The sequence below is a fragment of the Patiria miniata genome, unplaced genomic scaffold, assembly GCF_015706575.1.
Source record: "Patiria miniata isolate m_02_andy unplaced genomic scaffold, ASM1570657v1 HiC_scaffold_7, whole genome shotgun sequence".
Taxonomy (NCBI): Eukaryota; Metazoa; Echinodermata; class Asteroidea; order Valvatida; family Asterinidae; genus Patiria; species Patiria miniata.
Window position 1 is genome coordinate 18,415,330 of NW_024037074.1, and position 71,912 is coordinate 18,487,241.

Below are 71,912 nucleotides of genomic sequence, written 5' to 3' on the forward strand. Positions count from 1 at the left end.
AGCAGATTGGACTAATTACACTTATTATATCTGGGATCGATTGCGGACAAATTTATCTGCAATAAGCTCATTGTATCAAGTGTTAAGTGCCTGATTCTGATGCACATCTTCCACGGAATCTTCTAACAATGAAGTCATCAGCTTGTAGCCATTGCTGATAATTATCCTGCAACTAATACCCAATGCAGTGGGCCTTTTGCGGATAGTCTTTTTCTTGCAACCTATCCAGGATATCAAAAGAGATTGACTCATAAGAGAAAAGAGAAGTAAAAACATTGTGATTAATTGTTTGACTATCTATACACGAAATGTACACCTTCACTTTAGAATACAAAGATAGGCTTTCCGTAAAGTTGTCACTTTAGTGACATTTTAAAACCTACAATGACTGATCTAAATCATGTCAATTCTATCCCTCGTCTACTCTATAAAATAAAACACAATCTAAAGGTTAGAGTATATTCCAACCGACCATATTTTGGCCTCCCGACTCAAGAAAAATAAACAACTTGGTTAAATACAGCCAAAATTTCCCTTACTATCCACAGCCTAAATGAGTAGTTTCTATTATAAGTTGGAATTTTGCGTCGGGCTGATATAAATCAAATTAGGTTTTGCCCTTCAGAGTAGTTTCTATCAAGTAAGATTTGAGGCTTTGCATGGTGGAGATACTAAATAATGAAAGGTTTGCGGAAACACCATGTGTGAATAATTTCTCAACTAAGAGAATGGTTCTGAAAAGAACCAGAGGTATAAACTCGACGTTCTGGTCAGTATGCTCTGACCGTCTGGCCGTCTTCAGGAGAAGACGGTCAGAGCATACTGACCAGAACGTCGAGTTTATACCTCTGGTTCTTTTCAGAACCATTCTCTTAGTTGAGAAATTATTCATACATGGTGTTTCCGCAAACCTTTCATTATTTAGTTTCTAGCAATGTACATGTATTTACTTCTTTTTTGGTTCACAAGTTTATTTCAAAAACAGCAGTGGACAATGTTTAGTAGGGCCCGTTTGGCAAATACATAGAACCTGACATTCTATGGGACTCTCCAAAATATTTTTGGTGGATTCTTAATAGTATTTTTCGCCAATCTCGACTCTACTTGATGCGTAAACTCACTGAATCTTGAGTGTACTCCTTCGTGCTGATTATCTGCCGTATTTCTTGGAGGGTCTTTATGTGTGGTTATGCCATTTCTACATTCTCTTGATTAACTTGCCTTCTGCTTTTAAAATATCTTCCAATATCTCACACTGTTTCCAAGACATTAAAACAAAAACAAAACCACTTTTTATATTCCCCTTATTACTGAATATCACTGTCTTCCATGTTGACAACAGAGCTTTTTGGCAGCCTTCCTAAAAGTTTCATTTCTCCAGGAATAGATGACTGTGTTTAGCCAGGAATTGCTGTAGCGCAAACTGTCAAACAAGTAGGCGATGTAGAGGTTTGTATTTGCCAAAAGTGTGAGTGTGGGTAGCCATGTGACACAGACAGTGACTGTGATGATCAGAAATGTTTTGAGAGATTTGACATTTGAGCGATGCAGCTGAACCTGTGCATCTTCAGCATTGATCTCAGCTGCTGCTATACGCCGTGCCTGATGCCTTGCAATTAAAAGCAATTTGAGATACAGAGCAATTACAATTAAAATGATTGATAATACAAGAAAACAACGAAATGCTACGTCAATAATAACCAGCTGTTCAAAATGTTCAGTTAAGAATTTGCCAGTAAGTTCAACAATACTGAGTACAGTCGCACATGTCAAGACAATACAAGCTCGTCTTTTGGTGACTAGAGTTTCCAGTTTGAGAGGTTGTGATACTGCTATGTAGCGGACCACAGTTATCATTGCCAGAATGAACAACCCAAGCAGCTGAAAAAATATGACTATGCCTTCAAGGGTCTTTGTATCGGTATGCAGCATGAGACTTGCAGAGAGAAGCCCAAAGAAGCCCACTCCAACATCGGTAATGGTTAGAGCTACCACCAGCAGCTTAGTGACGTCATGCATGTCATGTATGCGATGTAACACCAGCAGAGAAAACAAGTTGCAGATCACGCAAAACAAGCAGATAACACTTAGTACACACATGCTAATAATGGTAGTGGTCTCATCCAAGCTTTCTTCATATTCCTGGTCCTCTTCAGTAATGTCAGAATTGGAGAGGAGAGAAGTGACCTCAGATTCGTCTGATATGTTTGCCATTGTGTGGAAATATGCTCAATCATAACATTTATTAGTTTTGTTTCATAAACAGAGACGATTCCGAGAGCAATCTTTCGATAATCCTTTTGACGAATAATAATCTTCGCAAATTTATTTCAGATTCGGGTGTATGCAAACTTCAATATCTTCTGTAGGCCGTTGAATCTCTGGACCATCATTCAGTCTCATGTTAATCGAGGGATGGCGATTGATCTTGTGAATGGTGTGTCTTGTGTTCATTTGTCTACCACAATGATCGATATCCTATTGTAAGAAAGGTGTGCACAATTCCTCGGGAATGATGAAATGTTAGAAGCATCGCACAAGACTGAAGAAGCAACGTTTACGCATGTGAATTATACGTACCTTGGTTTAAGGTCTACACAGTTTGTATTGGTGAATGGCTGTCCGTCAGATTCAACAAATGACAAATGATTCCTCTTCGGTGGAGAAACTCAACAAATGACAAATTATTTCTCTTCGGTAGAGAAACTTGAAATTGTGGTTTAGCCACAATCTGATCCGTGCCCCATAATGTTTGAAGTTTGGCTGAAAGCAACAGATCAAAATGACTATACTGAAGAAACAAGGGTCATTCATCAATTAATTCCTTGTCGTTCTTTTTTCCGGCGTAGAAACCTTCGTTTACAACACTGTTTCACATGTCGCTGGTCTTCGTGAAAAACCACAACTGCCCAAAAAAGTGCTGCAGTGGCAAAGCGAATAGAAGTTTGATTTACAGGCTAGTTAAGTGAGATGATAGCTTTTGACGCGGTTTTCAACTTGCGTACAATGTACAATACAAGAAATGACTGCCTTAATATCAGTGAGTGTGATTGCATGGATGGTTGTATGAAAGCTGCGCTTTAAAGATTCTTTGTGACAGCATATCCAATATCCGGCCACTATCGGCATTAAAATGGACGCAGTCATCTGTTAATAATATTGACAACTGACTCCAACCCAAGTGAAAACAAACAGTTCTCATTAAATCAGAGACGATGCCTCGCCTGCCACTTTATTGATGCAGTTTCTAAATATACAATATTCAACAAGCCAGTTGAAAATAAATAGGTTTTTTTTATTATCAAAGTGGCATAGACGATGCCTGCCATTATATTGATATATTTCAAATACCATGGTTTCTTTTTAAAAGCAGTGTGTATTATTTTGACCGCAAAACCAGCCTCCCAAACAAGAAACAATACCACCGATCGGCTTTACTTCCATATCCTCCAATTTGTCTGAATTGTATGTTCATCACAGTTTGAAGATGATTACATTTCCTTAACATTCTCAAATCTCATGATCTGACAGCTCACAGCATCAAACCAAATGTGGTGTAAATTATGAGAAGCCTCCTAAACAAATGCTGCTTTGCTGCTTGATTTCTTCGAACGTCGGAGTGCTATCCATGCATGTACACATTGTATCAAATTTGTATTCTGCCTTTGTGGAGTCATTTCTTTGTTCTCGTGTACTAAAGTTTTCGAGTTTGAAAGTGTACTTTCAAAATGCTCCTATTTTAACCAGAATGAATTTCCTGGGCTGAAATTTGGACTTAATATCCCTTACAATTAGCCACTGATCAACACACCTTGGAAATTCCTAGTTTTTGAGTAAAATCTTTATATCTATTTCGTGATAACCTTGTGTATTGTATTCACCTATAAAAATGCCCTGTGGTGACGTATACAATCGTTTGTTCCCTATTGTGCACAATCAAGAGGGTACAACGTGTACATCAAATAAAGATGCACTCAGAACTGATAAACATGATTCATTGTACTCTTCTCCGTGCTGTAATTAGCCTTCGCCAAGGCCATCGTGGCTTAAGAGCGGCGGAGCTGCGAAAGCACGAAGCGACTGGAGCAAAGATTAAGTCAGCACTCGCGTGTGTGGTCTCCTGCTCCAGTCGCTTCACCCTTTCGCAATCACCGCTTTGTCATATGCTGGCCTTGGCGAAACTGAAGGGCTGTAACAAGGGTGACTGCTCTATGTTCCGACACCCCTATGTTCCGACAACCTAGATTGTGTTACTCCCGGTTAGGGTTAGAATTAGGGTTAGGGTTAGGGTTAGGAATAGGAATATGTGCAGTCGGAACATAGGGGTGTCGGAACATAGAGGTGTAACCGTAACAAGAACACTGCATCCGAGGAAGTTCTTTGTCGACATGCAGGTAGCTTCTTAATGAGCAGCTACTTCATTCCATCTTAAGGGTATAACTAGATAATCTTTTTAGCCAGTGCCTTCCTGATTGACATTTGCTCCTGATTGACATTTGGCCGTGTACGAGCAAAGGGCGCTTGTTTAAATAATCATATTTCACCAGCAGTTGGTGTGTAATCGAACCTATCGGGTGGTATGGGTTGGCTAGTAGGCCTCTACTGCCAATGTGGCCCGAGTTCGGCTTGGAGCATTATGTGAGTAGAGTTGTTCGATGATTCTCTGCTAGCGGACGAGTAACGACGAACGCCTTGACCAAGGCTATTCATTGGTGATGGGGATTCGTTGTGTTAAACGCCCTCTTCCGGCATGTGATCGCATATCCCATACGTATAGAGCAACAACGCCTTGACCCAAGACTAGTTGAAACACTGACCCCTGGATTTTGACTAGTTTTGCTCGGGCACGTGTTGGCGTAAGCAAGATAGTTGATTGGATCTCAGAGTCTGTGCTGTACGATTGTGATTGTGACGTATCAAAAAATCCTGGCTAATTGCGATCAGTACACTAAATTGGACAAGAAACATTTGCAAACTAAATGGTACCTTTTTTAATCTGAAGGAATGTATTTGTTAATTTACATCGTGCTTAATACGGATCTCTTAATTAACATGTGAAAGTCATTAAATGGGTAAGGAATTTCCATGTTTCAACTTGCGAATGGGAAGGAGGGGGCTTTTATGGTTTAACATGGATTATATAACAATGACATTTAAAAAAAACATTATTCATCGTAAAAACTCAATCTATAATGTTTCCTCGTAAATTCTCATAATAGGCCTATATTGCATGCACACCAGTGGCGGATCTATACGAAGGAGAAGGGCGGTCTACCCCGCTCCCCCCCCCCCCCCCCCAACACACACACACACATACACCTTTGGCCGCCAATAATATAGCCTTTAGTCAAGGCCAGCGTGGCTACCCGGAACGTCTGGCGCCCCGGATGATGGCAAAAGACCAGTGCGAGTGGCTTTGGATCCAGCTATGCCTAGCTACCCCCCCCCCCCCCCCCGATCTGCCCCTGCACACCATTGGGTTATGAATGAAATGTCAAAACAGTAAATGCAAGAATATCCTGTGTTTTGTCACATCAAAGAAAGGCTGGTCCTGCTGCCCGCATTATTAATGCTAGTTAGATAAGTTAGATATTGACGATTACATCGGTGTATTCATATATCCCCAAAATATAACACCTAATCATAATAATAATAACGGTTCTTATAGCGCTTTTAACTAAGATCACAGCGCTTTACATTGTTATTTCCCCTGATCATTGGTAAAACAACAAAAAACGTTCCAAATACCATCTCAGCTTACTGGGGAGTACAGCTCGATGTAGCCTGTTAGGCGCAAGGAAACTATAATATAGTCAATAATCAATCACAAAAACCATCTGCCCTCACGTCACAGATACCCATTTACTCCTGGGTGGAGAGAAACAATGCGTGACAAAGTGCCTTGCCCAAAGACACACGCACCATGGCCGCAGGCTGGATTCGAACCCACAACCTGCGGAATTACCCGCAGACCGCAAATTCAATGCCCAGAGACCACGAGACCACAGCATTTCACCTTTATCAGAACTGTTGAGATTTTATCTGTTGTCTTTGACAATTTTACTCCGATGGGCCAATTTTTACTTCTGAAGCCAATAAACCCATTATTACCACTCGACTTAAAACTGAATCTACTGCTTATTATGGCAGTTTTATACGGATACTTGTCTAAGTTGTTGTATGCTACACCACACCTGCGTTGCGTTGGCGCCGCATGTTTCATGTAGCACTTTCAAGATGGTTATAAAGTCATGCATGTAATGTTTCGGTAGTTTATCTTTGCGCTGTTTGTAGTTTATCTTTTAAATACTTTGTGTTTGTCTGCTTGTCTGTTTTTGTACCCTGTATATGGTCTGTAAAAGGACCAATAACATGGGTTTTGTGTTCAATCTTTATATTATTGATGAAATGAAGATTTTGATATATGGCAAAAGTGGATTTTTAATTTTCACCACGTTAATACCTCTGCAGCTTAGTCTACAATTTTTTGTAGCTTATTCTGAGTCGATTATTGAATTAAAAAAAAGATGTACTGTGGGTTTGCTTTTCTAGCTGTTGCTTTTCTAGCCGACTATTGGTACCAGCAGGTACTACATGTATTTACCCTCATTATAGCCAAACGATTCTTGGACTCTGACTCAAAGATCCGAGCCTCTCCCATCAATTAATATCTTTCCAAGCCAAAGTCTGACCACGATGTATTCCAACTTCCGTAACAAGGTTATCAGTTCACATACGCCCTCAGATAACACACACCACCACCGCGCCGTCACTGAATTTTGCATGTGTTGTTTTCTATAACACGGAAGCCCTTTGCCCTAAATATCGCGGCCCCTCCTTCTACTAATGAGGTTTCAGAACTCCTAAATGGAATTAATGATTAACCATAATTGCTGATATTCACTGTAATTACAGCTATTCTTGCCTGTATTGGCCTCCGACAAGTACTTCGGAATTCGGAACTAGTATATAGCAGGCCGTTTTGTATTATACAAGACCCCACAACAAGCAGTCATCAAAGGCAACAGACTCTTTGGGTTTTGTGAACGACTACGAATCATCCAGTGAGAAATACTCAAGTTTTGGATTTTTCTTCTCTGTGTAATGACACCTGACTAAGGATGAGGAACAATCTCCTCCTTACGTTTACTCTTCTAATAGGTAAGAGTTGAAATGTCGAGTCGATCTAGCTTGCTTCCAGGTTTGAAATTTTAGCGGTACCTTGTAATTTTTAGGGCGTAGTTTTACTATCGTTGCATTGTACTAACTTTAGAAAGTTAGGCTAGATATTGTTCATCGTTTTGTCCATCATTTTGGCCAACATTCGCCCCTTAAAACATCCGTTGGTGATTGGGTATATACTTCGTTAGTATAGGGAGTGACAAGATTCATAATTCTGGCGTCAGTTATTCATAATAATAATAACTGTGGAATTACTGCTTTTAGCCATTCTTTCAAGCGATCTATTTGAACGTAAAAGTTTTGTGGTACAATTTAAAATTGTACTGTAATGACCTTGGACATAATGACGTCCTCAGGTTTGAGCTTTCTACTGGGAGCCATTGTGTGTGGACAATTGAGAGCCGTCATTTAACTTCACCATGATCAGTCTATTACTTTAACGTAATAATAATTTTCATTACAAATTAGTTTTGCTTTAAAGATCCTCCCTATGAGAAACGAACTGACATTATTTCATCCCTCTCTCAGTGACAATATGTGGAGAGTAACCCTAAGGGTCAAAATCTAACAGGTTACAGTTTTTAGCAGGTCTTTTTGTAAACTGGTCTTATATTGGGACAATCGGCCGGTTATAATGGCTGTTACAGAAGCTGTACCAGCATTAATGGTCAACGTATCTGTCAAACCACATCAACAATGTTATTGCCAGTTATTCAATGTAATACATAGGGGCTTCTGTGGTAGTTGATGACCAGCATGTTCCAAAGCTATTAAGACAGGTAGAGAGAGGTTAGGTTTTTTGACAGTGTAATAGTCTTAAACTCTGACAGTTTTGACAGTTTGTGTGTCTTAAACTCTGAAAATACGTACACCTGGCCCCGGCCCGTCGCCAAGGAAGGGGGGGCCTGGTGGGGCCGGGCCCCCTCGGTGAGCAATTGCCCCCCCCCCCCCCAACGGCAAAAGCCATACATGCGTAATTTTGTATTTTTATGGTATAGTGGACCCACCTAGTTAGTATTATTTCCCCCCCCCCCGCCCCCCGACGCTCAGGGCTGGCGACGGGCCTGAGCTGGCCCCTCACCCACTTAGAAAAGTCCTGGCCATGTACATGTAATTTGGCACTTAAGGGTATCACGTCAACAATAGTCTCGATTGAAAACATTATATTAAATATGCTGATTTAACAAACTAGGTTTGTTGCTATTGTGGCGCTACAATTTTGCCCTAAACTGTCGGGTTTCTCTGATTTTGTTCTCCGCCAGCAGCGGAGCTGTACGTGGCATCTGCACAGGGGGGATGTGAAAATGGATGGGAGCGGTCAACTGACCGATGCTTGTCACTGTTCGGGGATGCCATTGACGGTGCAGCGCGCTTGACATGGTTCCAGGCCGACGAAGCTTGCAAAGCTATGGGAGCAAGTCTAGCTAGCATCAAGACGAAAGAAACGCAGCGTAAGTCCGAGTCCGAGCACTGGTTCACTTTCAGTAATTCATCTCATCCTGAATGCAGATTGTAAATATTATTATCTGACAGGTGAGTTCTTCTGCTTGCCTTCCTGTTTCTTCAATTAGTTTTATGACAATGCCCTCTGTTGACCGGATCCCGTCAAAGTGTTTAAAAACTGTTAGACTGGTTCTAGTCCCCCCCATCAGTCAGTGGCGTAAATCTGTGCCAGCAAAGTGGGGCGGAAATGGAACAAGTTTAAGAATTTGTAAGACTTAAAGAGGCCATTAGGTGACTTTTCTTAGAAAGAAAATAATTTGTGCCACTTTCTACTGCTCTTAAATGTATGAAAGTATGTAACATCCTTTTTTGGTAAATCGCATTGAAAAGTGCAATTCTTTCAATATTTTCCATGCTTTATTGGACAACTGAGGGCCTTGTTGCTGTGATGATGTCATTGTGAACCAAAAAGTTTGGTCATTGGCTTACTGTCATGGTCTGACACAACAAATCGCCAAAGAAAAGAAAATTCACAACAGCAAACATCAAAAATTCTGGCCCTAGCTTTAACATTGAGGTTTCTGCCTGAAATGACATCACACTTTTGTTCATGAATATGGAAATTAACATTAGCATAACTTAAAGGGCACCAAACTATCCTTTAAAAATGGCAAAACAATAATTGAAAATAGGGTTAAATGGGACACAAATGCGCATTTTTCAAGGACTGCATTGGAAAAAAAATACATTGCATGGGTTGCGTGCGCCCTTTTAAGGGCTCTAATTAGTCTCGTTCCCAGATCTTGCCAAAAAGATACTGACTATAAATGTTAGGCCAGGTAGCCAATCACATTCTCTGACGCAATAAAGCTGATCCCTGAATGATCGTACGAGTCCATACTTAAAGGTATAGGATCATTTTGCATTTGTAATTTCATGAAATGCTCCAATTTCTAGGGCTATTAATTTGTAGCGGACATCGTTCCACTGAGCTGCTCAACATTTCATTTGTGGCCAAGTTTGTTTGAGAATACAAATAAATTCAAGTTACTTGCGAAAGATAGCATACCGGGCTCTAGTGGCGCACCCAAAGGGGAGGCCTCGGGGGCTCAAGCCCCCGCACACCCCCCCCCCCCCCCCCACCCCTTGGGTGCGCCACTAGGGCCACAAGAGATAATCTTTTTTTTTGTTTTAGTCCCACGATTTGCCCTTGGTGATATGAATGTGGCCTATTTTCGATTTGTATAAGAGGGATGTAAGTGGTGCCACCAACGTCAAAATAGTTTCTCCCTCCCCCCCCCAAAAAAAAAGGCGGTCAACAATTTTGGGCAAATTTTGTTGAAAAAAATTTACTTCTAAAAAATTGGAACAAAAAGTTGTGAGCCCCCCCCCCCCCCCCCCCACCCCTCCAAGCCAAATCCTGGGTGCGCCACTGCTGGGCTCAATGATCTCACAGGATGCCTTTATACAATTTAGGCCTACTTGCAATCAAGTGGGCTTTTTCTTAATAATTTGAAAGTTTCGTTTTTGAGTGCTTGCAAATGTATAATTCCTAAATAATACTATTACGGCCGGGCATTGGTATTTTTAACGCAAGCAAAGAAATTATTGATGAGCTCAACGTGCAACATTTTCAAAACTTGTAAACAGCATGACATGCATTTTGTTGGTAGACTAAAATAAATAAAAACATGTTTTAGGTCTGGAAATACCCGAGCTGTTGCTATATCCGAGTGTCGTGGATTCGGTAAACATCGCATATTTTCGGAATACCAGCAGGGTCCTAGCTGCCCGTTTATTTATTTATTTTTTGGGGGGGAGGGGGTCATGTTTTTTTTTTAGCCGTGACAGAAACATGACCCTGAGATTTGTCATAGTAGTCGGAATCTTTTGCTCTGGGAACCACACTATAAGAGGCTCTATGTTGGGGATAACGCAAAACATTGTGGGACTGGGAACAAGTCAAACTAAACATCACGATCCAAGAGAGGGCGCTTTACATAACTCGTGTTTCGAACTCGCAGGGGATGCACGTGTCTAGCCAAGAGAAGGCCTAAAACTAGTGGCTGTACCGCCGATCGGACGAGTTTTCAGTGGAGATCTGAGTATATCTGTCAGATTAATCATACGAACTATTAAAGGCTAATATCTCAGTGTGTATTTTTCCATAGACGTGATAGAGGACGTAGGCTATACTATATTATAACGCATTCATGGCATTGCATGATCACGAATAACGCCACGGAATAAGTTGAAAGCATGCAATGCAAGAAGTAGAGTGGCACTGGCAGTGGCAGTACATTCCGAGTATAACTTGGACCCAACTTATCGCCTTTTTAACATTTGGACATGGTCTGGTGATTGCCTGACAATGTCCAATTTGTAGAGTCCTAGTAACTCGGACTAGCCATAGAGTGAATAAAGTTGGCATGCATCATGATTTTAGTGGTGTTCTCTAACGTGGCGCCCTTCAACGTTTACCCCAACTTTCCTCATGCAGTGTTGCCAAACTTCTTTGTTGACGAATTTCAAATTCATTCAGTGATATACTGGTACTTAATGCTCGCTATTTAACCTATGTGAACAATTTCTGTGTCATGAAATTTAATCCCAAATAAAGACATTGGTGTCCAGAAATTGGGCACAAAATCAGCTGAGTGTTCCCTTACGTGGCGCACTTACATTACAAATAAACATTTAAGAATGTCTGTAAAGTTTATAAATTCTGATAAACCATCATTATCTCTACTCATAATATACCCAATTAAAAGTCTGTCAGAAAATTATTTTCTTAGTTTTGGGGGTTATTTTCAAAGGGTTCATTGTGCAATTCGAAATAAAATCCGACAATCACGCCGAAATAAATTTTTCTTCTAACTTTGTAACAGGTAAATAAACTTGTGATTTATGAACGGGAGTGTATAGAACTTTGTGAAAATTCACTTTCTGTTGAACTTTCAGTTAAAACTTTTGCTCTAGCTGGACGCTACAGGCAAAAAAATCAAAGTGCGGCATGTTAGGGGCCACGCCATGTTAGGGTACACCAACAATATAGTTTTGCACATTTCAGAGCACCCCCAGGTCCCAATCTGGATTGAGATAAAAAAACTCGTTTGGGCATCGTTTACTTTTTTTCCCGCAGCCATCATGACTGCCTTGTTAGTCCTAGCTCCCTCCTCCAATGTCTGGATCGGCTTGAATGATGTAGATGAAGAAGGGGTCTACAAGTGGCCGGACGGCACATCTCTGGATGATGATCCAACGACCGGATTCACAAATTGGGGTCCAAATCAGCCTGATAATGCCAATAACGCATATGAAGAGGTGGGACAAATGTTATGGTTCACTCAATAAATTAAAGGTCCGTAGGAAAGAATTCCATACTGGGCCACCACTCATATTCCTTATGATGACCTGAAATGTACCAAAAGTTGTTAATCTGATGAGGAAACACTATTTAAGGATTGCAAATTTTTTTTGTAATACTCGAAACTTTTTCTGTTATATGGCCCATAGACTTTGTGCAGGAAGTCTGGGTGGTGGCCCAGTATGGAATTCTTTCCGGTCCGAAATCTGACATTTGTTTCTGTCCCTGTTAACCTGGCTGTTTTGTTATACTTGGATGGCAAATTACAAAAGTTTTACTGCAGTACCCAATTTATGTTTTTGTCAACGAGGCATCTTAGACTGACATAAGGCCAAAAAAAAAAAAATATTCGGTCTCTGGTCAGACCAAGTTCCGGAATTGACGAGGCCAATGTTGTTTTTTTTTTCTTCAAGCTTGGATTGTACAGACAAGGTGGGGTACTATTTTGCTTTTTTGGTGTCCTCATGTACATTGGTGTCCTCCATAATTTGCCTTGGTGCCCTTAATCATTTGCCTTGGTGCAATTTCCAGTTCCTTGGTGCTCTTTGGTAAAAAAAAATTGAGGAGGTACGGAAATAGAGGGCCCTGTTGGAGCTACCGCGGAACATTTTGGAAAAAACAAAGATCGACGCGCATGATTAAAATCGACGCACGCGCTGACCAGAGACCGACTTATTTTTTTTTTTGGCCTAAGAGCACAAAATGTATTTCCCAGTACCGTTCTTTCCATGAGGTCTAGAGCTGAGACATGCATTGCCTTGCAGGGTTGCCAAGCAGAGGGCAGAGCTGGAATTGTGTGAACAATGAAGGCCACGGTAACTACGATATAGCCCAGATAACTACAGTATAGCCCAGAGAAACGTTGCATAGACATATTCACAGAAATATAAAGCTCGAGCTAAGATTCAGTTTTAAATCTGTGTTGTCTCATATGCCTTTATTTTACCGTTTCCGCTCTTATGCAAAATTCTGATGCCTCGTGGACAAAAATGTAAATCGGGTGCTGCAGTAAAAAGGTTCACAAAAGAGAAATGGTAAATGCAATTGACGTCATTTTTTTCACACAGGATTACTAACGAATATGTCGTTCTTACAAAATTTAAAAAGTTTAAAACTTCAACTTGGTTTGGAAAAAAAAAATAGATCCTTTGCATTAGGCCAAAAAAAATCTTGTTTTACTTTCCCTGTACAAAGTGTATTACCGAAATGCCTGGATACTGAGCCATGAGGTATTTCAAAGCCAATAAGCCATTTGCAAGTGACCTATGCCCTTGGGATTTAAATTTGAAAAATGTCTGGTACACTGACTTGCTCAGAATGCTTGGCACATTTTAATTGTGAATTCTCCAGACCAAAGACACTGTTGCTAATCACATGATTTGGGCAAGCTCTTGCATACTTTACGTAAGAGACGCTCAGCACCAATACATTGTTCAGTGACAGTGGGTGAGAATGGCACAAAGACACCAGACCATGCCGGAGCTGGGGGTTGCTAGCATAATGCTAGCCCCGAATCACTTGAGATAGTAACAGTCTCTTTGCTCAAGAGAATGCAAAGTTAACACGTGCAAAGCATTGAATAAAGTCAGCGCTCCAGATTTTATTCAAAATTAACTCGCAAGTGGCTTATTTGCTTATGATGCCGTTGTGAATGAATAAATCAGTCTTTACAAGTCAATCGCAAGTCACCGAGTCTCAAAAACAAGTCACAGGCTGTGAAGTGCACGTACAAGTTGGGTATTTCATAGTCTTTGTTCACCCCTTTTTGCTCGTGACGTGAGTTATGGCCAGACTTATGCTTCACTTTTACAACCCATGGGTCTTCTCCAACACAGGACTGCGTGTATCTAGGAGCTAACGAGGATTTTCCTGGCGAGTGGTTTGACGGTTTCTGTTACTACCCTCGGGCCTACATCTGTGAGAAGCCTCAAGGTATGATTCTCAACAAGGTAGCTCGACAAAAAGCAAACCTTACATTAACATTAAATGTATGCACTGATTTTTGTTCTAGAGTTATCCTCTATGCCTTTAACAGCGAATAGATACGATTCGTAAAAACAGTGTACACACCTGCATAATAGTCTCTGTGCGTGGCATAAACGAAACTGTCCAATGCAAGCTCAAAGGCATAATTAGGATAGTCGCCGGCAACCTTTGAGAATGCCATGGTCTAGTGGTTGTGGTGTTGGACTCGTGTATGATGGTACGTGGGTTCGAACCCTGCCAGGAACAAGGTGTTTGTGCCCTTGGGCAAGACACTTAACTATAATAGGCTCTCTCTACCCAGGAGTATGAATGGGTACCCGTGAGGATAGAGGCCGAATGTGCGCTGATATCGGCTGCTGCGTGGTCTCATGGCCTGATGAACGGGGTAATGATTGTAAAGGGCTTTGAGATTGTTGATACAATGGAAAACTCTATTTCATTTTTTTATGCCCCGCGGCGAAGCCGAAGGGGCATACTGTTTCCGCCTTGTCCTTCCGTGGGTGGGTGTGTGGGTGGGTGTGTGGGTGGGTGTGTGGGTGGGTGGGTGGGTGGGTGGGTGGGTGGGTGGGTGGGTGTGTGTGTGTGTCCGGACAAATCTTGTCAGCGCGATAACTTGAGAAATACTTAACATATGAACTTCAAATTTGGTTTGTGGATTGTTCTTGGTAATCCTAAGAAGCCTTTTGCATTTGGGGCCAAAAGGCCAAAGGTCAAGTTCACAGTGGCTAAAACAATAGAAATCTTGTCAGCGCGATAACTTGAGAAATACTTAACATATGAACTTCAAATTTGGTTTGTGGATTGTTCTTGGTAATCCTAAGAAGCCTTTTGCATTTGGGGCCAAAAGGCCAAAGGTCAAGTTCACAGTGGCTAAAACAATAGAAATCTTGTCAGCGCGATAACTTGAGAAATACTTTACATGTGGACTTCAAATTTGGTTTGTGGATTGTTTTTGGCAATCCTAAGAAGCCTTTTGCATTTGGGGTCAAAAGGCCTAAGGTCAAGTTCACAGTGGCTAAAACAATAGAAATCTTGTCAGCGCGATAACTTGAGAAATACTTTACATGTGAACTTCAAATTTAGTTTGTGGATTGTTCTTGGCAATCCTAAGAAGCCTATTGCATTTGGGGCCAAAAGGTCAAGGGTCAAGTTCACAGTGGCTAAAACAATAGAAATCTTGTCAGCGCGATAACTTGAGAAATACTTAACATATGAACTTCAAATTTGGTTTGTGGATTGTTCTTGGTAATCCTAAGAAGCCTATTGAATTTGGGGCCAAAAGGTCAAGGGTCAAGTTCACAGTGGCTAAAACAATAGAAATCATGTATTTATTCTGAGATTACATGTATAGGGATTAGGGACTAATTCATATAAAACCTACAGAAGACACTAATGCTGTCAATGAATGTTCCATGTGACCAAGGTACATGTAAGTTGATGTTAAAAGAGTGGTGTTATGTCATGGGAACTGTCACCGTTGCGGGGCATTTGTGTTTGTAAACACACCTGACTTGTTTGTCTATTTGTTAGGGTGGTTGGACGAACAAATTAGACAAAGCTGAAACATCTCTCAAGCTATCCCCTACCGCACCCCACCTCCTACCCCCCACCCCCCATAACCCATCTCCTGTCCCACACCCCTACACTAACTCCTATCCCACCCCTACACCACCTCTACCCTACCCCAAACCCATCTCCTGTCCCACCCCTCCTACCCCACCCCTACACCACCTCCTACCCCACCTCCTACCCCACCCCTACACCACCTCCTACCCCACCCCTGTGCCACCTCCTACCCCAACCCTATCCCACTTCCTATCCCACCCCTACACCACCTCCGACCCCACCCCTAACCCATCTCCTACCCCACCCTTATCCCACTTCCTACCCCACCCCTACACCGCCTCCTACCCCGCCTCCTACCCCACCCCTACACCACCTCCTATCCCACCCCTACACTTCCTCCTACCCCACCCCTAACCGACCTCCTACCCCACCTCCTACCCACCCCTAACCCATCTTCTGTTCCAACCCTACACCACCTCCTATCCCACCCCTATCCTACTTCCTACACCACCCCTAACCCACTTCCTTCACCACCCCTAACCCATCTCCTACCCCACCCCTATCCCACTTCCTACCCCACTCCTACACCACCTCCTACCCCACCCCTAACCGACCTCCTACCCCACCCCTAACCCATCTTCTGTTCCACCCCTACACCACCTCCTATCCCACCCCTAACCCACTTCCTGCAGGGCAGCCCTACCACACCCAATTACCCCCCTCTTTTCCCATCCCCTACCCCACCCAATCCCTCCCCCTCCCAATCCCTCCCCCTCCCACGCTACCATCCCTACCCCACCTCTACCCTACCCTGTACCTTACTCAGCCCCCACCCCTTACACCCCTTACTGCCCCTCTCCTTACTCCATGTCCTTCCCTCCCCTAGCCCGCCTCAACTCATTATATGAAGTTATTCTTTTTTTTTTCCCAAAAACCACAGATCCCGCATTACCCACAGTCTCAACTAGTGTTGCATGTGGCGTGACAGATCCCAACTATATCTTGTTTGATAGAGCATGCTACAAACTGGTCACAACAGTGCAAACCTACGAGGATGCAGTCAATTTGTGCGAAAATGAGGACGACCGCGTTACCGTTACTATCACGTGGGTGGACGATGCATTCCAAGAGGCCTTTCTTAAAGCCATTCTGTTGAATGCCGGCGTTGGTACTGCGTGGATCGGACTGGAAACACAAACGGTATAATCTTCTTTTTTTTCCCTGGTTGGATCTTGGGAGCAAGTCTGCTTTCCTTCCTTGACTTTTAGGGCATGCACAAGGGCCAGTCGGCTGTCTGACTTTTAGTAACTAACTGACTGACTGACTGACTGGAATCAGGTCCATCTCAAATAGTCCACACTTTTTCCCCCTTTGTTTCTTTTTTTTTTACAAAGTGGAATGTGAGTCTATAACCTTCAGAGATATATGTTCCAACTAAACTAAAACCTAGCCCTGTGTTATCTGATCTTCCTTAATAAAGATCAAATGCTGATTAGTCCAAGTCCGAGTTATTTTCCAATGTGACTTGAGTCAAGTCCGAGTCACAAAAAAAATGTGACTCGAGTCCAACTCAAGTCCGAGTCCTGGACTTGAGTCCCACACCACTGGAATAAACAAGTCGGTTGAGTCAGCTGTATATAAACCTAATCTGCACTCTGCAATTCCTTATATAGGGCCCAATAAAAAAAAAACAGATGGAAATGTAGTTTGCACATAACAAGGTGCATGAAAGGTATTGTTAAAAAATGGTGCAATCCAAATGGTTTTTTTATGTTGCACTGTACTTTGTTCCAAGAACACTTCCTCAATTTCGGTATTGCCTTCTGCAATGTGTAAACATTTTGAAAACTCTACATGCAGCTTATAAAGTTGGAAGCCTGATTCAAAGCAAGCCCTACTGGTTTTGTTAGGACTGCCTGATAACAACTGGCAAAAAAAGGAATTAAACGCAGCTCGATATTCTTGCTCAAATAGGGCATCAACAATTTAAGGTGGTTTGACCGGATAGCCTTGACATACACGGACTGGGAAGAGGACCGGCCGCAGTCCACTGAAAGATGTGGCATCCTGACCACCGACGGTTGGCGGGACGAGGATTGCACTGCCAATCACCCAGTCATCTGCAAGATCAATCTAGGTGAGTTAAAGTAGACGATTGCAATTGCACGAATCGTATGAAATCTGGTGCTTTTTTTTATTCTTTAAAGCCCCAGTCACACATTCGAGGTTGGAGCTACGAATATCCACGGTTTATCAAGAAATTCAATCGATCCTGATGAACTGTCAAGATTTGTGGAGACATCAACTTTCTAAGAATGCGCTACGGTTTCAGGAAGGATAACCACGACTTTCCTAAGGTTTCTGTATGTATACACCACGGTTTGTCAAGAATATGGACAGATTGTTGAAGAATATTGACAGTATGACTAAGAACCGTGACGTTAACGCCAAGGTTGTCTGCGATTAGGCCGCGGATGACCAAGGTTCTCCTACGAATAAAGTATACATATTCTTAGTACAACCTTTAAGTTAGCAGAATCCTAGCAAATCCGGGCATATCCGTAGGACAACTGAAGCTAATTCATAGAGGTTTCTACCACGAATGAGCTACAAATCCCCAAGAATTATGTACGAATAGCCATGAATACGAATTAGTACAGTTGTCCTACGAATGTCCCACGGTTGCACTACGGATTGATTTTCATGACGATTCACCACGGAAGTTTGGAACAGTTGAAAACTTCTGTTGCCCCTCCACGAATACCCAAGGAAGATGACGGATAACCACGTAGGGACTGATCTCTTCCCCCCCCCCCCCCCCCCACACACACACACTTTTAAGACCACACCTGAGTAAAACATTGTTCGTCATCATAGACAGCTTTGTCCGGTAAAACATTCCATCAGCAATATTGCAAGCAAAGCCCCCCCCCCCCCCTTCCCGCTCACCTTCCCCAAGCCAGTCCACGGATCCTACACACAGAGATTAACGACACGGCCAAACTCACCGGCCGTATTTCACGGCGCTGCTAAGCACAAAAATTTGCTTAGCACAAAAACGTCTGGCTTATAAAAAGCAGGTTACTAGCCAAAACTCCATGTGATTTTCATGCTAAGCAAACAACAGCTGAATACTATAAATCACAAGCAATAAACATCACGTGTAGTTTTGGCTGGTAACCTGCTTTTATTAGCCAGACTAGTTTGTGCTGAGCAAATGTTTGTGCTGAACAGCGCCGGAATACCACAAATACTTGTCAACAAAGACCCCTGCGCACGGTGGCTTTCAGATTTGCAGGGCTCTGCTCCCGATCTGGTGTTAAAAACTGTCAAGCCAGCTAATTATATTTTTGAATATTCATGATCCCGCGTAAATGTTGGCGTTTATTATTGAGTTCTGACAAGGGATAACTACATAAACATGTTAATGCCGAGCACAACGTCGTATTTGTTTCATCAGTTCGGGACCACATCTCTCTAAAACTTTTCAAGGAAAGACTTTTTAAAAACAAGATTCTGGTAAACGGTGCTCTCCTTGGAAAAGGTGTCTTATCTAGTAGGCTTCCAAGTCACGGTGTTTAAGTACACTGTATTAATCCTGGCCATCTTAATTTGGGTTTGTCTTGTTCATGTTTTTATCTTTCTATACCTGTTCCACTAGTTTTGTTCTGTAAAGGTTCATTGTCATATTCTCTGTATTGTGTTTTGTTGTATGAGATCTTAGCCAAATGAATAATAATATTTCCATTTTAGATGTCATTAAAAAAAACTGACAGAATATCGCACACCTGGAACTTTGGCGAGTCCGCTCAGTGCATTTAGTGCTAGAGCTCAGAACAGTCGTTCATCCTTGTGAGTTGGATCTGTAGTGAGGCTGAGCCTGGTCGCGTAATACAAATGGAGTGAGTGACCTTTCTACATTACTGACTGCCGTTGTGATTTTTTTGTTTTGGTACAACATAGAAAAACGCAATACTCCGCCAGATCCTCAATCCGGTTCTGCCTGCCCAGATGGAATGAATCCAATAGATCCTTACTGCGGTACTGGTGTATCTGAAGTTGGTACATGGGAGGAGGCTCGGGAAGGATGCGGAGACTTTGGTAGAACAAGCTTACTGGCAGCAGTACACAGTTTAAATGACGATAGGAGTTTGGCTGCTAGTGCACTGTCAAACTCTACACCGGCATCTGTGGAAATGTGGATTGGACTGAGCAAAACAGACCGTAAGTTTCCCCATAAAAGCCTGGACTGAGAACTGTTTAAAGTAAAGTCAATTCATGATACCATTAGTTAATTATCCAAAGAGCAGACAGTACATATTGTTAGTAGATCTCAGTGTTGTAGTACTCATACTCGGGACTCGTACTCGAGTACTACTTGGTTGTCCAAGCCTACCTGCACACTTGTAGTTATGGACAGATCTGAAGACTTTCCAATAGTACAACACTGATCTCAGCATGAACCCTCATCTCCTGAATAATTTCAACTAGTTTGTGACGACACCGATTCGTCTCCCGTAATTTCTCAACAGGCGGTCAGTTTCAATGGGTAGACGGTACCGTACTGGACTACGTCAATTTTGGTAGCAACGCCATTGATCAGGATTGCGTTGCCATGGAAATAACGGTTGTGCCTGGAGACGTGGAGGTGGAATGGAAGACTTTTCCTTGTAGTGACGAAAAAGGGTTTATCTGTAGGGCACCTATGTGTAAGTATAAAAGACATTATCTTATTTTAAAAAAAACCCTGAATCCTCTATCAATTTCAACTACAGTGGCAACTCCGCGTTGTGCGCTATTATAAGATGCACTTACACTTAGGATTGGTGGTTGTAATTTATAGGTTTAAGCCTTTTAGTACCCCGTATCCATTTTCTTTTCAGTACTTGTCGATTTTGTGTTAAACTGGTTGGTTGTCTTTGCGTTTACCACCTCTTCTGGAAGCCCATTTCACATATCTACAACCTCTCTGGTCGAAGAAATGCTTCCTTAAGTTCAGTCCCTTGTTAAACCGCTTCTTGAATAACTGTTATTTGTGGCCTCTGGTTCCAGTGTTGTGAGACATGGAAAACAGGTCTTCTGGCTTGATGTCATCCAGGCCGTTTAGTATCTTGAACCCCCTCGATCAAGTCTCCTCTCATTGTCCTGACCTCAAGGGGATACAGAATGTAGAGGAACATGGAAAATTAAATGCGTCTGCCTTCCACATGCCACTCCGTTTTTGGCCTCGTGGCTTGTGAGACACAGACACACTACATTAGTCTGTGTTCCTCTTGCGCTCATGGGATAGTTAATGGCGTTTTTTAACACCCGAGTTGGTTAAAAACGGCATATCCCACATCGCAGCAGTCAACAATGGTCTTGTTATATCGTGCCCGAATAGCTCAAAAGGATAAATGGTTGCAACTTACTTTGTGACTCATGAGAAATAAATTAAATCAGTGCGATTTTGCATTTGATAATTAACCGAAGGTTTTAATGGCCTGCCGGACGTGAGACTGAGCGTTTGAGGTCGCAGTTCTCATTGCGCAAAGCTGGCATGCCAGCGGGTTTCACACACACGCACAACGAATGCATTGTGATATCACCCTGAGTGACATGCCTTTTTATAAACCAGACATATGGCCGTTCTAGACCAATGAAATAACAGTGCCCAAGCACACAATGTAACAATACCATTTGCCTCAAACCGAACTCTTAAGTTTACACACACATTTTGTTCATTTCAACCTTGTGTGTGTGGTGGTTGGGGTTTTTTGTGGGGGGGATCAAAGCTTATAGGGATGGGTATTGGACAAGAATCTCATCTTGAGAGTGCTCACAGAGGTTGATCTTCAAGATGTTAAATTTGAACATCTTCCTTTGCCCACATCTTTGCACAGATGTGACATGCCGCGATACCATATCGTGATACAAAAATGAATACGAAGTGAGGGGAAAAAAGTGTCTCCAAAATGGTACAGTGCTGTTCATTTTCGGTTATCCCATTTTGCTCTTGGCAGCCTGCAGAGTGCAAACAAATGTTGGATTTTAGTTTTATCATTTGGAGGACTTGATCTGATCATGTGACTTGATCTGATGATGTGACTTGATCTGATCATGTGACTTGATCTGATCTTGTGACTCGATCATGTGACTCTCATTCGCAGCATACGTACCACCCGTAAATGGAGGCTGTTTACCAGGCTGGTACCAGCTGGAGGACAGTTGTCTCCAGTCGGTAGGTCTCCAAGATGCAGACAGGAAGGAGTACCTTGACGCAGACGTCTTCTGCCGGCAGGAAGGGGGAGGCCGGGGGAAACTCTTCCAAGTCACCAATCAGCTGGAGCAGTGTAAGCTATTTTACAACATGCGGCTGATTTCATGACACTGCGATGTTCACGTTCAAGGAAAAATCTTTTAAAAATCCGTGATTTTAACGCCATCATGGAAAGCCAGGGAAAAGTCATGGATTTTTTGTTATTTACAACTACTAATGGAAAGTTGATGTTCCAAGGAAAGAGTACGCGCTGTTTTCGTTTTCACAAACTAACACCCGGTACTGTATGCGCGCACCCTGTGCATTTTCGTTTGCATGAACTAAAACCGACCTTAATTTCACCAGTAAAAATGTTTTTAATTAAATTTTTGTGTTAGCCCACAAACAAGTAATCAGATGGAATAAAATGTATGTTAAAGCCTTAAGCATTTTTCTCCACATCGTATAATCGCGTTTCAGTTCGTGAAAAATCAGTGCGTACGAAGTTCGCGCACACACGCGAGTGTCAGGTCATGAAACCAAAATTATTCATGATTAATTGGTTTTCACGAACTGACACACTGTGCGTCTGTGTCTGTTCACAAACACTGTGATGCAATCGTGATGTTTTTTTGAGGTGCTCAGTGGTCTTGTGCCAAGCTGGAAGGCCGAAAGGGATGTGGCTATACCTTTGCCTCCTGAGCTAAGAGTACCGTAGTGAATACATCACGCGCACAATAATGCGTGTAAGAGACACTTGCATGTTATTCAGCCCGTAAACCAACACGCGTACTCTTGTGATTAACTTGAGATTAAATCGACTTCAAGAAATGACTAGTTTCACCTTTATATTTCTGTCTTGCCACAGCTCTGCTGGCTCTCCTGCTCCAAGATTACGTCGGTGTGACCAATCTCTGGATCGGCCTGTCGGACAGCAACGAAGAGGGTCAATTTGTCTGGTCTGATGGCGAGCCCTTAGGCTTCAGCCAATGGGCTCCCAACCAGCCCAACGGCTTCACGGACGTACCCAATGAGGTAAGGCGAGCCATCAGATAACCGACCGTTCGGGTACCGGGTCCGGTATGCTAATTTCTTTCACCCCAATCGATACGAAGCCAGAAGCCACCCGGTCACTGAAGCGTGACGCCCCAATCGGTCCAAACTGGTGACTCAGGGTTTCACAATAGGCAACATAGATTGAAGTCTGGCCATTGTTGGAGGATTATTCGGCCTGCTGGGATTACCAGCAGCAACTTCTATGAAGCTCATCACAGTCATTGTTGCCTACTGGAGGATTAGCGCGTCACAAATTGGTTCCTTTGTGATGAGCCAGAGCCATGGTGCAGAAGCCTGGTGGAGTTAATCCAGGCCGATCGGTTCCATGCAAGGTCCCAATCCCTTCAACATACTGGGCGGGCTCAACCCCCGAACGGTCCGGGGAGGGATTCTAATTTGAGGGCTCGCCTAACACCTTACCGGATGACACAATCCAGAAATAAATATTTTTTGTTTCTAGCATACCTATTACTGAGTGGCAACAGTGGTACTAGTCACTGATCTCTATAGTGGAATCTGGAGACCAGAATTAGAAATACCGTTACTGCGGTGGTGTCACACTCGTGTGCATGCCGCACTCGTTCTTGAAGACGATGTGCGCGCACATTTAGGTCTTCCTATATTGGTCGAATGAGCCCGGAGTGCATGCATACTCCCAGAGTGCAACTTACGCGAAGCTGGTGCCACCGCTGTATCAAGAGTTGATGCGCATTTTGATCGCATACACATATTATGATGTTCTATAAAGGACAACTTTCTGTCTTGATAATATATTCCAAACGTTGCCACAAGTGAAATGCGGCATTCTAAAAGTGACCCCACAACATTTAAACAGATGAGACCCATAGCTAGTGCTGGTGGTGGAAAACAAGTGAACCAAGATGTTACCATGTATCACAACTACCTAAGGCTACAACTTGTCCTTTATAGAACACCAACTGGTCTCCTCACTATATGGCTTCAAATTTGTTTCTTATGCGGTCTTTGTGACGCTATCCAGTCTTTATATATGAGATGAGAGTACTAGTGCACGTTATCCTTTCTGAGACTTTTTGTATGTATACTCCAACGGTTTAGGATTGGGAATGAAAAAAAAGGGTCTGACTGTATGTAAAGGGTCTGACTGTATGTTTTTACTGCAGCCGTTCCGTGACTGTGTGGAAGTGAGGACAGATCCTAAATATCTTGGGGAATGGGACGACATCAATTGCCTGGAACGCCGAGGATTCATCTGTCAGACACCTTTGTGTAAGTTGTTCAATTACCAGGAACGTGGACTCCGTGTTTCGACAGTAGATAGCGCCGTGTGACTATTTTTAAGAGCCTCAGTGGGAGGGACACGCTGCGTGCTTATAACCGGCCTCAGGATGGCCTGTGTTTTGAAATCAACAAAAAAAGGCATTTCCAATGGTGCGTCCAAAGACGCACCATTGAAAATTTCCATTAGTAGTTCGTTTTTTTATTCGGCAAAGCGTGCGCCGAGTGTTGACACTACGCACACGCGCGTGCAGTTGCTATAGTTTGTCGGATCAGTGCGCGACATCGCGTAGCTGCAATCAGCTCAGTGAGAACGTGTCTCGGACGCTGAATTCAGGCCCAATTGAAAAACACGATTCAGCAACTTTTGATTTCAAATCGAGATCCTAGAATGCTGATTTTCTCGAAAATATACAGCTGAAGCTGAGCTGAAACTTCATCAGGCTAGCTGTTCAGCACCCTTCTTTAGGTTTTGAGCACGTTTGTTGCTTCAAACGAACAAAATGCACAAATTACAAATGATGGACTGACTGTACCTTTAAATATTGCAATTACCCCTCAGACAAAGACTTGAATTCAACAAACGTAGTCGTCCCTCAGGAGTGCGATGGTCAGCCGGGCTACAGTCAATTCAAAGACGGCTGTTACAAGCTGGTCAGCCAAACGCTGTCGTTTAACGATGCCCAGGACTATTGCATAAATGAAGGCGCCTGGCTATCTACAGTAAGGGACGGCTTCTACAACTCCTTGCTGTCCCTGCTTGTCAACTGGTTCAAGCCCACTCCTGAATACGTATGGATCGGCTTGACACAAGTAAGACGATAAAACCTTGTTAGCAAACTTAGCAGCAGCATCATCTTCACCATCGTCACATTCATCCCCATCTTGACGTGGTTAGTGCTGCAGCCAAACTGCCGAACCGAACTAAAAATAAGGCGAATGACTGAAATTCTTCTGGCAACAAGGACAGCAAAAATCTAAAACCGATGGAAATTGTCTACTTTTTCCATTTCATTCTCATTTTTATCACGCAACACCTCACATAACCGTTTGTACATGTACAAACATTTCTCCGTGAATCTGCAGGACAATACGAACGTTTACGGGTGGGAGCGCCCAAACCCCAACGAGGACCGGTGGCCCCTGACCTACGCGAAATGGGAGAAGCAATACCCTAAGGGGAACACCTGTGGGGCGCTCCATCGTAACTCCACCTGGGTGGATATGGAATGCGACACCCTCAACATGTTCGTTTGCGAATACACTGAAAGTGAGTGAGCTCTTTTGTGAAAGTGTGCTAAAAAAAAAAGTGCAACATTCAGAAATTAAATAACTAAAACTGTTAAAAAATGTTTCTTCAATGAAATTTGATATTATGTTATTAAAAGCCTGACTATTTCTCAATCCACTCCTTGTTACCTCATTCCATTTGGGTCCCTACATCCATAAATACAATCAATTAAGTGAAAAGGGTGTGAATTTTGCTTGGGCCACTCTCACCTGGACATGCTGAATCTGGGTTAAGCATTGAATAGGCATTGAAGTTGGTGACATCACTGGTGAGAGTGGCCCAAGTAAAACTAATAAGCAAATGTATAACATGAAACGGTTAATTTAGTATTAGCTGAATTAATTAAACCTCCTGCTAATTAAACAGTCACAGACGTCAAAATTCACTTCCACTTCCCCTGCAATACTTTTAACAAAGATTAGTCACCAGCAGTCAGATCATATGTCAAGCAAGCACTGTGACTAGTCAAACTGGGTCAACAAACAAAAACAGGCAAGTTGTGGCCACAGCTGTTTTATCACTCACCCGGAGTCAAAGCAAAGCTGTATCAAGTTACTTAAGCAGTCCCAGCCAGTCGATCCTGCTTTATGCGGGATGGGAATTCTTAACTGCTGAAAGCAGTCACTTGCAGGTCCGTTGCCAAGGGGACACGGGGAGGCCAGCCAGCGCCCCCCCCCCCCCTCCTCCTGGCAAGCAATTGCCCCCACCCCCATCGGCAAAAACCATAAGCGTAAAAATTATATGTAACTGCTTTTTTCTTGTGGTGTGCCCCCTTAGTTTGCACTGTGGCCCCCCTTATGACCAGAGCTGGCGACGGGCCTGGTCACTTGATTGAATTTGACTGAAAGGACAACTCTGCCCAGAATGTGTGTTTGGGTACTAGGGTTAATTAATGGAGAACAGTTTCACGTTCCTGTCGATGATAGTTTGTTCAGAGAATTATAGAAGCCACTGGGAATGGACGTAACGGTCATGACGAGTATGGAGTACCGAAGTGAATATGTCACGCGCATAAAATGTGTGTGAAAGACATTAGCGCGTGATTCAGCCCGTGAATCACACAACTGGCGTAATTATTGTTGAAAAACATACTTGGTTGAAAGATAGTAAGGGGACTAAACTCCCTGTGAAATTATTCTTTCTGCCAAGCTGTCATTTTGAAGAAATCAAGGAAAGAAGGCCTTTCCAACGGTGCATCTTAAGAAGCACCGTTGGAAATTGCCGTTAGTAGTTGGTGTTTTTATTTGGCGAAGCGCGCGCAAGCATTGACACGACGCACACGCGCGAGCAGTTGCTATAATGCATCAGATTGGTGCACGACATCGCGTAGCTGCAATCGGCTCAGTGAGAACGTGTCTCGGACGCTGAATTCAGGCCCAATTCAAAACATGATTCAGCAACTTTTGATTTGAAATCGAGATCCTAAAATGTTGTTTTTCTCAAATTATACAGCTGAAGCTAAGCTGAAACTTCATCAGGTTAGTTGTTCAGCACCCTTCTTTAGATTTTGAGCACTTTTGTTGCTTCAAACGAACAAAAAGCACAAATTACAAATGGACTAAATCTTTAAATGTTCTATTTTTTTTTCTATCCACAGCCACGGTGACAATAAATCCCGAAGTCACTCACTGTGCCGACGGCTGGACATTCATTGGGGGACACTGCTATAAATTTGACACGTTGACGGGACAGTATCCACAAATTCACTTCACGTATTCCGATGTGAGTTACTTTTCAAGGAAATCTCGTCAGGGTTATTATTTTTGACATTATTGTAGCCTGTGCTTGGTAGCAGGCCAGCCGAAATCTCTAGAAATTAATTTCACGGCATTTTTTTGGAAAAAGCTGGCATCCATGCTAGATCAATTCTTTGAACCATGACAAACAAGATGTGGGTGGATGCCATCGTTCAGTTTGACCCTAAATATACTTAATTTGCATTAATCGTTAATACCTGCCGTGTAATATATTTTTTCCTATATTTGGGCAAATGTTTATTTTTTGAAAATTTTATTTTGGTGATTCTACTTACACATCCTTACTTGAGTAACATTTTCTAAAGCATATAAATGACTGAATAATTATGAGGACTTAATAACGATCCAAAATGGCTACTATTATACCCTAAAGTAGTCAAGTAGTCTTGCCAAACCTCATGTATTGATGAGCTTCAAATTTACCAAATTGCTTACTGGCACACTTACCCTATTAAAACCTTATGGAAAATCATGTGAACAATGATAACATTGTGATATTTAGCCCAGCAAACAAAAAGGGGGAAAACTAGGTGTCTGTTAATTTGCCTAATTAGTAAAGGGTTGACTAACAGTGCTAAAACTTCATCAGGTTAAAAAAGCATTTTGTGGATTTTGAGCACTTTTGTTGCTTCATTCGAGAAAAAAAATGCATAAAAGATAAGGAATTGTCTAAATTGTTATACACCAGGCCCAGACCGAGTGCACCCTTAGGTACAACGCCACGCTGCCAGGAATTCACGGTTACAGGGCCAACATCGACTTCAGCAGGCAGGCTGCCTTCTATCTCGGGGACCGAAACATTTGGCTGGGATTGTACCAATCAGTGGAGGGTAAGTCGGTTGTGGTGGCGATGAATTGAAGAGGGTGAAAGTAGTAACAAGTACCCATTACAGATTATCATTTCAGAGTCACGCTGAACCAAGAAGTTTAAAGGGGCAACTCAATTCAGCCCAAATAAATTTTGGTTTCAGATACGGATAATTCAGTACAGTCAAACTGGGTCAACAGACAAAGCAGGCAGGTTGCCGTCACAGCTGTTTTATCACTCACCCGGAGTCAGAGCATAGCTGTATCAAGTTACTTAAGCAGTCCCGGCCGGTCAATCCTGTTTATTTAGGCTGGGAATTCTTAACTGTTGAAAGCAGTCACTTGATTGATTTTGACTGAAAGGACCACTTGGCACAGAATATATGTTTGCATAGGAAGGTTAATGAGATATAAGTGCTGAAATTTAACAACTATTATGAACAGGATCATTCCTGTTCCATGACGCGGTATTTGTGTGCAAATGCATGCTGGTGTGCACATTCAGCATTGCACATAGCATGTATTGTTCCGAGCCAGCGTTACAGAGTTGGGTTAAAACATTTTCGTGAATTAAGGGGTGGTTTGGAAGAGAGAAATACATTTTCCAGCAATTTTGTATTGAAAAAAAAATTCAAATATATCAAATGACAAGTATCTATATCAAACAAATATTGAGTGGCTTTAAATTGTGAAATGGGAGGAATATTATCGCTCGGAAAAATCTGGACTTTTTCACCTTGCGATAATATTCTTTGCATTTCACTCTGAGCCACTCAATATTTGTATAGTATCGCACAATGCGTATTGCGCTATTCCAAGATTCGAGCAACATCCCAGCTACATGTGCTAATCTCCTAAAAGGCTCGTGTAATTTGCTGTACACGTGCGTCAAGTTTGCTTGAGGACACATTCGCGCTCGTGGAATACAGAAAATGTGGTGCGTCTGGGCCACAGACGCACATTATTCCGTGTTCCACTCGCGTTCGCGGGATAACTTATATTATTGTTAATCCTTCATTTGTGCCTCTTTTGTTTTGTTTTTCCTTCTGACAGGATATTATGCCTATCAAGATGGGAGAATCATTGACTATGTCAACTGGGCTTCAGATGCCGTGGATACCACCAGTGATTGCATCAGTCTGAGTACCGAGACTGGAGAATGGCAACACGAGGGTTGCTTCAAATGGGGTGGATTGGTCTGCGAAAACGACCCATGTAAAAAAAAATTACTTCTAATTTTTTTTTTTTTTTTTTTGGTGTCTTTTGAATGCCTGGCTTTTTCTGGTGTTCTAAAACAGAAAATATGCTGCTTAAGGCCAAAAAAATAAAATCTCCAGTTTCTGGTATGCGGGCGCGTCACCGTAGCCATGCGGGTCGGCAACATGAAAAAGTTGGGGTTTTTTCAATAAAAGATGATGTCTCAAAACCACCAAACTCACTGGTTTGACTGGAATCCTGCTGCTGCACAATGTGAACGTGTTTTTAGATGGGGTTATGATCGAGGAATAAGCTTTATGTGGCCTCCCATATATTTGCACTAAGTTTAGTCGGGCACCATTTGCAGTCATCAGCTGACATCTTGAAGCAAAAAAAAAAAGGTAAAAAAAAAAAGGCCGCGTCGCCGGAGATTTTTTTTTGGCATGTCTATTGACTGTATACATTACCAGTGTGTACGCACTGATAACCAATTCGCACCGAATGCCGTGATAACACGCGCTGGCTGTTCCTTGGCACAGGTACGGCTGACAGGTTATTTGGACTTCAAGATTGCCTCGACTCGCCTCCGGGTGATGTCTTAAAGCCCGAGTCCATCATTTGCAGCTATCCAAAAAAGTAACTGGCGTAATTATTGTTGAAAAGCATACTGGTTGAAAGATAGTAAGGGGACTAAACTCCCTGTGAAATTATCCTTTCTGGCAAGCTCTCATTTTGAAGAAATCAACGAAAGAAGGCATTTCCAACGGTGTTTCTTAAGAAGCACCGTAGGAAAATTTAAATTAGTTGTTCGTTTTGTTATTCGGCGCAGCGCGCACAAGCATTGGAACGACGCACAGGCACGCGCGGTTGCTATAATTTGTCGGATCAGTGCGCGACATCGCGTAAAGCTGCAATTCAAAACAATTTGAAACATGATTTAGGAACTTTTGATTTTAAATTGAGATCCTAGAATGCTATTTTTCTCGGAATATGAAGCTGAAGCTGAGCTGAAACTTCATCAAGTAAGTTGTTCAGTATCCTCCATTAGATTTTGAACACTTTTGCTGCTTCAAACGAACAAAATGCACTAATTGCAAATGATGGACTATAGCTTTAACACACTAATCCCTTGTGCCTTTTGTACACACACACAAGGTCCGTGGGAAGTGGACTGCGTGTCCACTGTTGTTTGAGCCGTTGCATAGCTGCCAACTGTTACAAAATTTTCGTAATTATTACGAATTGTTTGTTAAATTACGAAAATACGATTTGCCACTAAAACATTACGAATTTCCCATTTTCTACCTAACAAAAAAAAATACTTGTAAAGTATCGTTTTTGACCGAAAACTTCTGGCGAAATGTCGCGATAATGATGGGACTGGTGACAAGTCTAATAAGAATGCAGTCAAGCACCTGATAGACATCAATGCAGTGTGCGCAGTGGAGTACTTGAGGACCAGTCTAAAACTATTTTTCAATGGTGTGTCATTTGTGTGCATCTCGTGAATGTGTGGTTGTGTGTACTGTATGTGAGTGCTTTTCAGTGACGATCGTGAGCACATTTGGTCACTTATTGCCGGGATGAGACCCATCAGTGCGAGATTTTAATCATGGAATTTAATAAGAGTATGGTTGGAATAATTGGTAATAGAGTTTGAGTTTGTCACAACGTCCAGAAAAGATAAATCAGCATGCGTTTGCAAGGTATGTTGGCGGGATATTTCTATTGCATACGGTGGCCCTAAATCATTGTGTGTAAAAACATTGATAGTATGATACGAACTCAAAACTCCACATCGATAGCATGCATCTCAAAACAAAAACAAAAAGCGCACGTTATTATTGTTATTATTTATTTGACTTCAACAAATTATCTTTTAGCCTACAGTACATTATTATTCACAACAAGAAGGGTATGCACATGTATGTGTACATGTAAACCATGTACCTGTACTCGATGTTGGTAAAGCTTTTGATAAAACGAGCAGTTGAAAATAACCGCGTGGGTTGATTACTAATTGGGATTTTGAAAAGTTGGCAGCTATGCGTTGTGATCTGATACACAGTACCTGTGGAGACATGCACATAATAGGGAACAAAAGATTGTATACATCTCCGCAGGGCAATTTCTATAGGTGAATACGTCACCACAGTGTTATCAAAAAATAGATATATATGGATTTTAATCAAAAACGAGGAATTTCCTAGGTGTTGATCCGTCGCAAATTGAAGTATTTTATGTAAGGGATATTAAGTCCGAATTTCAGCCCAGGAATTGAATTCTGGTTAAAATAAAGGAGCATTTTGAAACTACACTTCCAAACTCTAAAATTTTGGTACACGAGAACAAAGAAATGACTCTGCAAGAATACAAATCCCAGTATGTGTGCACGGCCTATCGTTGTACAATTTACCCCGAGTGCACACCTCAGAGTTTTGAAACATATGAGGTTTCGGCAAGAAATATCATACAAATACTGTTGAAATGACTCAAGCTAATCGGTGTTTGTTGCGTTTAGCTTTAGATCAGAAAGTGGGCTGGGAAACCAGGAGCGAAGTGGTTAATTGTTTCAAGCATCCGAACTTAATTCTTAACTGTATGTTGTTTTTCTTCCTTTGTTACAGTACCTGGCCCACCAATCCCATGTAAGTTTAATGGTACTTTGGTTTTGTTATTTGCTTAAAGTATGAACTTGTCATATGCAGTTAAGACTTTCTTCACAGACCTGTCAAAGTAAGAACTTTAACAAAATTAAAGCTACAAATTTTCCTCCAAAAATGACAAATTTTACTTTTGATATGTTACTGTTCACAAATTGTATTTGACTATCAAAGGGGGATGTAACCCCCTCTCCAGCAAAATTTTTTGTTTAAATGAAGAAAAATGAAGCACATGCCTGCTTATTGGCTTCCCTGCCCCCTCCTGACAGCTGAAATCCCATCTCTTCCCCCATCCCCTCCCCCTCCCCCCCCCCCCCCCCCCCCCCCCCCCGATCCAAAACTGTATCCACCCCTGTAAAAGCGAGTGTTAGCTTAGCCATTGAGCATGTATGGTAACACCTCGTTAATGGGTTTTAATTATTAGTAGTAGTAGTATTTAATTCTGGTAATAAAACCAAGGATTCCTCAAAGGCACTGTAGCTCGCAAGCCTGAAGAAACCTGTAGAGAGGAGAAAATGAGAAGAAATGACAGTTTTAGAGGTGGGAGGAAAAACCCCAGAAGAATATTCTGGAAAAAAACACACGGAATCAGGTAGGGACTGACAACCCAGTCCACATGTTGGCCCGGGCGGGATTCGAACCCGGGTCACAGCGGTGGAAGGCGAGGAAAGTACTGCCACACCGACCTGACTCCCTAACTGCGGTAACCAAGATGGTCCGTCAGCTTGGGGAGTACCCTGCAGTTGACCAACAGATACGTGATAGTAGTCAAAGTGCAGACAACTGTTTTTGTCATAAATCAGTATTAAAAAACTTCTGTCAACCTCTGAGGTTAGTAGCTTTAAGACTTCTTCACTCTCGGTTTCCTCATGCCACAGGCGAAGATGGCTGGTCGTATTTTTCGGAGGATTCTTGTTACTACGTCAGCGATGCGGCAGATGATACCAGCTGGTTGAGTTGGGAGGAAGCGGAACAGTGGTGCAACGACAACAAGGCTCACCTGACCACGCTGAAGAATGACGGGGAACGGGATTTCGTCCAAAACCTGGTGAGTAGAAGTCCCCAGCAAATTTAGCATCTCTCTGCGCCTCACTATCGCTTTTTACACCCACGGTCGTACGGTCGTACTGCAAATTACAGTTCACGTCAAAATCTACTCAACCATTTGCTGACTATCACTTCTGGGTTGTATAGTTGTCAAATGACTGTAAACACGGCAAACAACCGTCACTTGAGCTTGCTGACTAGTCTGGTTGACTGGATAATTGATTATCCGTGCCCTGCGGTGCGCCAAGTGGGGCAGTTTTTCGTAGTTCCATTCCTAGTACTACCTCGCAGTTCCTGATTGGTGCATTCACTGTCCCTTGCCCGCGCAGTTAAGTTTCAGTAAGCAGCCGTATTGGGAGATCATTTCAAGTTTGAAGTCATAGGGGATTATAGATTGGAATAAGTTTGTAAGGAGGAACTCCATCCTGTGTCTTCCTTCGTATCACCCTATTTGTCGCCATCGAGGGAGAATTGAGCACTGCGTCCATATGCATAAGGAGGATTCAGTCATTGAAAACTCGAATCTTCTTATTTCTATTTGATCGAACATGCTGTTATTCAATATTGCTAGAAGCAGATAATTTCTTCTTTTGAGTCTTAGATTGCTCCAGATAAAGAATCCTTCTGGATGGGCCTGTACAGAGTCACATCGCCGGGAGATTGGTTGTAAGTGTCTTTGTTTTTTACAATTTTTGAGAAACAAGTCATCGTTTCTCATTCCATGGGGCTTTTTGTTAAATAATGCGGGGTGCTGAGCTTTCTAAAGATGGACTTGCGAGGTCCCATTGTTCCTGTCGATTGTTGTTCTTTGTTTTGATGGCCCACAAGGTTATATAGTGACAGTTCCAGTGTTAGGAAACTTAAATACAGACGATGACCACTCATTATATCATGCTGGCACCTTGGTGTTATCAGTCCTCTGAGAATGAAAAAAAAATTAAAAATTCATCCGCATGTCAACACTTTCCTGGCTGGTTTTCATTTTGTGTATTTGCCTTCTATGGATTCTTAGGGTTTTTTGTTTTGTTTTTTGGTTCCAGCTGGTCTGATGGAACTGCCTTTGATACAGGGGACAGTAATCCATGGTCTCCAGACGACGAAACAAATTGGAACGGCATGGAGTACTGTGTGCTCATCAATGAGAACGGTAAGAGCACATAAAAATGGAAAACATTTAGGCTATGGTGTATTGCTCTGTGTAGAGAAAATTTTTCCGACCACCACTTATTCGCCGCCAACGCAACAATTTCACCTCACCTCGTATTTTCATTGAAGACAAATCCCTTAGCTTGAGAAAACTGAAACCATCTAAGAAAAAAATGTGTTTTTAGAGTACATGTTGGTGCACACATTATATGTGATATATCATATACACTCAACCGAAAAAGAAAGTCCCCCTTCCAATACTTTTTTGTCTAACTCAAACACTACTGAGCACCTCTCACTCAAATAACGACTAATCAGTACAGAAATTCCTTAGCAATCCAGCCATACTCTTTATTTGGTCAAAAACAGTGATAATGTGTAGGAATTATGTAATTTATGACAAATGATACCGAAAACAGTTGCACTGTTGTATTTGTGCAAGTTGTGGTTCACACTCACCTTGCATGCATACAAAAGTGCAACTTTTTTTTCGGTACCATTTGTCAACAGTTGCATAATTGTGTACACATTATCACTGTTTTGGGCCAAACAAAGAGTATGGCTTGATTGCTAAGGAATCGTAATTTGAGCAAGATGTGCCCAGTAGTTTTTGAGTTAGAAAAAAAAGTATTAAGGGGGGGACTTTTTATTTTGGTTGTATACATTAATATTATAACAAGTATAATCTTTGGGAGACACTTTAGCGTCATAAGTTATACCTTTGTGAGACACGTCGAATTAGGAATACATTTCAATTTTCTGCGGCCAAAAATTGTGGACAACATTTTTCTCAAAATTTTTGAGCCACCCCTCAAAAAACGCCAAATCCAGGGAGCACCACTGTTCTGCACCGAGTACTCAGCAATGAAAGGGTGTTATAGCTTTTTGTAAGTGGGACCCCGTTTGGAACAAACTTAAAAACATGCGATTTGAATTTAATCTACAGCACAATGGGAAGACCATAATTGCGGCATCCGACGACCTTACATCTGCAAGTGGGATACCTCTCAGACCGAACCCATTGTTCCCACCAAGGAGCCCCCAATGGGAGAATGCGCTAAAGGCACTTACAGGCTGAAAGACAGGTTGGTACCATTTAACTGGGTGAGTCAAAAAAAGTGAAACCCAAATGTCGGGACTTCTGTTTTAGTGAAGCTCTGCATGTTGCACTTTCAAAATCTAGGGTATGAAAGCCCAATTCATAAGCTTTTTTTTAGTACAAGAATCATTCAAATCACTTATGTACTTTTGAAGTTAAAACACAACCACCGTTTTAAAGTTCTGTCCACGGATCTCACAAAAAGGTGGGCGGTTTTTTTTTCAGCAAAACAAACAATTCACACCCATCCCTATGTGATTTGTTTTCCTTTTGCTGAAAGAACACTTACCTTTTGTTGATCCGTGGACAGAACTAAAACAAGGGTGGTTGTGTTTAAAATTCCGTATTTTGAATCGCTAGCAAATTCTATGCGAGCACTCTGATCGGTTCAGATTCCAGAATGTATTCTAGGCCGCCACTGAATATTGTTCTTATTTTTTCAAGGGTTTGTGCTTTGTGTTGTGTAACATTACAAAAACAAATGTAGGGCATACACGACTCAAATAAACAAAGTATATCACAACGATAAATTTTATTTCAATACACAATTGACCTTGCTGACTGTTTTGGTTGTTAAAACATGTCCCCGATGTATTGAGTAGAACTCCCATGTATCCGGAGTGAATGAGTCCTCATTTGCATAGCAGTGCGCCATTGGATCTCACCGCAAACATGTACTGCATATGTATTAGGCTGCTTGCATATATGAATAAGGGTGCAAGACGTAATCGTCAAGTTGTTAGATATGTCGCAACCCGGCCGATTACGTACTAGTCTTACACCAGCCGCGCCAATGGAGTTCGGCTGAAGTTCACAGACAAAATACGACGATCTAACGACTTGTCATCAAGGCTAGAGTATTTATTGATCATTCATTATTCTTGACTTGTTTGAAGGTGCTACGATCTGAGTTCCATGGATGAACCCATGACATGGATGGACGCTCACAAAGAATGTAGGAACCGCGTGGGAGAAGTAGCTGCAATCCACAGCCAAGGTGTTCAAGGTATGTGGGTTCCATACTCATTATAGGAATGCAATTTCACCGGCGAGTAACTCGATTACTCACAAGTACTTTATGCTACTCGTTGTTCTGCTTGTGGTTTTTCATTTACTTGAGCACTCATCCTTGCATGAATAGAAGCAGTTACTCGTGAGTAGCAATTTAGGTTTAGGTCCACGGCTTAATACGTCCCCTGCAAACAGAGAATCACTCCCTCCACCTCTCTCTCCCTAGGATTCCTTTTCAGCAAAAAACAATTCAAGTAAATGACCTGAAAATGTCACGTAGTAAGGATATCTCAGTGCTGAAGAATGTGATGTGACTTGCATGCTATTTGCTTGTAGGTACTTCCCATCATACTTTACGTATGTGTCATATTTCTGCTTTTATGGGAATTCGGTTAAGTACTCACGAGTACTCGACTACTCGCGAGTAATTTCTTTGCGGGTACTTGAGTAGAAAAATCCACTACTCGCCCAGGCCTAACCTTACCGATGGAAAAACCGACCCGACACAACCCAAAGTCAGTTTCACGTCAAGTTTGCACAACATTATACTAGAGTTGATTTAGTACACAGTAAGTGCTGTTCTGTTGGCAAGTTCGATGTGTTGTTTTCCCCACCAACTTAAAAGAACTGATTCCTCCCACAGCACTTCTGAGCTTTGCCCTGAAAACCGTCCAAAACAACGTCTGGATCGGCCTGAACCGCTATGGGGAGTTTGACCAGTACCACTGGGCGGACGGGTCCGCGTTGGACTTCACGAACTGGGCCCTGGGTGAACCCAATAGCCCGTACCAACAGCAGGACGACGAAAACAGGGTATTTTTATCACAATAATTATGCTTAATACATTTATGGTAAACCACTAGGTCTACAAGAATATGACTTTCTTTTTCAAAACAAGGATCGTGCTTAGACACAAAAAAAGAGACATAAGCACGGGCATTTTTTTTCTTTTTTGTTCCTCAAGTGATCGATCTTTCTACATTCAGTTACTGTTTCTCTGGGAAGGGCACCGTCATTTTTCTTTCAAAGTCCTTTTTTTTTTTTTTTTTTTGAAAATCTGGAAATCTCAAAAAAGGCTTTGATTGGGGGCTGTTTTTGTGCCTGTTATGAAATATTGACAGGCAGCAAATTATTCCAAATTTGCAAATTGAGTTTTGCCAATAACTTTTTCATCAATTTTTTCTTCTTTTTTTTGGTCGCAATTTGTTTATCAGATTGACTCCTGTGTTTTGATGGTCAACAACCCGACTTACGCAGGAAGGTGGAGTGACGTCGATTGCGAAACGGAACACGGCTTCGTATGCGAAATGCGGCTTGGTGAGAAAGTTGAAATAATTTTCGGATCAAATGAAAGTACATCAATCATTATCATTACCCAATCTCTTGACAAGGTTGAACAAGTTATTGTGGTCGAAGACCAGTGTATAGACTCCAATCCAGCCTGTATTGTGTGGCACAACTGCAATCTTGGCAACCAATCCTGCACCAATCCCACGCCGATTCCCCATGCCATCTCATTGCACATAAAGCAAAATTTCTTTTTCTATCGTGAACAGCCCCACCTTGTGTCAAAAGTTGTCCAGCTACCCATTCTTTAGCTTATGCCGTTTGTTTTCTTTCTTTTTTTTTCTTTTTCATATCAAGATGTAAAACACGAAGAACAGCCCTTCCCCTACACGCCCTGCCCCAACAAGCCCAACTATCATTCCGACGGAGTCTCCTGCTTCAGGATCCTCACACACAACACCACCTTCTCCAACGCACAAGGTGACTGCGAAGAGGACGGTGCTTACCTGGCGTCCGTGGGGGACGCCTACGAAGAGGCCTTCATCGAGATGTTCATGTCGTACTTTGGTGTGGACATGGTTTGGATCGGAATGCAGAGGGAGGTAAGAGTGTGCTCACGCCCCAGGATGCAGTGAATCATTATTATAACTCCTTGAACGTATTGTTGACGTCAAAAATTTCGCTTTCGCGTGAAGTATGAGCCGGGTTTTATAGTTTCGAGGAAGAAAACCGCTGTAGAAACATAATTTGAAAAGATTTATGATGTGTGGGTAGGTTGAATTAAAATAACTGATTTACAAAATTGAATTATACGCCAACAACTAGTCCACTTTTCAGACAGAGTGGTGACACGGAGAGCAAGAAGGACTCCATCGCATCTTGTGTAGAACTACCTTGCATGTGAAATTTATTGAGTAGAGTAAATTTTTTCTGGCTAAAGTTCTAGTTCTGTGTGCGCACGCGGGAAATTGGTTTTGCGCCATAGATATAGAATAGAAAGTCTTTTCATTCTATATCTATGGTTTTGCGCGTATTATTTTCAAAAACTGTTTCGTCAAGCGGTTAAAACAAACCTGAAACAGCCATCGAATTGGTAGTTTTGATGCGTCTTGCTTAAGATGAGTTTAGTGAAATCGATTTCTTAGAATGCATCTTAAGCCCAAAAAAAAAAATATTCGGTCTCTGGTCAGACCAAAGTTCCGGAATTGACGCGGCCACGCGGCTTTTTTTTTTTTTTTTTTTGCTTTTTTTTTTTTTCTTCAAGCTTGGATTGTACAGACAAGGTGGGGTACTATTTTGCTTTTTTGGAGTCCTCATGTGCATTGGTGTCCTCCATAATTTGCCTTGGTGCTTTTGATCATTTGCCTTGGTGCAATTTCCCATTCCTTGGTGCTCTTTGGTAAAAAAAAAAATTGAGGAGGAGCGGAAATAGAGGGCGCTGTTGGAGCTACCGCGGAACATTTTGGAAAAAAAAAAGATTGACGCGCATGATTAAAATCGACGCGCGCGCTGACCAGAGACCGACTTATTTTATTAAGATGAATCTCAGAGCGGAGACTCGTCTTAAGTCCTAAGATGAGTCGCAAGATAAGACGACTTTCGTGAAATTTGCCCCTGGTCCTTCAATTAATCAGCTATTCTATAAACTGCTCCGTTTTTTCCGAATGATCCTTCGTCAGGCAATGGAGCAGTTTGAGTGGCTGGACGGATGGCCTGTCCAGTACACCAGCTGGGCAAGCGGCTACCCGACGGGATCCGGCAACCTCAACCGTTGCGTACTTATGACTCACCAAGGCTGGAAAAACGTGAATTGCTACGATGCGTACCCTTTGGTCTGCAAGACGACAACAGGTATTAAAATAAGATGGTATCACCGTTGGTGTAAAAGTAAGGATGCCTACAGGGGCGGTTCTATTGGAAACTCCCCAAAATGTTGTTCCCCCCATGTTGTTTACCCCCCCCCCCCCCAAAAAAAATAATAAATTGGCCAAAAAAAAAGATAGAAGCTAACGACTGCATGTGAATGGTCTATCCCCCTCCCCCCCCAAAAAAAACTAATAGCCAGGCAAGGCACAGATCCAGAGGGGGGTGGTGTGGTGCTTCCCATTGAAAATATGGTTCAAGCCCCCCCCCCCCCCCCCCCCCCCCCCCGGCATATCCTGTGTGTATCACATATTTTTCTGTGTGCCCGTGTGTATGTTACAGTCCACTTTAAGTTCAGCATCAATCTCAACCAAACTTGAAATGTGATTTTTGAAGAGAAGGCCTACGTCAACAAAAATCCTTTCCAATATGGATGTTTACGAGGTCTCTGGAGAACTCAGCTCAGTATTACTAATGACTTTAACATATGTTAGTCGGGTGTCTCACCCAAAACTCTCCAAGCCAAACTCCCCATTCAACTGAGAACTGGTACCTGCTGGGTGGACAATCAAGGCCGTCACTGAAAGTTGTCCTTACTAACTGCCTGTCTACATGTACATGTATACAATTTGGCAGGATGCCAGGGGGATCGCGGAAGTTACTTGCAGTCTTTTTTTTTTGTTATCGCAGCGCCCAAGCCACCCCCTCCCAACCCACCATCCGGCCTCTGCCGCTCGGGCTGGTTTGAGTTCAAGAGCGAATGCTACTTCTTTGACGACCAGAATACCGAAGTCAGCTACGCGGAGGCGCTGGTCTTATGCCAGAACCGAGGCGCAAGCGTCCTCATGGCTAGCAGCACGGATAGCGAGGTTAACACTTTCCTTCAGACCACGGCTCGCAGCGTCTTAGAGGTCAACAATGTATGGCTGGGTCTCATCTACCAAAACGAAGGTCAGTTCAATATTTGGTCCCCTGTACCACCCTAAACGGTCCTGCCTGCCCCCCAAACTAGAACTGTAGGGTTTAATAGATGCACAGATACATGTACACTGTAATACAGGGTGAATCAAAAAGAAAGTTACCAAATTGGAAAAAAAAAAAATTCAAAATATGTGGCCCGCTCCATTCATAAATAAAAAACGCAGGCCTAAAGTATCGACTAGTAACTGTGAAAATTTCACGTAATTTGAGTACTGTATTTCCAAGGTACGTCTTTTTTTATATGAAGATCACAAAATTCATCTGGATGTCCACCACTGATCAATACTGTTCTATGAGCTGAAGAATACCCATTAAATACAACGAAACATGGACGTTTTCCGATGAAAAAGGAAAATACATACCAAAATCGTCATCAATATTTCAGAAAACTTCTGAAATGATTCGAGGACTCCAAACTTTAGAATGATGTTTAAAAGATTATCTTTTGCTAAAAAAAATTGCTTTTAGTGGTCAGAAATTGCCTCAGATTGCACCACAGAGCATCTAGAACCCAAAAGTTTTTGGGGCCCTTTAGCGGGACCTGAACCCCACGCTGTTAGGGCTTCGTGCTCGCATTAGAGCCCCAGTTTTCAGAAGCGATTGACGCCCTCTGTTAGTGACCACCCGTGGCAAACTAGTTAAGGAAATTCCACATCCAAATTTATTTGACAGAGTTCCAGTGGATCGACGGTTCACTCTTCGTCTACACCAACTGGGCCAGCGATCAACCAACGACGCCTGTAGGGGCCGACATTTGCGTGCAGATGGTGACCGAGGGCGGAGGCCTGTGGAGAAACGTAGACTGCTTTGGCAAAGCCGGATATATCTGCCAGGCACCATTGGGTAAGTTCTGAGTGATGAACTAATGACTGCCAGATTGTGGACTGGAAACAAAAGGGGGCGCTATGCATGACCTGCAAGCCAGCACATGATTGGATCAATGATTGAATCAACTTTTTGTTGTGTTATCAGTGGGCAAGTTTGCGCAACAACCGTTAGTCAATCAATGGTTGGTCGTTGTCAAACAGTGGGCATGCGCTGTAACATTAAAGTACGAACGACTCTAGTTGAACCATTGTCAACATATGGCGGTCACAAGTATGTTTGGATTGTTTACGTTCTTTGAGCTGTTGAATGAACCAGAAGATATCTCCGAGGCCCACCAGCGGGTAGTACAACTCGCTACAACTCGCTACGTTTAATCTCTTGTCAATGGTTCCCTCTGCACTTTGGTAACGAGACGAGGCTACTGATAACCAGCGATGCGACCAGGCCCAGTAGGCTGGTACCAAATAGTCGACTAGCGTAGTTCAACCATCGTCGACTAGACCGAGTTCGGGCTAACTTTAGCCAAACTATGGTTAACTTACGCGATATTGCCCAGTGTTTGAAGCCATATGTATTTGTTTTTTGGGTTGTTTTTTTTCCTTCTTTAGTGGAGGCTACCCTCGCAGTCCCTACAACTTCAAAGGCTCCGCCTACCCCAAAAGTCGAACCACGTGAGTATGGATCTCATTAATTCAAGACAGCAGAGTCACTGGGCGGGGCTTCACGATCGAATGATCAGAGCTCAGTGTCAGGGCTAGTCTCCGATTTGTTGATTAACTATGCAAGACAACCGCCTCTTGCAAGAAAACAGCCTCTTGACCTTTAGATTTTGACCAATCAGCGGGCGCTTTCTATATCAGGTCTTGTCATTGATATCTACAAATAAAACCTAGACACGTTGTGTGAATTGAGCCAAAAAGTCTGCGGTCACGCGCTCTGAAATGAGATGTTACGGGATATGCCGGCAATAATAGAGCCGGCCAATCACGGTCGTGTCTAGGTTTTGTAGATCTATGCGCACCCGGCCGTTGTATTTCAAAAACACTGCATCCGAATCGACCATTCTCAGTTTTAGTCCTGATTTGGGAATGAAATGACGTCATGATCTAGTAAGTCGACTCCTATAATTTTGCAGTCCTAGAAATATCAGACATTTGACCAGAGAAAGGGCTCCTTGGAGAACGAGCGATACTCAGACTATGTCGGGGCTTGCTAACCGCCAAACGCATCGATTAACATCACCATTCCGTGTTCACAGTGCTTGCAAAGATGTATTGTTTGCACAGAACCTGTTCCTTCATTCTGGCATATATGCGTGTTGACTTGCCAAAATGGCTTGCTGACCTGTGAAATACTTTAATTGTCAGCACGTAATTTTGTACTCAGGCAAGCTGAGATTCTCCACCGACACTTACTGTAAGCATTGAAAAGCCACAAAATTGGATCCAGAATGCATATCGTATAATTTGCGTACGCGACCCCAAAGCCAGGGGCCTACTTCCCAGGGCTTCAAAAGCACAGTATTGTTTTCTTACCTCAACTATTGTGGTAATTGTTCTGTATACTTACCTCAACATAGTTCGCATACTTTGTTCTCTTTGAAAAAGCCTTCCAATTCGAAATTAAGAAAAGAGTAAGTTTTTTTATAACCCTAAGATTTAAAAATATAATCGACCAACAAATTCAATATTTGATCCTGTGACAGCTATAGAACTACTGAAGAAACGCTACTAAATTTATTCTTTGAAATGCAATCGATAAGGCCCCTGTCAAATGGCGAAAGTATTGTGCTAGCTATTGTTCAGATAATCTGTCACGGGAAAGTTTTTTGGACAATAGCTTGCACAGTGGATTCTCCATTGAATGGGCCTTTTGAATGTATATTGCACATACATCCACCCCTCCCGCGAACATTTAGCCCAATATCTATATCCCTACAGAGGGCGGCCTATCAATTGAGGCGGTCATCGGCATCTCGGTGGGCTGCGGGGGCGTCCTGATGATCATCCTCCTGGCAGCTACGTGCTACTTCACCGAGAAAAGCCACATGAAGAAGAAGATGTACGCCAAACAGAGGGAAGCATCGTATAGAAGGGAAATTTAAATCCATTCTTACATTTTATTTCCCTTTGTTTTGTTATCTTGATTGCTCCTTGTTTCTTCTTTGTTTTCCAAATTTAGATTGGTCTGGAGCAGGGTTCGACCTTAACTTTTTTGTTCACTAGCCAGCCGGGCTACTGAGACAGACTCTTAACTAGCCCGCGGGCATTTTCACTAGCCCGCATGTTTTCCTTTTATAGAGTGTCTCATAAACAACAATGCGCATACATGTAAAACGTGTACCCTGAGGCAATCTTGTCAGTTTTTTTAATAAACAGATCTAATAATTAACCCTACACAAATAATAAAATTAGACCCAAATTAATGCAGGTTTGCTATCTGAATTTAATGATTTATTTCTGCCTGTCCTTTCATCTTTGTCATAGCCCAATAATTGTTCACTCACCAGCTGGGCTACTTAAGGAATAGTTTGACTAGCCCGCCGCTGTTTTGACTAGCATTTGGCTAGCGGGCTAACGCTAAAGTCGAACCCTGGTCTAAAGACTCTTCTTATATCAGGCATGCAACATTTCCTAGGATCAGCTGATTTCCTTGTTTTTCATTTCACACTTATGCCATTAGAAATTGATAAAAACATCTTATACAATCTTTCAGAGCTTGTAATTTGCTCTCTTTGTTTGGTTACTTCCCTGTTGCATGTCTGTTATATGCACACATAGTGAGTTTACTTGCAGTAGATTTTATAGTAGTTTGTAATTGCGTGTGAATTAATGTTTTGTAACTTTTTTTTGCAGAGAAGATCTGAAAATGATTAAGTTTTGTATGAAAGAGTATTACTGATCATCCAGTGTATTCAAATGATTCATTTCCCGATGGTGAATTTCTTTAAAGTTTGTAAAATTAAAAAGCTTTTAGTTTTAGCAATTTTATATTGGAAATAAAATAACTGATTTTTTTTTAAATATTAACAAACTTAGTGTTTTAACATTAATCAAGTGATTCAGCAAAGCTGGTCAGTGATAGAAATTGCAGTCAGCTGTAGATTCTGCTGTAAATTGCTGTAAATTGCTTGTGAAATTGATGCAAAACAAAAACATTTATAGGAAATCTTTTGATCGTGAAAACTGACACATGAGGTATAAGAAGCCAAACTCAAGCTTTCTCAGAGGTAAATATCAGCATCTCGTGAGCTCAAAGTTTCACATTTGAGTCATCGTACCTAGTATTTGATTACTGAAAGGCAGAAATTGTTGATCGTTACAACAACAAAAAAGTATTCAAATCAAATGAAAAAGATGACCAAGAATTAAGAACCATCATCGCGTTTGAATTATTAGGTCATTTTATACTGGATATGTGGTAGTTTTTTGTATTTTAAAATAGTGCATTCTAAAAAGTGCATTTCGATGACGACTTGTCATCGACAGTGTTGGGAAACATAAAACCAGTATTACATTCACTGAAATATAGTACAAATCATGGAAAAACATGCAAATTTGTGACGTTTTATATCAAAACCAGGCAGAATTTCGCAGAGCTACGATTTGGAGAAACAGATGCAAAAATGACGTGGTGGAGGGTGATTTCCAGCGAATTTGAGATGCTACTAATGTTCAAAATGTTCCGTGAAATTTTCAAACTGAAATGTCATCCACAAAGTATTTTTAAACACACTTTGTTCAAGATTATGTTTTCTGAAATGGCACAAATTAGTGTCACATTTCGGACATTCTGATTTGAAATTTAATTACTTTGCTTGGAATTATCCAATTAAAAAAACCAGCGGTGTTTGAAAGAGCAAGATCTGTATTTGACTAATATTGCAACAATTCAAAATTGAGTTTTTGCCTGATATTGACGTACCACGTCACAATAGTCGAATTATAGTGTTTATGTTTTATTGAAAATCAGATCTTGCAAACTACATGTGTGTAAATTCTCGTCATTTACGATTTGATCCTAACTGGGTCTTCAAAAATAAAAGACTGTTCTATTCGAAAACATTGAGGAAGATTTTAAACGTTAGTTTTTTATAACATTGCAAAAACAGTGTATGAGAATTATGTACGTGTGAAATTGACATTGACACATGTGCAAAATGAACCTATTGTTTTATTTCATCAACTTGAATAATTAGTTGAATGGTGCAGTTGCAGAAGGAAGAAACAGTCAAAAACGTCTTCAGGATGAAAATGTATAGAATAAGGCCTGGACAACGGCATTAACAGGATAAAAAGTCATAGCTCGCATTTTTAGAGTTCTTACTTGAAAATAAAGAAAATCATTTGTAAAGTGATTAAAACAAGTGTCTTCAGTTTTTGACAAAGTGACAAAGGTTTTATAGACCCATCGCTGAGATGATAAATCCACAAACGCAAAATTTAAAAGGAGTCGTGCGATGAATTTTAGAAACACATTTTGTGCAACTTTCTACTCTTCTTCAATGTTGAACTATTTGACATCCCTGTTTGGTTCATGTTTATTGAAAATTGCAATTTTTTAAACATTTAAAAAATAATTTCCATTTTCGGACAACTGAGGGCGCTGTTGCTGTGATGTCATTTCAGGAGGACACTGTTCAGACTTTAGGTCTACTTTTTTTTCATTCAAATTTTGAACCCAAAATGTGCTAATTGAAAACATTTGTGAGAAAAGTTTCCTCATTGGGGCCCAATCTTTGGCCATCAGTTTCGCATGACATCATTACTTGAAAACGTGTTATCACTGCCTCCTTTTTAACAACATTTTCAGTGCCCGGCCAATCAATTGGTACAAATAGATCTAGCGTAATACAAATACATACATGTAGCACTTGTATAAACAATGAGCGACTTAACAAAAGGCAAAGTGGGCATGAGCTTTTGTAAAGCCAATCAGTGTGTCAGATCAGATGCAGTGAAGATCCGGGAACCCAGGCATGGCGTCACATGGATATGAGGCAGGTAGCCTTTGTCGTTACGAAAGGGTATGTCTTTGCCTTCATAACTGCTGTGTTATCATCACCATATCGGTGCTTAAATACACGGGCCACGTAGATATAAATAACGGACTTAACAGTCTTGCCATGTTACTAGGTTAAATATTAAACAAACTTCGCCTTATCAATGATCGCAATGTTACCTGGGCTCTAGGGTCGTCGTGATCATTTATTGCGCTCAGCATTTCGTCATTTCTAAGTAGCAATCTATCAAAATATTGTTTTAATATTTAATAGTATAATATAGGCCTAGGCCTATTACTAAGTTCTACATAAAAAACAAAATTCAGCTACACTTTCTAAATAAAAACGTCAACAACACGTGGTAATTTATATGATGTAAACAGTCGGTTTTTTATACTAGACGAGACACGTGGCCGTTAATCCAAGATATTGTTGTTAAAAATCACACCAGGATTCTTTTGTTTTCGGTCTTGGAATGGAAACGAAACACGTCTCTGTTGAAAGATCCATTTCCGTTATCAATTTTAGCAGGGTGATAGGATGATTTTCGATAAGTGACGTAATCATTGTAGCACCATTCTTATCTCTTTTTTCGTCGTCGGACGATCACTTCGTTGGCTAGTGGTGGTACCGGGTTATATCAGTCCCCGAACCGACCAGAGACTGCGGGGTTAGTAGTTGGTCATTAGAATTTGACTGAGATACCCGGAGTGATGATCGTAGTCTGCGCTCGGCAGAGACGATCACTATCAGCCATGATGCTTGGGGTTGTTTTTCTCGCTGCTACTCTTCTTGGATCAGGTAAAATAGTCCACTTTTTGTTAACTAAAAATTTCTAAATTAGTCTTATTGCTGGATGCTGTCAAGGGCGGATCCAGAACACAATTTTGTTGGGGGGGGGCCTAAACAACAAAAATTGGTTCCCCAAAAAGTGGGTCAAAAAAATTACGGCGTGGGGTTCGGGGCCCGCTTTAAGGACCCCGAATTCTTTTTGGATTCTCGATGCTCTGTGGAGCAATCTGAGGCAATTTCTGACAACTTTAACCAATGTTATTTAAGGAAAAGATGGTGATGTACTCATTGCCTGCCTTTATTGCGGCGTCACATAAAAACAAAAACAATTGGGTTCGGTGGGGTTTTTTTTTGGGGGGGGAGGGCATGGCCCCCTTTGCCCCCCCCCCCCCCCCCCCCGATCCGCCCTTGGATGCTGTTTCTGGCGGTATTTTTCCGGTCGTTCCTTGGACCTGTACGATTGATCCTCCAGAGACTAGGCATCCCGTCAGTCTTGGAATCTCTGCTCTGCTCTCTGTTAAGTCTCGTGCTTCTGCTTTCCGTTAAGTTTGGGTGTTAAGGTTTTGGGTGTATGGGTCCAACTATATGAGGTCAGTATAGACGCTCTGCTCTGGCGTTCGACTCTTATCCATCTGAAATTGCCAATTCCGACAAAAATTAATGAAGTCCAAAAAAATCCATACTTGATCAACTTAATCATGCAGAAAAGTTCATCTGTACAGAAGTGTAAATTTGTGACGTCACCGATCACAACATCTTTTTAAAAGCTAAACTAAAACACAAATCAAATTACACAATCCATAAATTATTCTTATTTTTAAGTTCTGTAAATACCAGTGAGAAACTGAAAGAGCAATATGATGCCATAAACATTACATCAGTGCTAACCAAATCTATGTCTCCCCAGATCAGTAATCAAACGTCCATTTTTTCAGCAATATATGAACAAACTCATCTATTATAATAATCAGTGAAACTATTCCTCGCGGTAGATCGAGCGGCGCAGATCTGCTACTCCAAATGTGGGAAATCGGGCTGCAAGTTCGCAAGGGTTCTGGAGTGACCGTGACAAGGCAATACCGATCGCAATTTAAGAATGCTCCGGCAATGCTCAACATATCTTCAACATTCACAACCAGCGGGCGGACCAACTCCCCTGCATATAGGCCATCAGCAAATGAGGGGAAAAATGCTCATTGTAATTTTTGGCAAGGTATGCACCCCTGTAGTTGGAAAATATGTGATAGCATTGCAGCGGTGGCAGCTTTTTGGGTGCTGTCACTTTAAACAAAAACAAAACAAAAAAAGGCTGCCAAATATGCTTCTTACCACAAAATAATCCGGTAACAAGCAATTGGCGGCCATTTTGAAAAAATAAAATAAAAGTGATAACACCCAAAAAAAAAACTGCCACCGCTCACACAAAGCTATCACACACCTTCCAACTGTAGATGTGCATGCCTTGCCAAAAATCGCTATGAGCATTGCTCCATTCGTTCATGTGATACCGGTGGCCAAGTTTTTGGACCGAAGCTGGTAGCCTATTAAATATCGATCACTCACTTTCACAATTTTTGCATTCACGCTTTGCTCATTCAGCAACTGGAAGACGCACAAATATAACAAAACACAGGAGTTTGGATTGACAGATCTGTACTTTACAATCAACAAAATACACTTTACCAGTCTCGATTTAAGTGACATCTATCAAAGTTAGGAAAAAATTTATCAATCAAACATTTAATAATGAAGAAGAAAAATAAGAATTTAAAGAATATTAACGGGCCAACGGGGGCCATGCCCCCCCCCCCCCCAAAAAAACCATATTTTTTTAAAGTGACGTCGCAATAAAGGCAGGCACTGCGTAAACCACCTCCTTTTCCTCAAAAAATTGGTTAAAGTGGTCAGAAATTGCCTCAGATTGCACCACAGATCATCTAGAACAAAACAAAATTCGGGGCCCTTGCGCGGGCCCCGGGCCCCGAACCTCACGCCGTAATTTTTTGACCCACTTTTTGGGGGACCAAATTTTTTCTGGCCCCCCCCCTAAAAAAAAGGAAATATGTGTTCTGGATCCGCCCTTGTCTTGGGAACTCACCCTCAGTCGCTTCTGGAGAACTATAGCACGGACAGTTTTACTTATGTTCGACTTCGATTTCCATTTAGGGCTACTGTATATTTTCCAAGCGACAATCCGACCAGTAATGCAATTATTTCGACCAACTTGGGGTCAGCTGCGGTACCAGTCAGTGATAAGTGTAATTGTTTGTCCCAAATTTTTCAAATAACATATTTACGAAGATCCACTATATCCACAGTACGGATCAGATAGCAGCTATCTCGAATGTGAGCCTTGGGCCATAAAGGTACTAATTTGTTGGGTGCTTTATTGACATTAAGATTTACTAAAATCCGCCACTGAAGTGGCACATGTTGGACTTCGGACGTAATATGTTCTTGTAAGCGCCTATAGTCGAGTTTTACTAAAACTGTCCTGCATTTTAGCGTTACTCTTCATTTACTTTCTAGAAATAAGGTGTTTGTTATTGCCATTGAGCTTCGTCTCATTCTAAACGTTTCTTATACTTTGATTTCGTTTTGTACTTTTTTCATTGTGTGGGAGCATAAAGCAAAGTGTTTTTACAGAGCAAACGACTTGATGATTAACAGTGTTGCCTTTACCCGTGCCCCACCCCCAGCTCAGAATCAAACATGGGCTTTTTATTCATTATTGAGGCCCCCTCCAATGGAGCCCCACCCCGCCCCTCCCCCCCCCTCCAAAAAATGAGGCCCTGAATACAGGTATTTCACCTGATCTTGTCAGTTTGATCGACAAAAGTACATCAAAAAGTCTCAAATTTTCATACGGCAACCTATAGTCTTACAACATAATGTTATCTAAATTATTTCCCCGTTAACAAATAACTTATCTTATAACATCCCTGTTGCGACTTCAAGGTTGCATTCGGACCACGGAGTTTTCCGATAAAGCAAGAATTAATCCTTTGCTAATCTTTGGGCTGAATATAACGATTACATACAGGTATAACCAGAAATAACAAGTCTGCACGACTTGAAATTGTTTCGTTAATTGTGTGAACAATTGAAATCCTTATAAGTATAAATTTATCTGATTTCTTGCAATGATTTCCAAAATAATGAATGCCTGGAGATTTTATTAATGCAAACTAAATGTTTTCCGCGCTGAACTAAGGTTACTGAAATTGCAAAAAAACAGCCGGGAGACAGTTATTTGGTATAAAATGCAGCCAGATATCGGGTAAAATTGTACTCCAAAGTAGTTGATGTCTTCTGAATACTCATTATCGAACAAGTACAATATATTTTCGGTACATGTATAACAATTTCATTAACTTCCAAACTTCGGCAACTCGCAACTGTAGTTTACAATTCCTCCTAGTTTGTACATGTATGTTGGTTATCAACAACAAGACTACTAATTTTAAACACACGAACCGTTTTAAAGTTCTGTCCACGGATCACAAAAAGGTAAGCGTTCTTTTAGCAAAACGAAAATAATTCACATAGGGAGGGATGTGTGTGAATTGTTTTCGTTTGGCTGAAAGAACGCACACCTTTTTTTGTGATCCGTGGACAGAACTTTAAAACCTGGTTGCGTGTAAAATTCCGTAACTTGGAAAGTACATAAGCGATTTGAATGATTCATGTACTAAAAGAAAGCTTATGAATTGAGCTTTTATATCCTAGATTTTAAAAGTGCTACATGTAGAACTTTGCTAAAACAATAGTCCCGGCGTTTGGGTTTCGGGTTTTTTACTCGTCCTGTATTTAATGCCAATACTTGCCTTTGTATAACTGCTTTGTATCATGTTATTATAACACTTAGCATTACAGTACACATGTTAATGCACCCTTGAGGAGACATTTCGTCATAAATCATACCTTAGGGAGACACCTGACATTCGGGAGATATTTTAATGTCTCCCCGATGTCACAACTCCTATTTAGAGGCAAAATGTTAATGCCGCAAATAGGCTAGATCGATTGCTCGTGGTCCGAATACATGGAGTAAAAATACCAACATTCGTGGGGGTAGGATGAGGTAAAATTGGGGTTAGCGGTCATTAAGGTTGGGGTGGGGGAACTGTGCACACATTTATGGGAATGCTCCCAAGTGACCCATTATCGGTAATTATTATTAATATATTATATTTCATTTTATTGTTTTATATTATACTTGATATTATACTATTTTTTTTCATTTCTCAGTAAGTGGTCAAGGATGTGGTGGTAGCTGGCTGCAGTATGGTAACATGTGTTACCTAGTCGGTGCTCAAAACAGGTTCTGGACGTCGGCCAGAGAGGCCTGCAAAGATGAACATGCTGATCTGGTGGTCATTCCCTCGGCTGACGTTAATGTAAGTTGAGTCGGCACTGTCGATCTATTGCTAACGTTAATGTAGGTCGACTTAGTTGTGTCGACCCATCGGTGCGTTTAATGTAAGTTGGCCTTGTCGACCTAGTGGTCATCCCTTCGGCTAATGTAAATTTAAGTGAGTCGGCTTAGGTTAATGTGCGTTGACTTAGTTGTGTCGATCTATCGGCGTGGTTAGGCTTAATGAAAGTTGACCTGGTCTTGTCGATCTAGGTGTTATTCCATCAGTTGAGGTAAATATAAGTTGAATTGTTCGTGTCGATCAGTCGGCTTAGATTAATGAAGGTTGACTTAGTTGTGTCGATCTATCAGTGTGATTAATGTAAGTTGGCTGGTCTTGTCGATCCAGTGGTAATTCCATCGGTTGAGGTTAATATTAGTTGATTTGCTCGTGTCGATCAATCGGCTTAGTGTAATGTAAGTTGACGCGGTGTTGTCGATCTAGTGTTCACCACTCGGCTCATGTTCATGAAAGTTGACTTGTTCGTGTCAATCGATAGGTTTAAGTTAATAAAGTTTGACTTGGTCGTGTCGATATATTGGCGTGGTTAGCCTTAATGAAAGTTGACTTGGTCTTGTCGATCTAGTGCTTCTTCCATCAGTTGAGGTTAAAATATGTTGACTTACTCGTGCAGATTGATTAGGTTAGTGTAGATTGACTCGGTGTTGTCGATCTAGTGTGTAACCCTCGAAAATGTTAATGTAAGTTGACTTGGTCGTGTGGTCATCTTTCGGCTGCGGTGAATGGAAATAGACTCGGTCTTGTCCTGCTGTAATCCCACGAGCTGGTACAAGCTAATCTTAGTTGAAACATGAGTAGGTTAATTGAATGGTATTTTCATGCTGTCAAATATTATTTCCAGTTTATATCGAAACTATAACCATCAATTTCTGTTTTCATATTTGCAGAACTTCTTGCAGACTGCGCTAGCGTCGACACAAAAGGTGTACTGGATTGGCCTCTGGGATCGATCCCAGGAATCCTCATTCGAATGGGTTGACGGTAGCCCTGTTACCTACACGTAAGGTTTACAAATGAAAGGAAAACGAATAAAGGACCATCAACAGATTTTTACTTTCCACCAAAAAAATACACACATTTAAGACGAATTTTAAATTAACATCAACAGCGAGGTCCGATAGGTGCTCCTTTTTGTGGCGAGGATCGGGAAAGATGGTCATCACTGGGAGCCTTGGCTTTGCTTCTTATTTGTTATCCGTATATTTATGAAGTTACAGTTAGTTGTAGGACAAGCCTTTACTTTGCATGCCAGGCATACCCATTGCATATAGATAATAGAAAGCCTGGACTAGGTTTTCGAATCTTTCAGAATAGTTTACAAGAGATCCTCATGTCACGAAAATTCTGTCTTTCGTGTGCGTGTCTGTTTTGCTATTAAAGATGATCAACGTACCAAGATTTTGACAAAGCAATAACATCACAAAATCGTTTCCGATGACATACATAACTGCCAGCCATGGACGATGCTTGTTTCGCCTCCACGTGGTGGGGATTGAAAGGCCTGTGAAATTTAGGCCAACCTGAAATTGGGGTAAGCTTCAAATTGAAACTTTCTTGAAGTATCTTTGAAATATTCGTAAAAGTGAACTTTCTTTCTTTGCGTCTTCCTTCGTGTATAGGAACTGGAAGCCTGGCGAGCCGAATGACGACTTTCCAATTTCAACTGGGGAGGACTGTGGCGAGATTGACACTCGTACTGGCGGTAACGGGAAGTGGAACGACCAAGCCTGCGTCGCCTTGAACTACTACATCTGCTCTCGCTCCATCAGTAAGATTCGCTCCTTCTCATAGAACGAGTCCAAGTTAACAACGAAAGTTGATCACATTGACATTGCTTTTGTGCAGCGCAATTCAGCTGGCAGGAGTCAATTAACCTGTTTAGATTGATTTTCCTTAAATAAAAGATGTGATAAATGAAAAGATCAAATTTCGTCAAAATGCTATGTTTCTATACCTACAACAAAACTCAGGTACTCGTATCACTGCGTGTAGTTTCTCAGGTTTAATTCATAGGCCGGATTCTATCAGCTTTATGCACTTGATTCGATATTTCAACTTTGATGAATATCAATTAGTTCAAAGTTGAACAAATAAATTGTCTGGGGCAGGGTTTGAACCTGCGACTTCTGGATTGCCGTTCCAGTGCTCTATCAACTGAGCCATCTAATCCTATAATGTTGGCGGTACCCCCAATTTGCTAATGCCCTGGTTCAAGGGGCGCCAGTCAGAAGCCATAAACCCGTGTATGCCATGTACCCAGGGACCACACCCGGCAAACACACGATGCTAGCAACCTTAGCACATGCTGCAAACCTGGGAAATAGCGAACGGGGATCCCTCAGAGAGGATACCAATGAATATCCATTAACTCCAAACATTAAATTCACGTGTTCTCGAACAGGTACGCCTGTTTACTGCGATCAGAGCAACGGATGGCGTTCAGCGAACAACAAATGCTACCTGTGGGTTACCGACTCGTATCAGTGGAGCGGGGCCGAGCAGTACTGCAGCCAGCTAGGCAGCCATTTGGTGTCGTTCACCAACGCGGACGAACAAACGGCTGTGGAGGCGACTACGGCCAGAGGCGGCCTTCCGTATTTCATCGGACTTACTGATAGGGTATTTATAATCTGTTTATTTAATGTTAGGTGTGGATGTCGCCAGTTTGACTCGGTTTGGGTTTAAGTAGATATGGATGGGTGTACGCTGACATGGGTGTAGGCCTAGGCCCTATATGCATATAACGCCGTAGCTACCTTTGCGGCCATACACTATTCGACTAAGATGACAAACGATTCAATGCATTTGTCAAAAACAAGACATGCACAATACTGGGGAAAAAAATCATTCCTCGGTCTACCGTTGTCAACTTACTCAGTGATCAAAGTACAAATTGTCATTTCCTTACCAAAGCCTCGTGAAAATATGATGGAATTTTAAAATTTGTTTTACTCTTGAGTCTGTTTAATAAGAACATCTTGTTAAGGCCTAATGTTTTCGGTTCGCGCCTTTGCTCCTAACATCTGGCGTTATTTTGAATCACACGGTCTGTCTGATATAGACCATGTATCTGTGACACCAATCATACCCAAGGGCAACCGATAGGTTACCAAAACATTGAAGCGTCTTCTGCATGTTAAACAGTTTATGTCATCACGGGTACACCAATCACATTCTAAGAGATCCACGCACATGCAATGCACAAGAGGACAGTTTGTTGAAGTTGACATCATGTGACCACAACATCCAAATGTAACATGGCCTATACCTACGCGATTTGATAGGTCTAGCACCATTCTTCATGTTACCTTTCAATGTGTAATTCTCGGCCTCTGTTATTAGCATATTGTCTCATTAATTGGGTGTTCTAATTCTTTTAATTAGGGATTTGGGCGTGGTAACTACCAGTGGACAGACGGAACAACTTTCAATGCGGCACTTTACAACAACTGGGACGCCAACCAACCTGACAACCAGTAAGACAAATGTTATTTCCCCTTCAATTTTTAGTCATTCAAGGTCTTGAATTGGTATCACGGGATATTGATATTATTCTGTTTACATATTGATTTATGATAATGTTGGCTTTGTTTTTCAGATTTTACGACATTAATGGTGGAAACTGCGTACAGGCTTCGTACACTGGAAAATGGACAACGATAGACTGCACTACCAGTCGCTTTTTCTTCTGCGAGAGAATACAAGGTAAAAATGGCGGCTGACGCCATTTTGTTTTTGTTAAGTGTTAATCTTATTTTCCATCTTTCTGACACAACGTTATCAAGGGTCAGGAATCACCATTCTGACAATGATATATCGAACGATTCAAATATTGTACTTACATTACAATCTAGCTGGTATTGTTTATACGATAGATCATTTTCGAAAATATATAATATATTTCCCACTCGACTATTTACTCCCGTGGTAACATAGGGGCGTGCGCCCCCGGTTGGATGTACCACAATGGCCAGTGTTATCAGTTGAACATCAACAACCCCAAGACGTGGACAGATGCTAAACATTACTGTGACGCTCAGGCGGGCTACCTCACAACAATCATCAAGTAAGTTAATAATTATTAAGAAATACTGTTTTTACATTTCCTATATTTGTTTTAAACTTTTCAATACAACAGAAATAATGTCACACCGCAACTGCATAGAAGTGTAAAAAAAAAACAAATCAAATCCGCAACAAAAATCAAATCCGCAACAATAAACGGTAGATTATTCAAATCCGATGTAATTTATACTTGCACGACTTACCGAGACTATTATGTATTACTTAATTGATACTTATATAATTCATGTACATACGTCGATTGACATTTATCAATGAAACTGTCCAGTTTGAGGATTTTTTTTTTTTTTTTGTAGAAATGCTTTGTAATCAATACATTTACTTATAACGACTCCAAGTTGAACGGAAACATAAGATGTAATTGTTGTCAACAGTGGCGTCAATCCGAGTTGGCGAGTGGGAGTGGGGGCGGGGGTGACCATGGGGGATGGGGGGTTAGACCCCATGCGTGACACCAAGGGGAGCTGTTCGTGATACAAATGTACATGTAACGCAAACTTGCGCGTTTAGATCTCTTACCCTTACATACAAACAGAGCTATAAAAGCTTGTGTACTGTTTGTTCTCCGTTTCTCATAACTATCTCATAGATTTGGACATTTGGAAAGTTATAAGATTACCTCAAAATCGGCGTGTTTATGTTTCTCACCACACAAATCTTGGGGATGATCTAATGGCCCATCCCCCTTAGTCAAAAGTGGGGGAGGGGTAATCCTCCCCACCCCACACCATCCCACCCCACCTCACCTCACCCCGCCCCACCCCTGGGATTCACGCCCATGGTTGTAAAATAAATTTGAGCAACATAGAGGAGATCCAAATTATTAGTTTTTTTTATAAACTCTGGTTATGATTGCTTTTTTTGCTCAGTGATGCAGAGAATCAATATATCACTGGTTTGCTCAGCGATTTCGACCAAGCTGGTGTCTCCGATATCTACATCGGTATATCTGGTGAGTGCCAAACTTTGCCTGGCGTGTGTTATTAACGCTTCCAAATTCGTTCTTCCAAAATTGAATAAACTTCCAAAGCGTTCTTCCAAACTTGAATAAACTTCCAAAGCGTTCTTCCAAAATTGAATAAAGCCAAGATCTTCAATGTTGCCATTTCTAAGGTATCGTTTGCAAGAAATGAATCTTTCTATAACTTCTTCAAATTTGTCATACCAAAACCAGCTCTGTTATAGATAGGTTTTTCCTTCTGTATTAAATTATTCACGTTTTGTTCATAAAAATTATTGTCATCTTGGTGGTCAATTGGTAAGATGTCTGCGTTTGGGGCGCATTCCCCATTGCCCAATGTAATGACGTCATAGCGTTTCAACGGACGCTGTACCAAAAAACTGACCATCCCTTCAAGTTTTGACTTTGCCCCACTGCACTGCAATGTGACAATTTCCGACTTTAAGCTCATACTGTGATGATGGTCACATATCTTTTGGTATCTGGTTTTAGATTCCATCACGGACAATACCCTGAAGTGGGTGCAGGAGACCGGTTCCTCGTACGTCAACTGGGCCACCGGTCAACCGACTATGAGATCTGGCCAGCTAGATTGCGGTAGCATCTACACAGGTACAGTGACACTCTTACCAAACTAACTGTCAAATTTCAGTTTTAACATTTCTTCACATCGGAATTGTTTGTTGTGGTAGAAGTGGAAGTGGGAAACAAAGATGAATTTTTATTTGAGTGATGATTTTTTTTTCTCGTTACAGGAGGTACATCAGGGAAGTGGGAGTCACGTGACTGCTTCAACCTGCAAGGTTTTATTTGTAAAATTGCTGCTGGTAAGTCAATCGGTTCTCTGAAATATTTATTGATATTACAATTTTAGAAAACCAGTTTTATTTACAAAGATAACGTCCCCATATTTGCATTTTTGTAACAATTACTGAAAACTAATGCAGTTTCAAATAAAACTGAAATCTGACACAGTTATAATTACACAAATGTCACAAAATACCACAATATGAAGGCTAAATTAACAAGGCTAAAGAAGACAAAATTATATCAATTTCTCTATTAAAAAAGAAATGCATTTTTATTTCTACATTTACAGAGATTGTTAGGCCCGTTACAACAAGATTAAAATAAGTGTGACATTTTCAGGCTAAATGAAATGTAGAACAACATAACTCTGAACAGAGAAAATGTCGTCTTTTTTCAGTTATTTGTTGTAAGTTATGAATGAAATTAAACAAAAAGGTAGAGTGAGATTGTTTTCATTCAACTGACTTTTGGCGAAGTCACGTTTAACAATTGTTTTGTCTTCTGTTTACAGGGCAAACTGTTTCCTTAATTCCCCCCGACATAAGTAAGTAATCAGTAAGAGATCCATTTAACTTGCACTTCTAGAAATCACATGAATCGGCCGTGGCACAACAAATTGTGCTTTTTATTTGTTTATGGTTTAGAGAAGTGTTCATGGTTTTGAATCGTTGAGAGGTTTTTCGAAGTAAACAGAGGTGGTGATAGTACAATGCCAATTCCGGTTTAAACATTATTTGGTGTTTTACTTTTTAACTATGGAAAATATCAATTGAATTAAAGTGTTGAAAAGGACTCGACAGTATTTTAAGTTGAGTCCATCAAAGGTCCGGTCACAACAAATTCACAATTACTGTCACAAGTAACAGAAAATAAGCAATAGCCCTTTATCATGCTGCCACCATTTCAGTTATGTTCTCTGTATCCAATAACGGTACTGATAATTTGTTTGTGCAAAAAGGAACCAGACTATTTTTCCTTCCAGCCTCGCTTTGATTACATTGATTTGAATGGGAAAAGTCAAGATGGCCGCAACATGATAGTGGTCTATAAACCGTTATCATGCTGCCACCATTTCAGTTATGTTCTCTGTATTCAATAACAGTACTGAATGATAATGGTTTTTGTGCAAAAAGGAACCAGACTATTTTTCCTTCCAGCCTCGCTTTGGTTACATTGATTTGAATGGGAAATATCAAGATGGCCGCAACACGATAATGGTCTATAGCCTGACCCCAAAATACCTTTATCAGAGTTCGTTGTAATAGCTTTGAACTTGACTTGGACTGGCGGATTTGTGATTGACTTGTGTCGTGATGATGGTCTTCACGACAACTCCGTGAGTTTGATATAAACTTGTCCTCCTTGTTTCTGTAGCTACGGGCAGTTGTGACGCGGGCTGGGACCTGCACGGCGATTCCTGCTACTACTTCTCGCCCCAGGAAACCAGCTCGTGGAACAGTGCAGAGACGCTCTGCTCCGCCATGGGACCGGACACGCATCTAGTCAGCATTCACAGCGCCGAGGAACAGTCGTTCCTGTCAGGTATCAAGTAGAGTCCTCTTTGTGTTGGTCCCGGAGGGCAAGCTTAGTGTCATCTTTGTATCCATCGCACTAACTGGCTGATTTACTGACTGACTGTTATTTGTGAGCCGGGCAGTGTTATTATATAGGATTACCCTTTTTACAAATGACGGGTGATTCTGAATCAATTGAATAGAATTGTGAATGCTCTGGGACCAGCTCTACAGGTCAGCCTACCCTTGATTATGTACACAAATTTGAAACCATTTATGAAAGAATGCGATGCTGCAGTCTGTATTTCATATTTCTACTCATTCAATTTTTTTTCCTGTTTTATTCAAAGATACAATCAACAATTAAATGACAATAATCTATTTACATGTACAGTTAATCGTCTGCTCTATAGGTACTACTGAATTACACACAACAAAAAATTCCAACTAAACAGTTTACTCGATATGATGAAGCTGGAGTTCCTGCTCAAAAAGGATGATAAGGTTGGAATACTGGCCAAATTTAAAACGACTCACTGTTTGTTTAGCTTTATTAATTAGAGTATTCAGAAACCGATAACTATTGTATGTTTCCCCTACCCCGAAAAGAATATTTTCCACGGACAGACTGATCAATTTGCCATACTTAGATGCAGCAATCTTTTCGATTTCATTCCATAGGGGTTTTACCATTTTACACGACCAGAAAAAAGTGTTCAATGTAATTAATACTATCATGACAAAAAATACAATTTTCTGGATCACTCTTCTTCCTTTTGCAAAGCCAGACTTGCGTGGGGTAACAGTTATGAATGATTTTCCAATTGATTTTTCCAATACTCATTCAAATTACAAAGTACAGATCTGGCACTGGGTTACTTAATGTTTGTTTAAATGTTTCCTCAGAAATGAACTTATTTGCTTTGGTCTTTTTTGTTTCAAGTGCGAGCCAGTTTTGTCGAGGAGAGCCATTGGATCGGTCTCCATGACACCGTCGGGGAATCTACCTTCACGTGGACGGACGGATCACCGGTGAGGTTACTATTAGTCCGTTTGTTAGTCCTGTTACATTGTCTTCGTCTGTGTGTTAGTCTAATCTGCTCAATAAACATGTTACTTCAATGGCCGAGGGTCCTAAGTGTTAATATTCATGCAATACAATAGATTCAGTATGTCCTTGCTCTGTTGACCCCAATAACATTGGGGGGAGTCATCATAAAGCCGAGGACGGACTCAGCATCCCGTCTGATTTCAAAAATGAATTTACCGATTGTTCTGAAATTTGATATGCAATAGAAACATTCATTTTAGCACATGATGCAAAGATTCAACTTAATTTTAATAAATCATTTTAATTAATATTCAACGCTCCCGTTAAGGAGCGAGGGTGAATGAATCAATTGGTCTATTTTTTATGAAATTGGTGTCGACACATCTGCAGTTCATAAAAGTCAACGAACTCATAAAGGTTAGGCAAGAAATGAAATCGCGTAGTAATGATATCGGAAAAAATATTCCATCTAGGTCTTTTAGGGTTAAACCCTTTGCTAACCCTAAAAGTGAAGTAAATAACCAGGGCAATGAAACAAAGTAGTGCTTAAACTCAACCTATTTCTTTGTATCATTATTCTTTCACCAGACTGACTTCTTGAACTGGGGGCCCGGGGAGCCCAACAACGTCGGAAGCGGAGAGGATTGCGTCCACTTGGAATCGGCGTTCCAGAAAGTCGGAATATGGAACGACATCAATTGCGACTATCAGTACCGATACATCTGCAAGAAACCTAAAAGTAAAATTTATATAATGTTCGTCAGTGTCATTAAAGGCATATAGGATCATTTGCTTTTCACGCATTTTGCTCGTTTCCAATAATAACAACAGTAATAATAATTGAGTTAGACTACTGGGCGTTTATGAGTTGGACTTAAACTTGCATTGTCAAACAAATTCTATGTTATACATGATGGTAGAAAGTCATTATCTTTGAAAAGGTTTCGCCAATGATAATTCTTGTTCGGAAGTCCTGAATGTTTGTCTGGTGTTTATTTTCCCGCCAATAATAATTTGCTATTCTTTTTTCCAGCTGGTTCTAACGTAAACACACCTGCTCCTCCACCAACGAGTAAGTCACATGACTAGCTAGTATCATTTTCCTATGCAATATTAGTACGCATTCGCTCTAGCAATTCTTGTTATCATTACCTCTTTAACGGTTGTAGTGATATAAGCATGGCATCGTGGAAACAAATGACGCGAACGTACGAAATTGGTTGCAAATATTTTGGAGTTAGGCCTACAGGCCCTTAACAAAATCTTGCAAACTGAAAGTCAATATGAAATGTCAGCTTTGTATCCCACAACACCCATATTCTTCAGAATTTTAAACTGGATGTCCAAAGTAAAGATCTGCTTCTAATGCCGTTTCTAATGTCTATGGAAAACTAAAGTGGAAAGAATGTCGTGTAGACTCATTCGTGGAATCCGTTCACAAATGTTAATTTTGGAATGTGATGCTATAGAAAACATAATTACATGTTTATTAATAATGTTTTTCTTCAAATAAATGAACTTTATAACAGCCGTGTATGACATGAAGTGCGGTCTGGGGTGGGAGTACGAAGGGTCAGGTGACCGTTGCTATAGCTACCGCACCGAGACCAAGAACTGGTACGATGCGGACACGCAGTGCCGCCTAGAGGGCGCCCATCTCATCAGTATCGCTGACTTCAACGAGCAGCTTTATGTATACAGTAAGTGAAAGACAACATGAACTGAAGGGGAAAAACAGGCAAATACTTCATTACAGGTGCAGTGTTCGTTTAGCATGAGTGTTAATGTGACACCATCTCTTGCTGACGGTTAGGGAACACTGACTGAAACGTTGTGTTATAACACCTCATGTTCATTTCAGGAACACTTCTATTTTACAAATAGCTACTTTGTAATATTTTGTATTTAGAGCAGATTTGTATAGACACCGCATAGTGTAAATTAAGCGCAGTTTTTGCGGTGTTTCGGATGTAAACAGAAAAAAAAATAACCAATCAACAGTAATTTTTGAGTCACGTGCTCGCCATTTGTGCTTGTCACTGTTTGGTCACTGTTGCATCTTTAAGGTAATGATTTCGCAATGGGCGTAACTTTCTTAGGCCTGTGTAAGGCGGTAGCAAAGTTTTATCCAAATACATAGAGTATAGGATACCGTAATATAGTAGTAAAACACCATTGGCCTACAACTGGAAAGGCGTATAAGCTGTTGCGTGTCTGTGAAGTTTTAGTTGTTGTTAAATACGTGGAATGCATTTGATTAAAAATAGGTTCCCTTTGCGTGTATTAATTTAGATTTTGCTAATAAAGTGCCTTTAGAAATACACTTAATGTATACAATGACACCACACATTTCAGATTAAATTCTCAAAAATCTCAAAAATCTGTGTAGTTAAACTGCGGACAAAGGGTATTAATCGGTCTGGGTTTTTTTCTCCTTTTTTATCAGCCCGTGCTAGCTTCTTGTCCACGGGAGCGGTATGGATCGGTGCCAACGATGTGAGTTTGGAGGGCGGATTCCGCTGGACGGACGGCTCGCCGTTTAGGTACATCAACTGGGCCGGAGGTAGGTGTATAACATGATTATAAACCCAAACAGGGTTTAGACCATCAAATGCACATAAAGATCAAAGGCTATGATTCCAAACGGCGATAGAATTCATGCATTTTATATTCTTCTGAAGATTTGTCTGAACAAAAGAAACAACATATTTGTCATGTTTGGTTTCGAAGTCTGGGAATCCTTCAAATTCGTTTTGTTGTTAAGAAAATAAGTCTCTTAATATGCAAATCGTTAGCTGTTTACAAGCAGTTTGATTAGATTCAGTGCGAATCCTCCAAAGTGCTTCCTTATGAGTATATTGGTTATTTTCTTTCCGATACACAAAGAAGCGTGGTTCTCATTATCTTGCAATTCGTCATGCATCCGTCTCACCTTCATACCATCATGATTTATTATGTAAAATATCATTTTTATCATGCTTGGATCTTCAGCTAGCGGACAAGCACTCTTTAACATCGTTTAAAATACCTCTTCCTAGCGCAACGAGACTTTAAATAAAAGGAGTAATTTTGTGTAGAGAATCTTTTCATCGTTCACGTCATGCGCCATTTGCGTGTCATTAACCAAAGATATTCTTTTCACACGAGTGCACGTTACTGAGAAACAAGCCTTTCATGGCCAATTTGCTTGATACTTCATCTGAAAGGCTTATAGGATCATTTGCTTTATATGCACTTTGTTCATTTCAAATATTTAATAACACCATTCAAAATCTAAAGAAGAATGTCAAAACCTAACCTGTTGAAGTCTAAGCTCAGTGAAAATTACACTTTTTGAGAAAACAGACAACAAAATGCACAACATTTGCTCATGAAACGCGATTTCGTCAAAAGCACTCTTTATTTTAAAAATCAGTCAATCGACTGATCGTTGGAAATCACCTACATGTCTTGATTTCTTCGAAAATGACAGCAAGCCAGACGGAATAATTTCACGGAGTGTTTAGCACCAGTACGGTCTTGAACCCAACTAAGCTTGTGTTATTTACAAACAGTTTGTTTGGATTTAGTGCGAATCCTGTCGGGGTGCTGCCTTTACGTGTACTGTGTAATGAGCTTGGTGCTCATTGTCTTGTGATTCGTCATGCATCCGTCTCGTTGTAATATTATTCAGATTTGTTATCAAATGTACCATTTTTATTATGTTTGGATCTTCAGCTTGCGGACATGTACTTTTGAGACCGGTGAAAATACCACGTCTTGGCGCAATAAGACTTAAAACAAAAGTTGCAATTCGAAGTAGTGACTTGTTTTGCCTAATTGCGTATCGTTATGTTAAGCAAAGCTATTTTTCACACATTGTGCACGCAACTGATGAGAAACATGCCCTTCGTGATCAATTTGCTAGATGCTTTATCTAATTAAACCTTCAATCCGTTTCCAGATTGCTATCATACGGTAACGGATATGGCCGACAATGCATGCTATACATGTAATTTGATTGAACGTGAACGGTCACGTGTCAAATTTGTGAATACAAGCAGTTCGGCCACGTTTTTGAATTTTGAGCTTATTTTGCTTTGTAGGTGAGCCTAACAATGACGGAGTGGATGGCGAAAACTGCGGGGAGTTATATACTGGAGACGGGAAATGGAACGATAATAAATGTGACACACAGCGTATGTATGCCTGCAAACAGAGTGGTGAGTAATTCATTGCATCATTTACAAGTCTTGATTCTTGGTTTGCAGGAATTTCAGACTTATTAGCGAACTTGTTAGGAATACGGTGAATGTCGCAATGTTGTAGGAGTTGTCTTGAAATTTGCTTCACATTTGCTTATGCGCGAAGCATGAATTAACATGTAGATGTAAAATATGATTGTAATGTTTACCACAAAATGTGTGTCATAGACATGTTAGACATCATGAGGTGGTGTTCGGCAGTTCTCTTAATTGTTCAACACGATTTATAAATGTGTAACTTAAAAAGAATAGTACCGCCATCATTGATCGTTATCTTTTTGTTTGTGTATTTGTGAAAAATTTATCTAATGATCTCTAAAGATATTTGGGCCTATCAAACAAACGTTTTGTAATCTTTGCCTGAAACTGCAACGATGAAACTAAGCCGATCCGCTATCAGACGCTTTCCTCCAAAAAACTTAATACACATATACAATGAAATTTATCTAGTATATATATATCTAAAGCTTTGTCTCAAACTGCTAGGTTGAGATTGAGCCGACATTTCCTGAAACTGCTTTTCGAAAGGCCTTTCGACAGGCTTTCCGTTATTTTTCCTCAAAAAATTATTTAATGAACTCTCACAACATTTCTCTTTTATTTCCAGCTTACATTCAAACATACTTCATCCCGTCCCGTTTGAGAAAGCTTGCCCAGTCCGATGCCACGGTTCTAAACAACATCTGGCCAGAGGATTGTGCCGCTGCCTGCGTGCAGAGATCTACGTGCCGGTCGTTCGACTACGGCCGCAACAACATGGAGTGTAGACTGAATACTCGGGACTCGGCAAACGGCCTGATTCCCACCGACGACTTCGATCCGTTCGACTATTATGAAAGGGGTAAAGGCAAATAAATTATAGCTTTTTTTATTGCAGGCTTGCATTTTATGGAAAATTCCTTCAAAAAAAAAGTTGGGTTTTTTAATCTAAAAATTGAGCAAGGAAATTAACTGGAGCGGGTTTTGAACCTGCGACTTCCGGCTCAATGCTGGCGGTTGCCCAATTAGGTTTCACAGGTCGCAGGTTCAAAACCCCGCTCCAGCCACTTTCTTTGTTCAATGTTATAATGAATGGTAACGCCCTCAAAAAAAGGTTGAATTTTTTTAAATATACCGTAAAAAATAACGTTGATAAATGGGGTATTAGGGCCAAATATAACGGCAAAGTTTCAACACTAAGAAAAAAGTTTTTCTAAATTGGCAAATTCTGATAAATACATTTTTTTTCTTACAAGAAAATGAAGCCAGATTCTAAGTGACTGTCACATATAAGCAATTGTTATATCGTATTGTATACCAATTTACGACATAATCAACACTCTTCTAACAATAGGGCCTAATCATGTCATGGATTTGTCCAATTAAAGACATTTAGTCCGTTCAATGTCTCATACAGGTCACAATTTAGATATCCAATTTAAAAGTTTGTCTCTTTTTAAGCTATCAAAAAAGGCATAAACAGTATAACTCCATGAATGCACGTTATTCACAGGATTATACCTATTTTTCTAAACTTTATAAACAATAAAATGATCGGTTATTGTAAGCATTTACCTATAAGAACAATGATAATTTTCCTTGTTCTCCATGTCAAGATTTCACAGCCACCACCGATATGCCGCCCACCTCCGTCCCGCCCACCTACAACTGCCCGAGCGATGACTGGCTGCCGTACGGCGATAACTGCTACCGTGTCCAGCAGAACACGGCCGACTACAACACGGCCCAGACCCTCTGCCAAATGATGGGCGGAGCCAACCTGGCCTCCATCGCTAACATGAACGAGAACAATTTTGTGATGAGTGCACTGAATCAAGGTAAACAATGAATTGGTCTATTTGAAATTGGTTTCATTCATTTTGGTGATTTTATTTGTTTATGTCAATCGCCAATGGGTGTTCTTAATGAAGGACAAAAATAATGTGTGTTCAGGACACATGTGAATATATTTTCAAAATCCTTTTGATGTCGAATGTATATATGGCTTCTGACTAGCGCCCTTTGAACAAAGTTGGGGAACCGACAACATAGGTCTGGATAGCTGAGTCGGTAGAGCACCGGAACGACAATCCAGTGGTCGCAGGTTCCAACTCCGTTTAGTCAATCTCATTGTTCAACTATTTTTAAAAATAACTGCATAATTCATTGGGCAAACTACTGTATTGATAAAATCAGCAAAGCTGGCGTGAAAATGAAAATTAATTCCTAGTATATATTAATGGTAAAATACACAAATACCTTAAAGATGAAAAACAACACATTCTTGAAATAGAGTTGCTGTAAAAAAAAATACTTTATTTACTTATTAAAGTTACAAATGTGTGGGGTTTTGGTACACAAATAAAACCAGCTTTTCCAACTAACATTCCGTTAATGTACTCGGTGTTATTCATTTTGTTTATTTAATCATTAAAATCGCCATTGTGTTTTACCATATTTATCCGTTAAAGTCTTCCCTTGGTTCTTTGAACTTTTTTTTCTTAAGGTAGCTTGAGATAATCCGATCATAATGATCTCGAAGACTATCTTTTTTTCTCATGAGCTGTGGAACAGCACAGTGCTCATTATCAAAATGTGTCGAGGGCCAAACCCAAAAAGAGAACATCATTTTAACGCCAAAAAATCATATGCCATTCCCCATTTGTAAAATAAATTGAAGACGTCCGTTTTCCCAGGCAACTACGAAGTTTTGTAAAGCTTTCAGTCTATCGCTTCATTTTTAGTTCTGACGTACCAAGACGAGCAACGCGCGTGGCTCGGTATGAGCGATCTCAACCAGGAGATGTACTATGAATGGCTGGACGGAAGTGACGTCACCTTCACCAACTGGGCCTACTACGAGCCTAACAATTCTGGCAACGAAGATTGTGTCGAGATGTACTTGAACGATGTAATTATTCATTTTTGTTGATATTTTTTTTCGAGAATTGCATATCTGTTTCTTTTTGGTAACCGTTATAATATAGTGTTTAAACAGGTAATGTTTAATAACATCTGAATTCATTTGTAGCCTTTGAATTTATTTAATGATTATTCCATATTTTTATTCATGAAAATATTTTTAAAACTTAGTAAAACCTAGTGGGTCATTTCAAACAAAGTTCGCAGCTTATACATAAGGCCAGAGGGTTTGATTTGATTGAAATGTATTTGGATGCAGCGCCCAAAATCACGAATGTACGAACGCATACTGAGATATGGCAAAAAAACATATTATTTGGTAGCCGACAAATGAGAAATAATATGACGCTAATTTATCGCTTAATTCTTCTCAGTAAAATATGTTTGTCAACACCGTTATAAATGCCATCAGAGGAAATCGCTGAATAATTTTCTTTTGAAATAAGATTAAAACATTGCCAGCAAATGTATTGTCTGGCTGGTTTCAAAGTGCAAAGCCAACGTTTTCTTCATGATACACATCATTCATAAAGACAAAGTTAAATTGTTAATTTTAGCTTAAGTTTGCCCATCGATACTGACATACTTTGATGTTTACTTCTACTCGTATAGGGTCAATGGAATGATTCGCCGTGCACAGGCTTTAACTATCCCTCCGTCTGCAAGATCCGCAAGGGACCATCGGGCACTCCTCCCCTGAACACAGGATGTCAGTCGGTAAGGTTTCTGATCGAAATTTTCCGCTTTGCCGCTAGTCCTTTATGCTTGATAAAATATAAGTATGGGACTATTGATCAAAGTGTCCTCTAAGGCACCATGTTATGTTGCAATCGTAAATATCTAGTGACACAAATTCATGATTGCCACTTGTTTTTCTCTTGCAAATCGGCACAGGGCTGGCAGGCTTATTTAGGTTCGTGCTACAAGTTTGAGACCACCCCGAGAAGTTGGAACGACGCGCAGACGAACTGCGCGAGCATGGGCGGGCACCTTGCATCAGTCAGTCACATGTGAGTCTTGGCCTGATAGCTGAATTTTTTCTTCTTCTTCTTTTCCTTACAAGTGCAGATTTTATGGCTTTAGATACGCGCACTGCCAGACACACTGTAGCGATAAGTGTTACTGGGTTATTTTACGTGCATTATACAATGCACGGGCCCTACGGCTTTACGTCCCAACCGAAGGACGAAGCAATAATGGTTAAGTGTCTTGCTTAAGGACACAAGTGTCATGACCGGGACTCGAACTCCCACTCTGCCGATCAGAAACACCAAAGCTTGAGTCCAGTGCTCTTCAGATTACAATGTGTTTTTTTTTTAACTTTTCTTGTGAGGGAGGGGTCATTGAAATGGTTAACAAAAAATGTTGATTCACTTACAGTTATTTCTGCCGCACTATATTATCCGATGACATCTGTTTTGTAAAGACTGACCACATCACATCGCTAGATCTCTGTGTTCCATTCAAGTCTTGTCAAAAAGTCAAATCAAAAGTAACAGAGGATAAAGAATAACAAAGCAATGCCTTTGTCACAATTTATTTGAATAGCCATGGGCGTCGCAAAGGGGGGGGGGGCAAGGGGGCGCTTGCTCCCCTCCCCCTGGAAAAGCAGGGGGGAAAGGAGGGGGAAAAGAAAGAAAAAGAAAGAAAAAGAGCCGCGAAGTCATATTGCTGTTAATTTAATGGGTTGGGGGAGGGGGCAAATGTCCCTGCCCACCCTCGAAAAATTATAAATCGAGAATATGCTGGAAAAGTACAGGGATTTCGGGGGGGGGGGGGATGTGCTTTGCCTCCTTCTAGAAAAAAATCTAACGATGCCCATGTGAATATAGCATGTGACTTGACTTGATACTTGATGATATCTGATCCATTTGTGATTGAGTTCTGGTGACAGAACAACTCTGCTGTGCATCAGATACAATTTGTCTTCATTGAAACAACAACAGCTGTATCCTCTGTGAATGATCCCCGTTTGCCATTTCACAGGTTTGTAGCATTGCTAATGATGCTAGCCTCGTGACTGAAGGCGTGATGCCTCATGCCTGGCTACATGGCATATACTGGTTTTTGGCTTCTGACTAGCGCCCCTTGAACAAAGACATTGACAAAATTGAGAACCGCCAACATAAGGCTGGATTGCTCAATTGGAAGACACCAGAATGATAACTTGGAGGTCGTAGGTACAAACCCCAATCCAGTCAATTTCTTTGTTCAACTTTCTAAAATAAGATAATACAGTCTTTATTCATTAGTATCTGTCTTTCTTCAGATACGATGCTGGTTACGTCAGTTCCCAAGTTGGTCTTCAAACCCACGGACATAATGTATGGATCGGCCTCAGCACCCAGGCTACCGCCGGACTGTACGAGTGGATTGATGGGTCCTCGGTCACTTACTCCAACTGGGGACAGTTACAACCTGGTCAGTTGCTGGCAGTTGATAATTCAACTCAATTCAGCTGGAGATGATCCGATCATACTGATCGAAACGTCGACCAGGGCTCCCAGCCACTCTGGGAATCAGGGAAAACCTTGAAAAAAAAAAGTTTTCATTGTTCTAGTCATGGAAAAATTAGAGAATTTTGGAGAAAAACACCAAAAATCAGGAAAAACTACAGAAATTTTGTATCTTGTCCTCGCTTGTAGTGTGAATGAATAGGTCAAAGAAGTTGTTGAATGGCCCAAAAATTACAAGTATGCCATAGAATATAACTGTGCTCCCTGAGCCCAAACTAATGAGGCTTCTCATTTTGAAGTATAAGGGAAGTGTTCGTCACTGAAAAATTTGTTCTACTTAATGTGTTTTTCCAGTGAACTTGATTTGACTTTTCAATGTTGATGTCTCGCATACAGATGCTTCCTCGGGTCGGTGTGTCTCGATCAACTCCGGAGCCCCCGCAGCTGGCTACTGGTACAACACGGCCTGCTCGTCGGCCCTACCCTACGTGTGCGAGTCCAACAGGCCCGGGTACACAACAATGGCGCCCCCTGGTGTCGTGACCAACCCAACCAATATTGGCTGCCAGCCGGGCTGGATTGGATACACCAATCACTGCTTTAAGGTAAAGACAAATTCCCAGATGTTTATTTTATTTCTTCTGGTAATGAAACTAAGGATTCATCAAAAGTGTGCCTTGTACCAGTAGCTCGCAAGCCTGAAGAAACCTGAAGAGGGTAAAGAATGAGAAGAGATAACGGTTTCAGAGGTGGGAGGAAAACCTCTGGGTAAATCCACAGAATAAGGTAGGGACTGAAAACCCAATCCACAAGTGGTCAGGGCAAGAATCGAACCCAGGCCATAGTGGTGGAAGGCGAGGAAAGTAACCACCACGCCAGACTCCCAGCTCTCTTCAAAAAAAAAGGAGAAAAATACAACTAAAAAATCCACGGTTTCAATATTTTTAATTTTTTTTTACAAAATTGAGTATTGCACAAGGCTAGGCCCCAATTTTCATGGATTCATTTTTAAGCATAAAATGTTGCTTCACAAATGTGTACACTTAGTAAAAAGTTAGTGGAGTTACAGTCAAAATCAATAATTCTACATTTGGGCTGATATGCTGTCTTCACTCAAACTGTGGACACGATACCAAATGGAAATTTTCATATATGATGCTTGGTCCATAATTCACCTTTCTCTTCCATTTTTTTTTCTTTCCTACATTCTATATTTCATTTGTTTTGACCAGATTTATGAAGCTAATTCCGACGGAGAGAGGCTGACCTGGAATGACGCCCGAACCTTCTGCAAGGAGCTTACTGACAACTCGGAGGGTGATCTGGCTGCTTACCACTCCCCGGAGGAAGAAACATACATCATCAACAGCTTCTTAGCTCAGTGAGTTACCGTCTTTTTCTTTCATTGTCAGACAAAATATCCTGAAGAGGTTTTGGAGATCTCAACTTTGCCTGCACTGTCAGCGCCAGGCTCTTGATTCATGATTTTAGTCCTTGCAGCCATGTTTAATTGAGCAACAACACAGTTTTGTCATTTCAGTCATTCTTTTCATTTAATACAGGTCTCCCGACAACGCTTATGGCTATTGGATAGGACTCAACGATCAAGTCAATGAGGGGGGTAAGTCATCATGCCACGCCTTCTCCTTAGAATGAATTATCTTTATGTTTTTCAGCATGTGAAATGGCAACATTTTATTTTGCAAATTTGCTTTACGTTTTCATTGAGGAATAGAAAAACATTCTCTTTAGGTTGGATAAATGAAAATAAAACAAGTTGAATACTAGTATAAATACTGTGACTTCAAATATAGTGATGTTTTGACACAAACGACGAATTGTGTAAAACAATAGAGAATGCAGTAGGTAATGTTTTAGAAATCATTATCTACAATCATGGGCGTCGCGAGGGGGGGGGGCAAGGGGGCACTTGCCCCCCCCCCCCTGGAAAAGCAAAAAAAAAAAAAAAGAGGCGCGAAGACAAAGTGGTGTAAATTTAATGAGTCGGGGGGGGCAAAATGTCCCTGCCCCCTCTAAAACTGATAAATCGAGAATGTGTTGAGGAATACAAGCATTTATTGGGCAAAAAAAAAATTTGCCCCCCTCTAGAAAAAATCCTGGCGACGCCCATGTCTACAATTCTGTTTCAAGTCAGATAAAAATGGTACATTTGGTAAATTTTGAAATTTATTCAGAAAAATTAAATAACTGTTTTGAATGTGACTTAATGACTAAATAGTGCAGCCCATTTCTCCAAAATTGATTAGTAAAGTAATTATCCAAGTGAAAGGCAAAGTGTTATAATTTATAAATACAGGTGAGTTTTATTTCGGTGAATGTGTTTTGTTTTTCCAGGATTTGAGTGGAGTGACGGCAGTGCAGTTGAGTATGAGAACTGGGGTAGTGGTGAGCCGAACAACGCCGGCGGAAATGAGAACTGCGGGGAGGCCTTTCTGAACCCCGGCCGGGGCTGGAACGACATCCCCTGTGATGCCCAGCGCCACTGGATCTGTGGAGTAGAAAAGAGTAAGCGACAAACACAACAAAATACCTGAAAAATAGAGATGACTTTTTAGTCCTTGAAAAC

The 71,912-nt window shown here is 41.2% G+C and overlaps 3 protein-coding genes across 3 annotated transcripts in view; all 3 read left to right on the forward strand.

The window, feature by feature from the left end:
• Positions 1–7,121: 7,121 nt before the first annotated feature.
• On the forward strand, positions 7,122–15,958 carry LOC119745023 (carbohydrate-responsive element-binding protein-like). Its single transcript, XM_038221246.1, has 5 exons — positions 7,122–7,161; positions 8,445–8,633; positions 11,768–11,949; positions 13,828–13,941; positions 15,509–15,958. The coding sequence occupies exons 1-5, from the start codon at positions 7,122–7,124 to the stop codon at positions 15,956–15,958; spliced, it is 975 nt and encodes a 324-aa protein (XP_038077174.1).
• Positions 15,959–20,214: 4,256 nt separating this feature from the next.
• LOC119745917 (macrophage mannose receptor 1-like) lies at positions 20,215–43,302 on the forward strand. Its single transcript, XM_038222595.1, has 23 exons — positions 20,215–20,253; positions 21,694–21,876; positions 22,651–22,817; positions 23,981–24,086; positions 24,658–24,908; positions 25,182–25,365; positions 26,984–27,108; positions 27,832–27,973; positions 29,004–29,165; positions 31,775–31,795; positions 32,689–32,858; positions 33,459–33,523; positions 33,898–34,004; positions 34,950–35,088; positions 35,999–36,108; positions 36,757–36,926; positions 37,328–37,430; positions 37,758–38,002; positions 39,080–39,251; positions 39,954–40,214; positions 40,917–41,087; positions 41,681–41,743; positions 43,013–43,302. Exons 1-23 carry the CDS (start codon positions 20,250–20,252, stop codon positions 43,174–43,176), a joined length of 3,285 nt encoding a protein of 1,094 aa, XP_038078523.1. The 5' UTR covers positions 20,215–20,249; the 3' UTR covers positions 43,177–43,302.
• Positions 43,303–46,680: 3,378 nt separating this feature from the next.
• Positions 46,681–71,912, forward strand: part of LOC119745884 (macrophage mannose receptor 1-like) — a 37,185-nt gene continuing 11,953 nt past the window's right edge. Inside the window, exons 1-29 of the mRNA XM_038222539.1 lie at positions 46,681–46,875; positions 51,118–51,266; positions 52,193–52,305; positions 52,925–53,073; positions 53,707–53,924; positions 54,690–54,781; positions 54,904–55,010; positions 55,242–55,371; positions 56,258–56,340; positions 56,842–56,961; positions 57,105–57,176; positions 57,671–57,703; positions 58,534–58,701; positions 59,617–59,705; positions 60,313–60,463; positions 60,758–60,796; positions 61,254–61,424; positions 62,171–62,287; positions 63,810–63,926; positions 64,576–64,809; positions 65,564–65,785; positions 66,692–66,858; positions 67,482–67,586; positions 67,764–67,879; positions 69,139–69,290; positions 69,722–69,930; positions 70,558–70,706; positions 70,888–70,946; positions 71,681–71,851. Coding sequence (XP_038078467.1) covers positions 46,788–46,875; positions 51,118–51,266; positions 52,193–52,305; positions 52,925–53,073; positions 53,707–53,924; positions 54,690–54,781; positions 54,904–55,010; positions 55,242–55,371; positions 56,258–56,340; positions 56,842–56,961; positions 57,105–57,176; positions 57,671–57,703; positions 58,534–58,701; positions 59,617–59,705; positions 60,313–60,463; positions 60,758–60,796; positions 61,254–61,424; positions 62,171–62,287; positions 63,810–63,926; positions 64,576–64,809; positions 65,564–65,785; positions 66,692–66,858; positions 67,482–67,586; positions 67,764–67,879; positions 69,139–69,290; positions 69,722–69,930; positions 70,558–70,706; positions 70,888–70,946; positions 71,681–71,851 — 3,790 coding nt within the window. The 5' untranslated portion in view covers positions 46,681–46,787. The remainder of the gene's footprint in view (positions 46,876–51,117; positions 51,267–52,192; positions 52,306–52,924; positions 53,074–53,706; positions 53,925–54,689; positions 54,782–54,903; positions 55,011–55,241; positions 55,372–56,257; positions 56,341–56,841; positions 56,962–57,104; positions 57,177–57,670; positions 57,704–58,533; positions 58,702–59,616; positions 59,706–60,312; positions 60,464–60,757; positions 60,797–61,253; positions 61,425–62,170; positions 62,288–63,809; positions 63,927–64,575; positions 64,810–65,563; positions 65,786–66,691; positions 66,859–67,481; positions 67,587–67,763; positions 67,880–69,138; positions 69,291–69,721; positions 69,931–70,557; positions 70,707–70,887; positions 70,947–71,680; positions 71,852–71,912) is intronic.

Coding starts and splice junctions, on each gene's coding strand:
- LOC119745917 (XM_038222595.1), top strand. Junction 27,109..27,831: donor TTCACTTCACGTATTCCGAT/GTGAGTTACTTT, acceptor GTTATACACCAG/GCCCAGACCGAGTGCACCCT. Junction 27,974..29,003: donor ATTGTACCAATCAGTGGAGG/GTAAGTCGGTTG, acceptor TCCTTCTGACAG/GATATTATGCCTATCAAGAT.
- LOC119745023 (XM_038221246.1), top strand. CDS start 7,122: ATGAGGAACAATCTCCTCCTTACGTTTACTCTTCTAATAG. Junction 8,634..11,767: donor CAAGACGAAAGAAACGCAGC/GTAAGTCCGAGT, acceptor TTTTTCCCGCAG/CCATCATGACTGCCTTGTTA. Junction 11,950..13,827: donor CCAATAACGCATATGAAGAG/GTGGGACAAATG, acceptor TCTCCAACACAG/GACTGCGTGTATCTAGGAGC.